Source organism: Wolffia australiana, chromosome 8, assembly GCF_029677425.1.
Source record: "Wolffia australiana isolate 7733 chromosome 8, ASM2967742v1".
In the NCBI taxonomy this organism is placed as follows: Eukaryota; Viridiplantae; Streptophyta; class Magnoliopsida; order Alismatales; family Araceae; genus Wolffia; species Wolffia australiana.
The window spans coordinates 5,137,160-5,209,248 of record NC_135842.1 but is presented as its reverse complement, the minus strand read 5'-3'; the positions used below and the strand labels follow the sequence as shown (position 1 = coordinate 5,209,248).

Here is a 72,089-nt window from a genome sequence, read left to right as displayed (position 1 = left end):
GTCACCGTAGGCGGTCGAGGACGGCCCAGGCAGTCAGAGGTAGACATGGTCCATACCGTGCAAGCGAATGCCGCTCGTGCGGTTGGGCGAAGGTGCGGTGCGGTTGTGCGGTAAATGGCACACAATTTTCGCACACCCCACCGCACACCGCGCAAGGGTTGGTGCAGTGCAGTTTTGTGCAGACGTGAAAAAATTTGAAGGTGCCGCCCCCTCTCCCTCCCGGTGCCGCCCCCTCCGCCTCCCGCCGCCTCCTCCACCTTCCACCCCCCAGATGCCGCCCCACATCCCCGGCCTCCTCCCGCCGCCACACCCCGCCGCATGCACCTCCCGCCGGCCCCCAACCCCCCCTCCTCCCTTGGCCGCTGCTCTCCCCCCGCCCTCTGCCCCCCACATCCACACCCCCGGCTGCGCGCTCTCCGCTCTCCTCCTCCCCACTGCCCTCCTCCCTGGCCGCCGCTCTCTCTCCGCCCTCCACCCCCCCGCCTCTCTCCAACCCCGCCGCGCCCCATCCCTCTGCTCCCCACCCTCCTCCCCACCGCTCTCCCCCCCTCCTCTGCGCCCCATCCCACCGCTCCCCACCCGCTCCCCTCTGCCGCCCTCCTCCGCCCGCACCCCTCCCGGCCTCCCCCTTCCCGCCGCTCCCCACCCCGTCCCCTCCGCCGGCCTCCTCTGCCCGCGCCCCCTTCCGGCCTCCCCACTCCCCACCCCTCCTCCCCTGTCGGCCTCCTCTGCCCACGCCCCCCCCCTCCTTCCGCCCTCCACCCCCCGCCCTCCTCCTCCGGCACCAACTTCTCCGGCATTGACGTCTGGGCGACATGGTGGCGTCGTCACGTCATTGTAATTTTGATTATTAATTAATAATTATATTAATAATTAAACATAGTAATTTTACCACATATTAAGAATTAAACATAGTTATTTATTTTCCAAATCGCATTCAAAAAAGTCTTAAAAATACTTCAAAACGTGCGAATTTAGTGTGCTGTGCGGTGTGCTTTTCTGCACAAAAGGACACCGCACATGCCATTTTGTGCATGCGAAAATTCGCACACTCGGTGCGAATTTTTGCAAGGCACCGCACGACCATGTCTAGTCAGAGGCGGCCTTAAGCGACCAAAGGTGACCGCGGCAACGAAGGCGGCCATGGCTACTGGAAGGCGGCCTGAGGAACCAGCATCGGCCGAGACCATCCAGAGGCAAGCGGGGTTGCCTGAGATGAACACGTGGTCGGCCGAGGAGGTCCCTTGGAAGCCGAGGCAGCAAAGATGGCGGCGCCAGCGAAGGCGGCGCCAGCGCTCCTGCTACGGGAACGGGAGAACCCTAACTGCCCCTTTCTTGAGGGCAGTTTCGTAATTTCCCCAACTTCTAAAATCAAAGAAAAACTCTCAAAACTACATCTAAAATGCCTAAAATTATCAAAGGGGCTACATTTTTTCAAATCTCTTTCAATTTCACTTCGTTATTTCTTACAAGGGGCAACCTTCCCTCTTATAGGGAAGAGGGGGAGGGGGGCCCAAGTTAGTTTGGGAAGATGAAACAAATAAACAAAAAAAAAACAAAAAGATATATCCTTAAGGCATGATGGTCCCCCATCATCAAACCATAATATTGAGGTCTACTAGAAAAAATATTATTTCTGTAAAATCACCCGTCGTTTCACAAAAAAATTATATAGTCATACAATATGTCATGCAACACATCAAACAATGATTATGACAAACTGATAACACCCTAAATTCGGTCTTTATTTCATGCTATTAGCAAAATTTTATGCATTTAAAGAGTTTAAAATGGGGTTGTTATCATTTATTTACATGAAAACACTGTTTTCAAGTGATTTCTGATTTTTCTCTAATTTTCTGTGAATTCTATGAATTTTGAGGGACTTATTTGAGCTTAAAATAACTATTTTGGAATGAAAATGGCAAGTTTAATATTTAATTTTGAGATTTATCAGTACAGGGATGAATCAGTGAAATTTCTAGAATTTTATAAAAAATTTTAGGATTTTCTCGGAATTTTCTGAGATTTATTTGAAGAAGAAATGCATTTTTCTAAGAAAAAAGATATATTTATAAGGAAAAATGAGTATTAAGATAATTTTTGAACTTTGAAGGGCTTTTCGTAAATTTTCATTGGAATTTTACCCTCAAAACAGCTCTTGGTCGCGGTTGCAGGCATAAAGATGTTATTTAAATTCTTCTAGGGTTTTGTTTCAAATGATTTAATAATGGTTTTAATGTTTTTAGGAGAAACCAGAGGAGAGAGAGTGCGCAAACGGCATATACACAATTACCTATAGGCAGCGTCAGATTGCAACTCCAGTTTTTTTTTAAGGTTTTTTTTACAAAAGCGTAGGGAAGTTTTCGACTGCTCGACGTGGCCCCATCGTGGCCGTTGGATGAGAATCCGACGGTGCTTGATGAAAACCAGCGTCAGGAGGTAAGTTCACCGCCCGCACGGCGCGTACAACATGTGTGCATGGGCGGTGACGTGGCGAGCTCTAATCAGTCGGGGCGAAGACTAAACGCATGCATACGTGTGTATCAAAACGTATTTAAAATGCGACTTTTGAGTTTTTTTCTGTTTTTATTTTTGCCAGGGGGGTAAGTTGGGCAACGCAAAGAAACCCACCTGGAGAAGTTGAAAAGTCGCCGACCAGTAGGAAGGCGACACATCAGCGCGTAGTTTAAAAAATATATATATAAATAAATGGATTTAAATCCAATGGCTAATATTGATTTAAATTCATTTATTCATAACTTTTGATCCAGAAGTCCGATTGAGATGATTTTTTTATGGATTGGCTCGTATTGATCCCCTCTTTTTATCTTATTTTGGATAATTGAGATCAAGCCTAAATTGATAGATAAAAATTAATTACTAATTAGGGGTAAAATGGTAATTTTTGCCATTTTACCTAGGTATAAAAGCCAAATTTTGAGAGGGGGTCATTCTTGATGGTTCTCTTTCACAGCTTCAAGACAGAGAGGAGCCCCAGCCTGGATCAACCTGTTTGGTACCATTCCCTTCATTGTATTTGAATTTTGGTGCATTTTGAATGAAATTAGTTCAATTTCCTGATTGTTCTTCTTGAACCCCTAAATAGCTTGGCTTGAGCGGCATGTACAAGCCCTGATTAGGATTGAGAGGAGAAATTGAGAGATTTAACTAGGTATTCAAGTGCATTTCCAAAGAAAACTCAAAAAAAACTTGAAATTCTAGGGTATTAAATTTTATTTTTATTTATTTATTATCTAATAGTCTAGTTAGTTCTTAATTATCAAATCTACCAAAACCAACCACCCAAATCAAAAATTTCTTCTTAATCCCTCTAATTGAATTCCTTGATCCTTGCATTTGGATCAATTAATTCAACTTAGAGCTCCCTCATTTCTTCTACTCTTCTCATCTCTACTACCTCCCTCTCTAAATTCCTTGTCTAATTAGGTTAATTTGATCTTCATTGAAGATCAAATTAATCCTAATTATCAAAAAAATCATTGAATTGAACTCCTTACTAGCCTCCCTTGGAAGATACCTCTACTCATTATTGTGCATCTTAAGAGAGGTTTTATAAATTTTATTGTATAAGCTAAAATTGACAACGACAAGGGTTTAAAATTGCATACAATTTACCCCTCTTTTTGGCTTATCACAAACCTATTGACAAAACCAAATTTAGGGTGTTAATTTTTTGTTGATATTTGAGTTAATCACAAATAAACCTTTACTCATTAAATCACTTGGCCAGTTAGTGACAAGCAAGGGTCGTCTCCACAGAGAACATATATTAGGGTTTAAATACTCGTTAAACAATGATTCAAGAGGCATGATAGGGGATATGTATAAAATAGGAGGTTGTGACGTGATGAATACAAGGTGGTGAGAGGGTGTTAAATAGTTATTGAATAATGATTATATGAATAATAATAATAATATGATGAATATGTAGGAGGATATGGATATATCAAATGGAAATGAGAGACTAAGCTAGATGAAGGCATGAAATGACGATAAATGGGTGAATGAATGTGAGTAGATGAGGATGGATGATGGTGAAATAGAATGGGTTGAATAAGAAAAGATAATTATCTAACTAATGGATGTGAGGGAAGAATGGATAGGTGGTTGTGAGATGGAGAAGAGGATGATGGACTAGATTAGGATTTTTATATGAGATGAAGGTGATAATATCAAGATCAGATATGGCTGTGGTAGGGTGAGATAATGGAATATGGTGATGACAATGAGATGAAAAAAATAAAAATGGAGATTGATAATCTCAATTTTAGGGTTTTAACTTGTCGTCGATAATTGAGATTATGCAATAAATATATATCAGTACTTACTTGTGAATATTTTGCTAGTGATGAGTACGGATCATCTCCACGGGGAACGATGATTAAGGATTCAATTTTTCTCACTATAGTGTTTATCGATATGAGGATAGATGAATACGATAATTTACTAGGCGAGATAGTAGAATTACACTAAAGGGATGCTTAGCGCAATTCTCCCCATCATTCACGTAATGCTTAGCATAATTCTACCTAAAGGGATGTGAAGGAGAAAAAACCAACGTATGGCAAGAGGCTAATCTTAGATCTCGATGTTCCTCAAGATCAAGGCAGTTTCCTGATTCAAATCAGCATCTCTACCTCTCTGTCAATCTTCCTCAATCATTAAAAACACGAGGGACACCTTGGTGGAACTGCAAAATCCTCACTCTCTTTCAATCAATCTTTCTAGTAGGAACTGAGTTTGAAGATATTTACAAAAAATTGAGTCTCTTCTATAGATCCAACCATATGGATGGACAAAGGGGAGCAAAAGAAAACTATGCGCAAAATTTCAAACCGCAAATCCTTCTAGATCATCGAATATCACGATTTGAATTGGATCATTCTCAGCCCTCTGATTTTATCTCTCCTTCTATTTCAGAAGGGCGGAAAAGTAAAAAAGCTATTAAATAATTTCAATTAATAGATATTAATTCATAAAATATTAGAAATATATTTAATTTTGAAAATGATATCTCTTCAAATATATTGCCAAAAAAACAGGAAAAATCATATTCCGACTCCAAAAAATTAAGTTCTTTCAGAATATGATGTCATAAAAAACCACTAAATACCTGAAAATTTCATAAAATTCAAAATATCATTCTAGAAACAAAGTTAACCATTTAGGCTTGATAACAAGCATATATAATCAATCTAATGCAAATAAACATGTAAAATGGTCATATCAACCTACTAAAAAAGGATGCTATCACCAAGCATCTAGTCCAACCTATTACATGTCACTCATTACCTACATGCAAGGCACTATGCACTCAAGGCATCCCAACCTCTTCAACTCATATCACCACCATAGCACCCACTGCCAAAAGGCTCTCTCAAGCTCAACATGAATGGCACGATATCCTTTGAGTCAAAGAGGTGTTGTTTTATTTTGGATCACAAAATTGATGTTTTTTTGGATCAATTTTTGTGATCCAAAATAAGCATGATCTGAATAGGCTGTGTAGGAAGGATGATGTGTTATTTTTTCTGTTTCATAATTTCAGCATGATTCCATAGTTGAAATTGTAGATGATAACCTGATAAATGGTTGTCCTCCTTGCAGTCCACAATACACATTCCTCTAGTATCCCTGAGTGATGACAGCCGAGTTGTTCCTTTTAGAGGTCCTTAATGTACAATATTTTGCATGCTTCTTTTACTCTACAAGTGGAGGTGGCATCCTTTGAGATCACAAAAGAAGCATCATTTTTTTCCACCTTTATGGTGTTAAGAGTAACATAATAGTCGTAGTATAGCCGTACGTGATGGCTTGCTCCTTTTTTCTCAAGAGTGGAACCTCCAGGAAACATCACATAATCAGACTCATAGTTTTTAGTTGATATACTTTGTGCACGCTCTTGCTCCCAATACCACCTATAGAGTGTATGGTAGAACATTAGGTGGTATCAGGCAGCCCTTACTAGATTCCGCCACCAGCTACGAGAAGGGAAAGAGACAATAGATGCACTCGCCAACTATGTAGTATGTTCTCGCACCCCTTCCCTCTTCACCATTTCGTAGGACCTTTCCTGGGAACATAAGAGGCAACCACTGTGTTGAGAGCTGCTGCCTGCTAGCTAGTTGCACATGGTAGACCCTTTCCCCTAACAGCCCTTATGAGTGGAGAATCGCATGGAGCATTGGTGGTAGGGAAGGTCCTTTTGTGAAATCAGTGCAAAAACTATGTAATGTGTGATCCGGTTATAATTTTTGTTCTTTACATCAAACACCTCCCATATAATTTGCACTATACAGTGAACAAAGCCTTGTGTTGTGCAAATGTGTGAATCTGACTAAATATTTGGGTATTTGATGATTAAAATCTGGCAGATATTCTCAATCAACAATTCAACACTTTTATTTTCTTCATAAATTATGTTTGTCTTCACCCATTTCCACTTTTTCATTGTTGCAATGGAGGAATCACCAATTTTCTGCTCATTTTATGATTTCTCCAACATATTGAACTATATTGAGCAATAGGCAGATCACTAGGGCCAATAAAGGTAGTAAAGCGTTCATACAGAAACAATTAACCACTCCAACGAAACTTTAGGTATCTTCATCATATGACTTTCCATTCGACATTTTTTCCCTATGGATTTAGGTAAGATCTATCACATTTGTACCTCTAATTTTTTTCAGGTTGTTCTTGTACTATCTAGAAGTAACTGTTTTTTTAATTATGAATGTGAACATCCTCAAAGCCTACTTTTCTTGAATGTGAATGTCTTCATATCCGATACATCAGTTATGGGCATATCAAGATTGCTAATCCCATCAGTTATGGGCATATATATATATATATATGCTCTAAACTCATGAGAAGCCTTTCTTAGTCCAGAAGAACTAAATTGATTGGCTCCTTCTCCATCAGATTGATTGAAGTTTACATTATCTTTTTTCTAAATAAAAAAGTAAGATATTTAAATCATTTATCTAGAGAAGGATGATCACCTTCTAGTCAACTTTCTCTTGATCTGTTATGAAAATATGATAATAAGGTAATCAAACTCTTATTACAAGTCAGACGATTGCATCAAAATCAGATGTCTGATCTGCAATAAAGTGCCTGAATTCCAACAATGAGGCCAAGTTCAATCAGTGAGACCTAATATTTGATAAGGCGGTGAGCAAATTCCATCCATGTCTGACCTCTAGTAAGGTGATCAAATTCCATCAATGAGACTTACTATCTGGTAAGAAAGGGACTGAATTCTTGTGTGGTTTTGGTGTGGTTGGATATCTGATCAAAATTTGATCCAATAATGACTTAATAATTTTTGTGTGGTTTATTGCTCATAAAATTTGATTGCAAAGAAATAATGAACCAAAAGCATCAAGCAAGTTTTGTAGTAGTGATTTCTCTCTTGACGATGAAATATCTTCCAGTTTAAATTTCTCCATTCATCCATACAGCATATTTTCTCTTTGTTATCTCACTTCTGATTCATGTTTTTAAACGTACTATTCATGTGACTGTAGATATTAAAAACTTTGATAATTTCACTGATTGCAAGCCTGGGAGTTTTCTCTAACATATCTTTCTGATTTGTTATCTGTTGGGTTCTGAGGCCTTGAGATGGATGAACAATACAAAACGATGCGCAGCGGAAGTTTCTTTGCGAATCGAACGGCATCGACAAAAACTATTAAAACGAAGTACCTTTGCACGAATCGCATTCGTGATTTCTTCAATCCCGGAGCGAGACGAGTCGAGCTGCTCAAGTGTGCAGCCTCTACACATCCACGCGGTCCTCGGCGCGTCGGATCTCCTCCTTCTCGTTGATGAGCCCCGTTCTTTCTCCGTCGGCGTCGTTGCGTCGTCCCAATCACATCAGGGATGGAGAGGGGGTGTGGGGAGGGTGGAGAAGAAGGGGAAAGGCCCCTGAACAATTCTGGCCTGGGTGAATTTCGTTCAACGCCTTCCCCTATTTATACTAAGTGGGTATTTTTCATAAAAACCCCCAAAAATTAAGTATATCTTCCAACGTCCAAAAGACCATTTGCGTGTGACCCTCTAGGCCCATGTATCAGTCTAGTTAATGACTCCAGTGGCCCAATAACCTTTATTGGCCTTCCAAATTAATTAACTATATCATCATATAGATTAATTAATGTCGGATCAATTTAACCCAATCGATAGGTCGAGACTCCGACACGTGGGGTGCCAAGCTACACCTCGTGTCCTAGAAGATACAAATGAGTGTATATTGACTCACTCATGGAACCTGTTCATCATCGGTTACCGTGTATGTATCATCCCTCATCCACTTGACGCTCCTTGGATGACTTAGGGTATGGTCAATTGTCAAACCCTAATCGATCATCCGAGTTAGTACTGATGCATTCAGAAATCATCGGAGAACTCTTCTCCCATATTTCACTGCCTTGGCCAAGGACTTCATCGCTTCATCTTCCTTGAGTTGTCGCCTCTTATACCGAGGGTGGACGATCCCATCTTGACCACTCAATCATCTTTGTGTACTTCTTGATGCACCCGAGCTAAGAATGTTTAGAATCCCATGATTAGAGACTCGTTGGCCATAGCCAAAGTACAACCGTCCGTCTACAAGACGTCTTTGGTGTCTCAGGTCTAAGGACCACTTACACAACCATGACGTGAATCAACCTGATTGACAGTTCGGTATAATACCATTCAGGGATTCGTACGGATCAATTCAGTGAACTCTTTCCACTAAAGAGCACCCACTATCTATCCTTAGTGTCGCCACGCTAATGGCTACGGGACCGGCCATACTCATCATATAAGTGACGCTAGATATTTCTATTCTATCTGGATACTTCGATGTCCTTCTCGCGTATCCTTCTAATAGGAATGTTTAGAACACATGCTTAAAGACTAGTGATCTCCGTATTACGATCTCATCATAATTCACTAAGTCCGATCATGTATTCATGGACTTCATTATACGCATCACACGTGCACTATAATGAACATGTTCTATTAATGAATATGGAATGTGTGATTGGCTTGCCGGCCACATATATTTTCATCATTATCTTTGAAGAAGCCCCATTGTGAGGCCCAGGTCTCTCTTTCCCTCTGTCTCTCTCTATCCCTCTCTCCTTCCCTCTCTCTCGTTTCTCTCTCTGACTCTCACTTTCTCTCTCTCGCTCCCTCATCATTCTCATTTTCCATCTCCTTTCTCTTTTTCTCTCTTTCCCTCCCTCATCACTCTCATTTTCTATCTGCTCTCTCTTTTTCTCCCTTTCCCTCCCTCATCTTTCTCAATTTCTCATTCCCTCTCTCTCTCAATCCCTTCCTATATATCTCTCACTCTCTCTCTTCCTAATTGGGAAGTGATCAAACTATGATCAAGGTCACACACCTTATCAAATTGTGGTCAGAATCTGATATGAAATTTGATCTGATTCTATTCATTCTGCAAAATCAGGTCAATCATCTTATGATTGGTCTCTTTTTTGTTCTAAGAATTTGGTCTGAATGTGATCGTATTCTTACAAATAGTGATGTATTTGACATCTGATTATATTATTTTTAGAATCTACTATTTTCATTGCTCTTGGATGGAATAACTTAATGATGAATGCAAACTACATGGTTAATTTTACATTTGTTGCAATGTTAATCTGCCTAAATCAAATAAAATTCATAATTATAGAAAAGTCACTCAAATGTTTAGTAGGAGAGAGGTTGTCTCCATAAGGACTGACCTTTAGAGGTGAATTTAATGGTTGAGTTATAGTTAAGGAGAGAGAATAATAATATTCTATTCCTAATAGAAGATAGGAAGCTTATTTATTTAATTAATAGTAAGTTGTATATAAGATCGGATATATGTATAATAATGATGGATATTCAGATTTAGTTAGATAATGAGTAAGATTTTATTTTAATAAGATGTAAGGAATTAATTAATGTGAGTATTTATTTTAATAAGATGTAAGAAGACAAAGAAGAATGAAGAATATGGGAATAAAATTATGATATATATGGAGAAGAAGGGATTATATAATAAGATATAGGTTAATGGAAGACAGAAATATATGTATACATATATATGCTTAGAATTTAAGAATAAGAGAGATTGGTTGGAGAATAGGGATTAGCTAATTTCAAAGAGAATTGAGTAGTTAGATAGTGAGGATATTTAATATAGTTTAGTTAACTACATAGATAGAGAAAGAGATATTGAGAAGAGGTAGATGGATTAAGAATATTATTAAGAGGAATATCAATGTGTATTTATGATTTTATATTTATGATTATCTTAGAATGATGGTAATATGACTCATATAATTAAATATATTTAATATTGATTTTTAATATTTTTTATAAGAGAATGTTGAAAGAAATTGGTATAACTCGCAGAAAACTTCAAATGCGTAATAGGTGCTCTATATAATGCCATGATGAGACTGATCTATGAGATCTCTACGAAATCCTGTCAATTCATATTTTTTATCAAAACTAATTTAAAATAACTTGTTTTATTCAGAACTACCATCCAGATTGAGTCAAGGGAGATACCAGATATGCCCTGATTGAGGCGAGCAGGTGTAGGGGTGCCAATAACCACCTCATAACGTTAGTATGTGCCCATGCTAGTATTCCTCTGTTCTGGTGCAAATCCAAGTCTTCCTCTACTTTTCCTCGAGTTGTTGTGAGGAGTCGAGGCCTTTCGAGAAGTGTCACGCTTCGCCTCTCGCTCGTCCTACCGCCAAAAGGGGCCTTTCATATTTTTGGTACTCCTGCAGTAAAATGGGTTGTTATGAATTGAAAATAAAGTTTATAAGGTTTACCCTTCATTCACTAGCTCTTAATCCAATGGTTTCTTTGAGCTTTTGAATCACCATATGGTCCCCCCCCTTTGACCAACCGACTATGCAACGATCGGGGGTGACGAGGGGCGTATTTACCCCTGACCATGAATGGCATACCCATATTTGCAATGCTAATGGCCCTGTCAGCCGGCCATCATCATTTCTTTCTCCTGATTTGTCCATTTCTTGGGCACAGCGCCCACATCACTGGTCGTGGCCAATCAAGAGCATAAAAAGAAAAAGAAAGAGAATTAATAGTATGAGATAGCTCTCATACTATTAATCTTCCTAAAGAAGATCAGATGACTAAGACCGTACCCACTAACTTAAAGCCGCCTAATATGAGATGAGCTTCGGGCCAGGTCTGCACAAAGCCTAGTCATAATTTCTCCTAGTTCTATTCGCATTGTGGCCCGTTGGGCCGCGATCTATTTCTTACCTCCTTGACCCAGCCCGATGCAGAGCTGAATGTAGTGTGTTAGAAATTATCACCTATCAATAATACTGAAAAGTAAAACAAGTATATAAATGTCGAGCAGGAACACTATTTGAACAAACTAAACACTTCCTCCCTCACACGTGCATCCACACCCATCTATGGGCTCCTTTTTGCCTTGCTTGTGTGGGTCTCTGAGGGGTAATGATGGGGCTCCTTAAGGTGCAGCAGTGCTCATCAGCTATAATTGGTCTTGAGCACTTCATCACTCGCCTGACTGTGCCAGTTTGGGTGATGAAGCTTCTTGTGCTTGGCTCAAGCCGAATTTTTTACTTCTTTCATATAATTTTTATCTTAAAAATACAGAATAACAACTTGAAAGAATTTAACCCATTAATAATTTTAAAACTCATTTTCCATGAAAATAATTGGACTTGTAATTTACACAAAAATTACATTAAATTTTATTATTGTAACCAAACGCTATAATTAATGTATGAGATGAAAATTCATAAAAAGATGAAGATAATAGAAATAAAATGATCCCAAATATGGCCATAAAATATGCATGATTTCATGCTGCATTTTGGGGTTCAGTTTAGCACGTAATAAAAGATTAGGTTGAAGATTTTCTGAATAAATTTAAAATAGGGGAGGTGTCTTCTTCTCAAGTGAAACCATTTTTCTATGAATCATAAGCGTCATTTTTTGTTTATTTTAAGTCCTAATAAATGTTCCATCAGGCATCTACATTCATTTCATAAAACTTCAAATTGATAGGATGGAACACATTATGTATTCATATGGACCAGATTTTATAGTGATGTCTACAGAAGATGAATCTAATGATAGTCGTGAAAACAAAAAATGTGAAAGAAATCACCTTAGTGCATGTGATGCATTAAGGTACCACGCATTTATGATATGACAGAAGTTCAAGTGCAACTTATGAGGCGTCACTATAGACTCCATCAAATATCAAAGGATCACTCCTCTTTGCATACATCTAGCCAAGTTTCATCATATAGTATATGCTATCTTTCAGGGTAAGGGGAGACGAGTTCTAGTAGAGAGTTCAATGGCTAACTATTTTGAAAATGAAGGTAGTGCAAAGCAGTATGATACTAGGCATACAACACAGAATACAAAAGAAGAACTGGTATACTTCATATCTCTTTTTGATTTGTCATGGCCATGCCGTGTTGTCCTGCATCGTCAAATATGTGTCAAGACCCCCCCCCCTAGTAAGGGCACTTGAGCCCTTAATAAGGACACCCCTGCCCTTAGTAAGGGCCATCGTGCCCCTATAAAAGGGAGCACGATGGTGCCCTAGAACTTAGACCTGGTATTATCTTTGAAGAATTTTAGGTTGAATATTTGGTCTCACCGAGAAGAAGAAAGAGGTGAAGAGGAAGAGGAAGAGTGGGAAGAGGGAAGGAAAGGTGCGGAAGAGGAAACGGGGGCAGAGGAAAACCCATTGGGCCACCCAGGGCCCATTGCGATGCTGTCGATTCCTCCCACGACATGCCACACGACAACGCAGAGTCACCATGGCGCCCTGCGATATTGCTCCCATATCCGAATCCCCGTCACGGTACTCGAACCCGCGTCGCTCGCGTGGGTCATTGCACCGCCCGTGACGTGTTTTCGGCATGTGCATCGCCAAGAGTCCACATCGCGGTTGACCGTTGGTAGTTCAGCCTGTTGACGGCCTCACCAACCCGCTTGACTGATTGGACGATGCTCCTATTGCCGGACGCTAGAGCTGCACTGTGCGACAACGGATCTTGATCCGCACGACCGACCCGCCGTTCCACCGTGTGCGCGTCCATCTCGCGATCATTCTGGTTGCCCACAATGATGCACGCTCGTGCCCTGCTTGCATCTCTTGGGTGTGTTCCTAACTGTAGAGTCCTCCTGTTGCACCCTCTAGTCGTTCTGTCGTAGTTGCATCAGTGCTGCCCACGTGGTCTGCTCACCGACCTACTGACTGAACGTATCGCCCAAACTATAAATCCGAATCCCAACGACTAGTTCAACCATTAGCGATCTGCCTGATATCTCGGTCGACACTACCCAAGCCGTTGCGAGACATTTGTGCACCTCATCTCTGATGTAACAGCCGTGCGCGAGCCCTGTCGGTACCACCTTTCAAGTGATGTCAACAACGAGTGTTGTGTGGATCATTGTTGCCATGACCCGCCATGCCTGGGTTTGATCCACCACTTGCGCACCAGAGGTTCAACGGTGCATTTTTTGGTGATGTCACACTTGCGGCCCGTCGCTCGCCGCCCTCATGCTGCCTGCTACCGCTCGCATCCGCCGTTGAGCTCTGCCCATGCTGATCCTTGTAGCGTTACACCCTCCGGCATAGCCGATTGCTTGAGCTGAAATCGCTGCCGCCGCCAATCGAGCAAAGCCGTTCCCGTCTACGACACGCCTCTGCCTACCTGCCCACACCAGCCCACGCATCGATGAAGACCCTGACAACGGACTTCGCCACCATTGAGGTACACCATTCCCCTTGCTCATCATTTATATTACTTCTTTTAGTATATTTTTGGCTGTACTCCACCGTGTTGGGGTTAGAATTAGGTGAGAGATCATATCTTGAAAACTACATCACGAGTCAATTCTCAGGTACGGGTCGAGCCCGTCTGTAATGTGCGAGTGCCAACGGAATTATTCTGTTTGACACCGTAGTTGCTGTCCTCGCTCTAACGAGGGTTAGAAGGTCACTATCACCGTCACCGGTCACCACCCCTAAGCTCGAAGCTCATTGAATCCCCACGAGTCGGGGCCTGCACGTACATCCGCCTCGGATTTATTGTATCACGTAGTTACATTCCCATAGGGAATTATCCGTCGAACGACATCACTGACGATGTCCGACAACGCATAGGTACCCAAGCATCAACTTGGTACTATCGAACGACGTCCCCAATGATGTCTGGTATCACAATGTCATATCATCATGACAACAAACATCCATATAGAATGCTTGCCTGGTTATGAAGATCAAGATGACTAAATATGTAATAATCCTCTCTCACAACTAGGCCTTCACCGTCGCTGCACTCATTGATCAACCCATGAATCTATCGTTAGTTGACTACAACTATTTGGGCGAAGTCATACATATACATATATATATATGTATGAATGTATGTATGTATGTATGTATGTATGTATGTATGTATGTATGTATGTATGTATGTATGTATGTATGTATATGTACTGAATTTATTAACTATGCACAGGGTCAATAGTGATCAGAGCAAGCTTCATTTTTTTTGGATGTTCATCTGCCTTGGACAACTAGAGCTTTGTTTATTAAGGCATTCTACAAGTAGTTGCTAATAAGCCTAAAATGGTGCGTTTAAATGAAATTTTAGTTTTGTCGTTTGGATTTAAGCTTATGCAATAAATTTTTAAAATTCCTTTTTCAAAATATAGAAAGTATACAATGAGAAAGGGTTCGATCCACAGAGAGGCAACTATCCCTAAAATCTAAACTTATTTTATGTTTCTAAGAGCCAAAAATTGTATGAACTAATGGATAATAAATAAAGAGATGATAAATAGAGAGATGATGCAAAATGAGAGATGGGGATCAAGCAATTTGAACCTTCTCCTGAAGATTCAGATCTCCTGAATGACTAATGAGAATGATTTCAGAGTTTAGGGCTTGATCCTCTTGAAAGGATCAATACCTAAGTGAAGAAATGGATGGAAAAAAATCCTACCCCTTCTTGATATTGATTCTCCATTGAGGGAGTCAAGATCTTGAAGGAAAACTGAATGTAAGTGCTAAACAAGATGTAGTTACTAATAGATTCAATCTAAATGAAATCCTAGAAATAGTAGATGACCAATCTAATTTGTTATTTATTTTAGATTGCACTCTTGAACTAAGGTGATGCTCTCCCCTCAATAACTACTCCTAGCGCATTAATATTTAACCCATGCTTGGCGTTTTGGCAACAAACAAGAAGAAGAACAAGAGGGGAAGAAGTAACTCATCAGATTAACTCAAGAACAATAGAAATATTTGACTCCGAAAGCTTGTCGTGTCTGTCCTAGCCAACTAGGGTTGGGGCAAGTTTGAAGGGGTTTTCCCCCCTTCCTGACATTATCTTACAAATCCCTTCAGTAGATTGAAAGAACAGGAAAAGACAAAACTACCTTCAAAAATTCAGGTCGATCTGACAGTCGGATCTCAAGATATCAAGGTTTCAATTTTCTTGAATCATGGCCATGCGAATTCTTTATTTTCTCCAACTGTCGCCAGCTCATCTTGCCTTCCATGTGAAGGAAAGAATCTCTCTGCGAATCTGGTGTTAGAAAATGTGATAAAATATGGAACAGAGTCCATAAAAGTTAGGAAACACCATTAGTAATTATAAATAAGTAGTGTTTGCCTTCTAAAATTAATTTCTTCATGAATCTAAAGTCAAAAAAATCTGTAAAAATTCCGTAAATCTTGAAAAATCATAAATTCACACTAAAGGCAATTTTAATCAGTTTAATTCATGATAACATGCAAAGATGGATATTTAGATGCAGATATTGATGATTATGCATGATATATCTACAATAGCTTGCATTGTATCAGTTTCCAGATAGTGAACACACCCACAGTTGATCCCGTGCACAAGCTAGATGTCTACATTAGCTCACCTCCCATTGAGGGGATGGAACAATTTCACTAACGTAAGGTCATAGGTGAACACTCATATCCAAGGTTAGTAATGTTTAGGAAGGAACTCTTATTAGCCTCAATGACAAGTGTGCCTCCTGAGAGTTGTTTCTCCAACAGTCGTGTCATTGGTAACTATAAGAAATCTAGGTTAATAGGCTAGAGCATCGAGCTACTCATGACGCTGAAGTGTTGGTGGTGAACAGATGGTGATGTCACCCGAGGGTTTACTATGCTTACTCCCTTTCCTTGCTTCAACATGTTGGACATTTTAAAAAATGTTTATTTATTGATGGGTGATAAGCGAAGAAAATTCATATTTATTTTGGTAAAGCTATATTTTGACATTCATTTCTAGTGTGTATGTAATTTGTTGCTCATAAGGATTTTATAAAATACTTCATACACATATTAAACCTAATGTTCTTGAATATTAATCAAATGTCCCTAAGTTTGAATAACATTACAATTATTATCTAGGTAATGGTGGAATCAAATAATTTTAATTTTAATTTTTGCCTCTTTACATATTTTATAAAATACTTCATGCCCACATTAAGAATAATGTTCTTGAAATATTAACCATAACACCCCTAAGTTTGACTAACATTATAGTTATTCTCTATGTATTGGTGGAATTCAATAATTATACATTTAATTTGTGACTCATAGATATTTTATAAAATACAGCACTCAAATGTAAAACCTAATGCTCCTATAAGATTAATCATAACGCCCCCTAAGTTTGATTAATATCATAATTATTAGTTATATTGTGAGGGAATCTAATAATTATAAAATTAATTCACGCCAATAAATATTTTATTGCCTTAACTCTCAGGGCAGGAATCTGATTATAGTTATTTGAATATTCTTTCACTTTAATGTTCTTTTAATGATAAAAATCTTTTTCAGCACAATAAGGGTGATGATTTGTGCAGATAAATTTGGGTGATGTTCGATGTGAATTTTTGTACAAATTTGGACAGGGCACCACTTAAAATTTTTCATGCGACCAAAAAATTTGCGTATGTGAGCAAATTGTAGAGCCTCCACGATGATATTCGATGAGAGTGACAATGGTGTCGTCTCCACACACCACCAACTCTAGGGGGATACACACCAGCTGCTGATACGGACAATTACCAATAAAGAGATACCCCACTCATACTTTGTGTCCTGGGCATGGACGAGTGGGGTATGTGTATAATTAGGATATTTTACTTGCCCATGCTTACTAACTCTTGTAAACACTAAACCTTTACATTAAAAAAAAAACCCTGGTTGAATAAAAAAAACACTACTTTTTACCCAAAACAAAATTATCCATCGTGGGGTCCACTAAAAAATTTATTTGAATTCTCTTTTCTACCAACTCTATTATTAATATGACTTGACAGAATGAAAATTGTAAAAATCTCCCCTGCTCTCCAGGATATTGTTTCATTTTAGTTCCTTTTTTCACCCAAGCTAACTAAATAGGACTTGACAAAATGAAAATTGCAACACTCTCCTCTCCTTTCTAACAGGGTCCACCAGGAAATTTTATTTGAATTCCCTTTTCTCCACCAACCCTATTTTTAATACGAAAATTGACAAATGAAATATTTTAAAACCCTCCCTCTTTTCTAGTAAATTTTGTCCATAGTAGGGTCCACCATAAAATCTTATTTTAGTTCCCTTCACCACCAACTCTTTTTTTGATAGGACTTGACAAATAAAAAATTGTAAAACCCTCCCATCTCCCTCTGCAGCTGGTCAACCAGTAACGACCTGGTCAACCTTTTGACTGTCAACGACCAAAAGTCAAACTTCTCCGAGCCAACCAACGGCTGAGATCTGTTCTCTTGCCTAAGTCACATCCGACGGTCGTCGTCCGGCGCTGTATCGCTATAAAAACCCTGGAACGCGCTCTAGAGAGAGAAAGTTCATTCTGAAATTTGAATTTCGACGGAGAGAGAGAGAGAGATAGAGAGAGAGAGAGAGAGAGAGAGAGATGGAGGCGAAGAGGAGGAAGGCGAGAGAACTGGTGAGGAAGATGATCAGCGGATCGACAGATGGGGAAGAAGAAGCGGCAGAAGAAGCTATGGCGGAGATCCGAGCCCTAAGCAAGGAAGACGAAGAGATGCGACATCTGCTAGTAGAAGCCGGCGCGGTTCCTCTTCTATCGCAGCATCTTCTCATCTTTTCCGATGAATTCCGCAGTCGATCGCTGGTCTCTCTGGAAGACGCCGCTGCGGGGCTCCTTAACATCTCTTTGTCTGTGAAATCTCCTCTCATGGCGACGCCTGGCCTCGTCGACAGCCTGTCTGCCGTAATCCGCAGCCGATCCTCACCGGCGGCTGCACAGAACGCTGCGGCTGTGGTATGTAGCCTTCTTGCTGAGGAATCCTTCCGTCCCGTCATCGGCGCCAAGGACGAGCTCATCTCCGCCTTGATAGCCATGCTCCGGCCGATCCACCCGCCGTATCCAAACCCTAGCAGGTCAGTCGTGAAGATTTTGTTTATGGCCATTCAATTCAACGCAGTGATTTATGGTATCGTTGTAAATTGAAAAATTATGCAGGGGAGTCTAGGTTTTGATTCATGTGTGGAAATAAAATGTGGACGGATGGATAATATAAACTGGATCTAGTTGTTTTTAGCTTTGCTGATCCCCAAAATCATCATTCATTTGGTTGGCACGGCCATAAAGTTTTCCTCTGGGTCTCGGGAAGATGATAAAATATGATAATTGTACGAAGACCATGAAGGTATATCAGGATACTTGCGGATTTTATATTTTTCTCTCTCATAGGAATCAGGGTACGTGCTGCCATGATGAAATGGAGAAACTCATGAGGATCCGAAAGATAGTCCAATGCTTATTTATAGCCATTCAACTTGAAATATCGTCGGTCTATCTTCTTTACATAGTTTGTAACAGGATAATAGAGAGACTCGTTTTAGGAAAATGATAATTTTCATTCTCTCGATTAGATTGGGGTTTATTCTATCTCGATGAAATGGATAAAACTGTCGAGGATGAAAGATAATCATATGAATGACTTACTTTTGATTCAATTCTTCTTTATGGTCATTCAACTCATCATTGTGATTTGTGTTTACCGGATAGTTTGTTTCAAAAGAATAGAGAACTTCAATCTTTTCATCTTTTTCATTCTCTTTTTAAGATTATAGTGTACACCGTCATGATGCGATGGATAACTTGTAAGAATCAAAAAGATGTTTATGAGAATGCTCTAGTTTTGATTCAATATTCTAGGTAAATAGACAATATTTGAAAGTGTCAATGTCTTTCGGGTGCGATGAAGGCGATATTTGGGATCGTAGTCTGTGCAGCAAACCAAAAAACGTACACCCATCATGACGTGATGGATAACTTTTAAGAATCAAAAAGATGTTTATGAGAATGCTCTACTTTTGATTCAATATTCTAGGTAAACGGAAAATATTTGAAAGTGTCAATGTCTTTCGGGTGCAATGAAGGTCTGTCAAGGATGCAATGAAGGCGATATTCGGGATCGCAGTCTGTGCAGCAAACCGCAGTGGTTTGATCCGGCTCGGCGCAGTGCCGGCGCTGTTCTGGTTGATCGTGAATGATGCACGGGCGGGGATCGTGGAGGATGCCACTGCGGTGGTTGCGCAGATCGCAGGCTGCAAAGGGAGTTTAGAGGCATTCCGCCAAGTCTCAGGGGTCCAAGTGCTGGTTGATCTTGTGGACGGAGCAGCAACAACGAGGGCAAGGGAGAATGCGGTGGCAGCACTGCTCAATCTCGCCGTAGCCGGCGGGGATCGTGCAGTGGAGGAGATCAATTGTTTGGAGGAGGTGGTGGTGGTGGTGAAGGAGATGGCCGAATCCGGGCCGTCAATCAGGGCGAAGACCAAGGCTGTAGCGCTGCTCCAATTGCTGGTTGAAATGGAGGATTGGCGTAGATCATAGCCCTTTTGTGGGTTTCCATTGATGCTTCTTCCTGAAGGTTTCCATCTACTCCATTGTTCACTTGTAATTGTTGTCTGAACTCCATTGATTATGCTCCATAACCACCTTGTTCATTTCTATTGTCCTCTTTGCAGATGGGCAATCGCTGATCACTCACGAAAATGCCTTCCCCCTGCAAATACAAGCTTCCATGGGTATAAATAGATGGTGAGTTAATCCTAGGAGGTGAATTACTTCTCAGAAATCCTTTATAGAAAGCCATGAATAACCCCGTCAATGTGCATTATGATATTCTTATAAGAATCTGGAGAAGATTCAAATTGATAGTTGAAAATGAAAAGATAACATGAGATTTGAATGGCATTCCTCTTTTTTTTTCTCTGGTAGGAATCTTTGAGTGAGCATGAATTTACTAGTTTTTCTATTTACAAACCCCATTCTTTTTTTTTGAAAACTACAAACCCCATTCTTTACAAGAAATCAATTTATAATGGATGGCCGACCTAGGAAAGATGATATCATTATTAAAACATTGGAATGTAGACCCCTGCTTTTGATTTTCTTTGTTCAATGTTTGGTGTAATAGAAAATTCTAACCTTTAGAGTTTTCATCAAAAGGTGTCGAAACATATTAAAAAGGCCTGCATGATTTCCCTGTCCATCTTTGTTTCTTCGCTGCGTAAATAGTTTTTATCAGTAAACACAATTAACTAAAGAGAGTAGAAATGTGGAAAGAAGCTGATGACAAAACCCCAAGCAATGCAATTGCTCATAATAGATTGCTACCCACAGAAAATGGAATAAGCCTAAAAGTGATCGTTAGAAATGTTACAATTGAACTTCATAGGTTATAAATCGTGAATTTGGACATGGTATAAGTCATTTCCTGTTTTTGATTCCCAAATTGAATCAAGTGTTTCTCCTCTCCATAGTTTTGAAGTCATTTATCCTTGAGAGAGAAAACTCTGAACTTCACCATTTTAGTGGATGTCAATTTTGGCCTGAAATTAGTGCCAGCGGGTCCTCGGTTCATACGTTGAGGTTTCCTCGAAAGTTTGTGTCTAACCCATTTGGGTTTCTGTATGCTAGGCCATGGACCTTACTCAGCCCAGCATGGTCCAGGCCCGAGGTCCACCGAGAGGTCCAGCCATGGACCAGCACAATCCCCAGTTGCGGGCCAGCTGATCCGGGCAGCTACTCAGCTGGTGCCGAACAGTAGTATAGACCATGGTCCAAATGGCAGTCTGGCTCGGTCCTGCCATGGACTGGGCCAAACCGGTCCCATCGACCCAGCAATGGCTCGGTCCGCAAACTAGCCATGCCAAGACCATAACCCACCAATCAGTGCTTGGAATCAGCTTGAGGACAAGCTAGCCATTGAAGGGTGGAATGTAAGTAATATCCCATACCTTGGGGTAGACATGGTTGTTTGGTTCCTCTTGTGCAACTTTGTACGAATTGTTCATTCTGTTTGGTTTTCGAACAGAACAATATCAAACTTGAACAGATCATCGCACAGACCTGGGTGCGGTTCTATTGTTCGCTTTGTGCAAATTTTGCTTATTTTTGCACAAAAAAAGAACAGAACCAAGAACAAGGCCATGTGCGTTTCTTTTGTGTGAATTTTTGTTCATTTCAAATGAACAGAACAGAACAACCATGTCTACCTTGGAGGGCATCTTTGGCATTTTGGTCATTTAGGCATATTTTAGGCATTTGATGTTTGAGGTTAGATTGGTTCCTTTCTGCATAAATATTTTGAGCGCTCATTTTAAGATATTAGTGAAGAATCAAGGTAAGATTCGCCACGTGTCTCATTGTCTTGATCCTTTCTATCCCGCTCCCATCCCCTTGAATGTCCAGCAATCCCCTGTCCTGTTGATCGTCTCCCCGGATCTTTTGTCATCTCCCTTCCAATTCAAACCCTTCCCTTTTTGTCAATTGGTTCTATTATAGTCTTGTATGATCCCCATCTCCATGATCGTCTACCCTTCACAGCGTCATCAGGCATCATATCTCCTCTGATCGACCTCTCCTATAATCATTCCCATTCTACACCAACCTCGTGAACATCTTCCCTTCCTTAATACATACCTAAATCAAGGTTCATATCATTTTAATGGCACATAATGGCAAAGGGATACTTTATTAAATTATCAAACAACAAAGTATTGAAGATGAGTGGTCTAATAGATTATGAGTTATTCAGGATATCAAAAATATGACCCAATACAAGAGTCACACTCATTGTACACACATTCATTATTTGTCCATCCATTAGCAGCTGTTAGAAAACCAAACATCCATCATATGAGTCTCAAACTTAAGGTCAATTATTAGTGAGATTTGTTTCATAGGTCCAATTATATTCAAAGGTCAGATTCACTTACATTGATTTGGTAAACTTGCCTGAAAACCCATTAGTCAAATAAATGTCTTTGCGTTTGTGACTACAGTGACATGTCATAAGTCATAAATTTTATAAAGAGTATAAATATAAAAAAAATTCAAATTTCTTGGCTTGAGTCACCTATACATAAAGTCTATTGATTTAATTTACATAAATCTATATATCTATGGATTATAGATGACTTCTATCTAGTTTGTACTACTTTACCATGTTTATGCTACTTTTGTACACAAAATCGGGACAATATATAATATTATGCATTAATTAATTATTTTGAATTTTTCCTATATCCACAAAGTATTTATTGAATCAATTAGAGTGTCATCCTTACATTCAGATTCTAAGAGTTGGACCCACATCCTAGTGGTGCGTGGAAACCCCCCAAGTATAAACATAGACAAAAGGGGAAATGACTCATAAAATTTATTCACTACATTTGTGTATGCACAATGTCAAGGGTATTTTAGTATATATATTATTATATGATTAGTCTCACACAGTATCCTCCATTTTTTATAACAACTTATAGTTATCCATCTGAATTTTGAGTTTGACTGATTGAGTAAATTTTGTGGACTGTATGCCTGGTTTTAGTTTCATGATTGACATGTTCCATGTACGATTCACAGAGGGGAAGACAAAAGGGAATCATGTCGATTCATGTGCCTTTAAATAATTTAAAATCCAGATATTAAAACACCTTTGCACATACCAGATCTGAAGTTTCTTAGTTGCTGAATGTAGTTTTAAGGAGCTAGCTTTTCAAGTGTCTGACCTCAAGATGTATCCATGAGATCCCTGACCTGTCAAATCTCATACTTCATCTCATTGTGCCCCATTATTCATCCACCATCATCGTTTCTTTGTGCCGATCGAAAAACTTTTGCTTGGGGGAACTTTGTAAGGATTTCTACTATTTTAAATTCAGAAAATATTCCTAAACTTTAAACTGATACACAATGATGGCAAATGATTAATGAGAGAGTTGATACACTGTTTTGTATCCTCGAGAGCATGAGGTGAAGTTTGGTTCCACATGGCGTCGAGCTCAACCTATCTATTTAGTTCAATCAAGCTTAGGGTATAATCAACTGTCAAACATTAGTCATTCATCCCAACGAGTATTGAAGCATTTGGAAAACATTAAGAAATCTTCTCTAATATTACACTACATTCACCAAAGACTTCATCTTATCTTCTTCCTTAGATTTTTCTTCTCTTATACTAAAGGTGGACGATTACATCTTTATCATTAAATCACCTTTTTTAACTAGGTGCACCTAACTAGGCTATTTCTATATTCCATGTGCATGAAATTTAAGGTCATATTCAAAACAAAACTGTTCATCCATACGTTGTCTTTTCACTCTCGAGTCTAAGGACCACTTACACAACCGTGACATAAATCAACCTAATTGAAAATTATGTATAATAACATTTAGGGATTATTTATGATCAATTCAGTGAACTCTTTCACGAAAGAAAACACATTATATGTCCCTGGTGTCTTCACATTAGTATCAAGAGGAATGATCATAATTATTTTATGAGTGGAACTATAAAATGTTATTCTATCATGATATTTAGATGTTATTCTATCTTTATTGAGTATCTTATGAATAGGAATTTTTGGAACGCAACTTATAAGACTAGTGGTCTATGTATTATGATCTCACCATAATTCACTTGTTCATATATTGTAGTTATGGACTTCACTATAAGCAATATATGTGAATTGTATGAATTTTTTAGATGTGAAACGAGTGATTGGATTTTTTAACTTATATATTTCCATCAATATGATGGTTAGATGCAAAGGTGATAATAAAAAATATTAGGAATATTTTCCAAAAGATGAGGAATATTGAGATAGTACATAAAAATGGATAAAGTATAGAAATGATTTCCTTGTATTCACGTGACTGCCTTCTTTTCAACATCCATCTTTATGCATTAGTCCATATCCATTTCCCATTCACGGTCTCAAATTCTCATCATTCTCCATTCCCATATTATACATCGAAACATTATATATACATACGTCTCCGTACTTATCATCCTCCTCATACTTGATTTTACAACCCTAAATATCTTATATGGATTTGGGGCAATATTTTAGGCTACTTAGAGTCCCATAAAATAACAATACCATGAAAAATAGTTTGGCACATAATTTTGATTATTAAAATAATGCTACATTCTTGGGCTATTTTTTTTATATGCTTCAAAATTTTGGGAGAACTGATGCTTAAAAAACGAAAATATTATTATTTATGATATTAATGGTTTTTAATGAGTAAATTCATTGTGAGCTTATAATATTTTTTAAAAATAATAAATGACAGGAAATATATCACCGACTATGACTTCCCAATTGGACCCCTCAAAAATGGAGCATGTTCACGTATGGAAGCTCAAGAAATCCCATGAGCCATGTGTTCAACATGTGTCCCAATGCATTAGAGTTTAGGTACAACTGCTGAGGCATATACTGTGAAAAGCTCAAAATTTGAGTACGATTTGTAAATATTATAACTATATCCTAAGATGTTCTTGTAATTTCATTTATGAATTATAATTTCATTTTTAAACATTCTTAATTAGCTAATAATGGAAGATGAAGATAAAATTCTGGAGGCACAAATGGGCAACCCCAAATATGATAGACAGATTTGGAAAATACTGGAGACCATTTATTAGTCCACCAAAAAATTGATGTAATAACAGGTTTGGTAGAGACAAAAATAAGGTTATTAGAAAATTTTTTAATTCAATGTGAAATGGCCTATTCACAAATAAATACTTCATAATTTTGTCTATGAAAGTCAATACTCAAATATTTAAATTTTATATCTTAAATTTATCTCTTATTTGTCTAATTTAAAATACATACAATCAATGATTATTTATTCTATCAGTATGAAAAATGTGTTTTTACCATTCATGTTTACCGTGTCATTTAAAAACATCCAAAATAAAAATTAATACCAATTTGAATATTTTACTCCATAAAAATTGTAATTTTTATGCATCATTCTAGAATATCACATAAATAATTGGTACAGAAATTTTTATATTTACATCTTATGTACAACTGCAATTTGTTGAATTTAAAATACATGGGTAACTCATAATTATTTCGAATTTTTTGTGACTTTTATCCCTTAAAATAAAAGGGTACAGTGCTTTTTAAAAAACAATTCGAGTTATGACAAGATAGGGGAAATATAGGTGTAATAAATTATATATATTTAGAAATTAAATATTTAAGAGTTAGATTGACCAAACAATCCTTCAGACAACCAATACTGTGCGGAAGATTTATGATATAAAGTTATTTTTTGTGTAGTTATTGGACTTTTACTCGGATATTTGGAAACATCCAAGGATTATTTATAAGAAGCCACCCAAAGGGATGAGATATAATTTGGAAAATTCTGGGAGTTTAACACTAGTTGGAGCAAGCAAAAGTGCCTTCAAATGTTATTATAAAGGGGATAGAATTTATCACTGTATTGGTGGTTGTTATTAGGGTTTTCCTATCCAATAATAGGAAGGGATGAGAGATCATAAAAATATTACATTGGAAAGGGTTTCCCGTGGCCTTCAATTGGTGAGATGATACATTTTCTACTTCTCAAACTCTCTTGGGTCCTTTTGAAACTTTTGTGTTCGTAGAATACATAAATATCGAGTGGCAAGTTAGGGATATGCAGGACTATAAGCTATGGTGAGCCAATTAGATAGTGACCTTGCTTTTGTGCTAGCATCTAGAGAGGGGTGGGCTGTGCCATGTCTAACCTCGAAAATAGGGGACCTGCTTTTTATGACTACATGATGGATGATACATGAGCTATGTGGACCAAAAGAGTGGTGTCATGCGATGATGCAGAATATTCTGGTTGGACCACATGGTTTAACGCGAGAGAGGGGTTGGAGGCCGCTGACAGAGGTAGCATATGGGCTTGGAGGATCACTTCCTTTCAATTTTTAATCTTAATCATTCTTTATCATGTGACAGGCTAGCTAATTTCTTGAAATATAAATATTTCTTTAAATAATAATGAAAATAAATCTAATTAGATTATAAAAAACTAAAACATTAATGAATTTTTTCCCCATTATAATTTAAAATTAAATTTAGTATTAATAAAGAATCTCTCATTTTAAAAGCTCAAAATTATTATTAAAAACAGAATAGTGAAATTCAAGCCAGATATATAACTCAGTAGTGATCAATTGAGATTCGGGTGTATTTTTCAACTTTTCCAGTCAGATAATGGCTAGTAGGTTTGACATCAGATTGAACAAATTGGAATTCCAAGAAGGAAAGGTTTTTTCCCTTTTTGTCACACAGAACATGGTTAAACCTATAAGCACGAATGTTAGAAAAGGAGTTAAATTATTTCTCCCAGTCTGAATAAGAGGTATAAAACAGCTTTTTGACTCATACTCCTTGTAAAACTATGAGCTCATGTCTTTCCTCCAATGTTGAATTATAGAGGTAGGCCCAATATCCTCATTTGAGACAACAATATGGTGCCACATACTATTCGATGTCTCTACAGTCTATTTCCAAACTCTCTGATGTGTATCTTGATAGATATTTGTGTGGTCGTCAAGACAATCACACTTACACATCTAGTTTAAATTCATAAAAATGAGTATGTGTTCATTATTATTATTATGTGATGTTTAGAATGAAGCCCATGAATGCATGCAATGACTTAGTGACTTATGACGAGATCATAATACAATCAACATCTGTCTTTGAAAAATTCTTCTACGAATAGCACAATCCGATACTACTAATAAAATAAGTATAGATGATCCTTGGGCCATTAGTGTTGAGACATTAAGGGTAGACGATGGGCACTCTTTAGGGAAAGAGTTCATTGAATTGATATGTATGAACCCTTTAATGGTGTTATACCTAAGATTCAATCATGTTGATTCATTTTGTTGTCAGGTATTGGTCTTGAGGCTATGTTTTGACTATGACTTACGAGTCTCTAATCACGATACTCAAATTAAATTGAGGTTGTATATAGCAAATAATTGAGTAATCAAAATAGAATCGTCTGCCCTCCGTATAAGAGCAGACTGACTCGAGAAAGAAGATGCATTAAATTCATGACCAAGATAGTGGAGATATTGGAGAAGATGTTCTCTTGCGATATTTGTTATACATTAGTACTAACTTGAGATGGATAGGTTTTTATAGTATACCATACCCTATATCATTGAATATTGCGTGGAGAAAGGATTATACATATATGATGATCAATGACAGAAAAGGTTAATGAGAAATTCATTTACTTATATCTATATTCTAGAGCACAACGTGTAGTTTGACATCCCAGGGGTCAAAATTTAACCTATCAATTGGGCAAGATCAATCATTAATTAACTAATCTATATGGCAATATAGTTAGTTCAGAAGCCTGACCAATAAAGTTTTTAAATAGATGGTCATATGGTGATACATGGGCATAGAGGGTCATGTGCAAAAGATCTATGGATGTTCATGGATCGATTAACTGAACAATTAGGATTTAATCAATAAATTGATATAAAATTGATGTTCACGCAAATAATCTATCTAACAATGAGTACAGATCATCTCCATTGGACATTGATATTAGGGATAATGCTCTTTCTATGGTAATCTCGAACAGTGATAGGGGATACGCAAGCAGAATGTTGAGGTGAGAAGGTTATAATAAATATTTACTAATATTTCCAGGAATATTAATAAGAGTCAAATATAAGATGAAGTGAATGGAGAAAGTACGAATGGGAGATTAATTGATGCATACTATGTGGCCGGCAACCCAAATCGACCCACCATGTTTATTTAAGTTCATTGAATAAAATACTATGTTCATTATTATTCAAGTATGATGTTTATAATAAATTCCATGAATACGTGAAATGACATAGTGAATTATGATAATACTGTAATACAATGATCACTAGTCTTTAAACATGTATTCTAAATATTCTTATTTTCTGGATAGTCAAGATGGACATCAAATTATCAAGACAGAATAGCACTAATCGATCCTACTTATACGTATGGTTGATCATATGGCCATTAGTGAGGACAAATAGTGGGTGCTCCTTAGAGAAAGAGTTCATTGAATTGATCTGTATGATTCCCTGAATGGTATTATACCTAAACCATGTTGATTCATGTCACGGTTGTATAAGGGATCCACTGACCTGAGACACCAAAGACATCTCGTGAATTGATGACTACATTTTGACTACAGCTTATGAGCCTCTAATCATGATATTCAAATAATTCATAGCTCGCATGTAGTCAGAAGCTCACGGAGATGATTGAGTGGTCAAGATAGGATCATCCGCCCTCGGTATAAGAGGACATTTACTCAAGGATGATGATGCAGAAAATCCATGGCCAGGGTAGTGAGGATATTGGAGAAGGAGTTATCCAATTATCCCCGTTACGCATAAGTACTAATCAAATGACAGATTAGGGTTTGATGATAGACCATACCCTAAGTCGTTCGATAGTCTAGCGCAGATGATGGATTATACATATATGGTAACCGATGACGGTAAAGATTTCATGAGAGAATTCAATACTTCTCTGTATCTTCTAGAGCACGACGTGTAGCCTGACACCCCACGGTCTGGAAAGCTAACCTATCGATTGGGTTAAATAAATCTTTATTTAATTAATTTAAATGTCAATATAGTTAATCAATAAGGTTGGCCAATAATTGTTATTGGGCCACTAAAGTTATTGACTAAAATGATACACAAGCCTAGAGGGTTACATGTATAAGATCATTGGGGGCATTGGTGAATATATTTTACTTTATGGGGTTTTTGAAAAAAAACTTGAGTAAAATATAAATAGGGAAGCCCCTCATTTCTCCACTCTGATCTCTTCTCCACTCAACCAAGGAGAGTGTCTTCATGGTGAGAAGATCTTCAAGATTTTTGAGGAGAGTTGAAGAAGAAGAGGTGGAGATCTAAGAGCAACGTGATCATGTGGGTATTTCTAGAGGTCGGGTACATGAACAGCCTTAGAACAATCTTAGAGTGGAAAAGTCAAGGTTGAACAAGTTCCCCATAAGTTACATTTGATGTATTGATTTTATAAATTGATTAAGAATCGATAATCATGCTTTTGCATCCATGGAAAGACATGTTTCCCATGTTGAACCAAGGCACAGAACCCAAGAGATAGATATGAAAGATGAATAATGGAAGAAGGTAATGAAATGAATGAATTAGGGTCTATGATAAATTAGAAATGTGACAGAATCTATGATGAGGATGATAGGATGAAACGTAGTGAGGATGTTTAGATGGAATAAAAGAAGAGAACGAACGTAGATCTCCCCTAATAGAAGTGTTGGAGATAAATACACTAAGGAATCAATCCTAAGTGCAATGTGACGACAATGGTGCGAACAAGGGGAGAGAGAAATAATTAAGTTATATCATAGGCCATGAGTTTTCCTACTTCAGGGCTTGATATTTGATGATACAAAAGACCGATAGAGCTGAAAGTTTAAGGGAAGTTACATTAAAAGAATAAAGTAAATACCATATTTGTGACATGGCAACACGTTAGTGCTCACCACATCCACACAATTTTATCATGCACCAATCACATTAAAAAATCTTGATTCCACATGAACATGTGTGCACCACGTGTATACTTGGCGGCATTATGCGTATGACAGTTGGTTGGTGCCGACATTTTTTAAATTTCACTTTCTAAAACAATTTCAAAGACATCATTATTTAAATAGGTTTTAGTGGTCCCTACATCCTCATTAATTAAAAATAAATATATCCCATTTTTTGTTGCGCCAAGCCATAAATATGAATAGAAAAAATAAAAATGTGTCGGTGAATGATTGGACAATGTGTGATGCCATAATAACATATTTTTAATGATTGGCCGACACTATAAATTTAGGAAATTTGTCATTACATCGAATCAAATAGTGATGCATGACATATCGAAAAATTAAGCTCAAAAACCTTATTTAATTCATATAAATTTAAGTTCCAAAGATCCAAAAAAATGTATTTTCTGACTTAGAAAAAATATTATCTTAATGAATTTATCATCAAAAAATTCAAGAAATTCATATTCCAACTCAATAAGAGGTTTTATTTCATAATATGATTTGAAAAAACTCAATTAAAATGTCTAAAAGTTTACCAATTTCAAAAAATAATTCTAAAAAACAATTAAGGATTTTTGGCTTGATAAGACACATATTCCAATGGATACAAAGAAATATTTAAGTATGTAAATATTAACCTAATACATATGTGGGTATCATGGATATACTTAAATTATAAGGTCTTTTGTGAGAAGTTCCAAATTTAGTGTAAATAAACTGGATGACTCATTTTAAGTTTCCATGCCAGCCATATTTAGGCACCCCCCTTATCTTCTCCCTTTCTCATATTTCTCCCCTTTTTAGTGAGCTGGATGGTGAGACGATCAATGAGATCTTCAACATGGTGAAAAAAGTTATAGAGGAGATCCCTGATTCTAACAATTGCATGGATATGCGTAGAGACTGAATGCATGACTCACGTGAAGGTACTCTTCAACGGAATAATTTGAAATTCATAAGGTGCTATGATCATCTCTTTTTTAGTTTAATCTTGTTAAATTCAAGGATTTTTGGTCCATTAATCATTTCTTGACAATCAATCAAGCCAACACAACCCAATAGCTCGGTGACAAGGTATATTCCTAATTGACCTGCCTTGCCGACTTGGTATGTGATATCCAACATAAGAAGTTAAATGCCAATATTTTTTATATTATTTTTAAAAAACACTAAAATTGAGAGTAAATTTATCACAAAAAATATGTTCCAATAAATCATAAATATTTATTTCAGCTTTATATGATGATTTCTTTGAGTCACCTTGCATAAATATGTGGAAGATTGTGATTTATCTATTCTAAGCTGCAAGTCTATGAAAACAGGGACATTTTGTCTCTATTTTTTGTTCGTTATTAAGCTCTTCTTGCACATTTAAAAAATGTACTGATTGGTGTGTTCTTTCAAAATATGACTGCATTAAAACCCCTCTTGAGATAATATATAATTAAGAGGATTAGAATAAGCCTAAATAAACTCAAACTTCTCAAAGCCTTGATGAGATAATAGAGGTTGATTATTTGAGGAAAGGGAATCAGAGATGAGCAAAGGTAATATATGAGTTGGATATGATATGAATCCGAGTATCAATTCAATATGATATTATGAATAATAAACTGATACATGTGCCCAAGTCATGGGTTAAGAATGTCATATTAATTCATCTTATCATAGATAGGGAAAGTCTCAAATATCAAAAACACATAGGCCTCATATGATAGAAAATTATAATTGATATATCTGCTGCAATGTGAGTCATCTTTTTTCAAGTATTATATATGAGTCTACAAGGGTGAAAGATAAGGGCGTTAGGTCATATGGTCTTGATTTGGGCTAAACTAAAGGTATCCCTGCAATTGAATACTTTGAATAGAATTAGGATGATATTTTAAAACCATTTGTTAAGTCTCATGTGCAAGGATGAGATCTGCGATTACTTGGTGCCCTGTGTGAGACTTGTTAAGCAGCCCAATCGGGAAGTCTCTAGACCTATCCACACAATTCCTGACTCTTTAAATATGCTTCATCTTGATAAGTCCATTTTTGTTCCACCATCGTTGTTACGCCATCCCAATCACGTCAGCAATGTAAAGGAGGCAAGTGGAGCAGGAAGAAGAAAGGTAGGGACCTGAAAAACTCTTGCCCGGATGATTTTTGTATAGGGCCTTCCTATATTTATACATAATAAAATTTTTCCATAAAAGCCCTTAAACTTTAAGTATATATTCCAACTTCCAAAATAATATTTGTGTTTGACCCTCTAGAGACATGTATTACACTTAGTAATGGCTCCAACGGCCCAATAACTTTTATTAACCTCCTAAATTAATTAACTACAATCGTCATATAGATTCATTAATGACAAATAAATCTAATCCAATTCATATTTTGAGTCTCCAGAATGTTGGGTGCCAAGATACACCTCGTGCTCTAGAAGTTACAAAAGGAGTACATTTACTCACTCATGGAACATATATGTTATTATTTTATGTATATATACAGTCCCTTAGTTGCCTAATGCTCATAAGATGAGATTGGGTATGGTCAAATGTCAAATCCTAATCAGACATCTGAGTTAGTGCTAATGTGTTAAAAAATCGACAGAAAGCTCTTATTTAATATTGTGGTGACTTTTCCTAAGAACTTCCTCGCTTTGTCTCTCTCAAATATCTCCTCTTATACTTGATGGGAATATATGTGGCTGGCAAGCCAATCACACATTTTCATATCTCGTTCCATGTTCATTAATAGGACATATTCATTATAGTGCACATGTGATGCTTATAATCAAGTCCATGAATACATGATCAGATTTAGTGAATTTTATGAGATATTCATATGGAGATCACTAGTCTTTAAGCATGCGTTCTAAATTCCTATTCAAAGGATACTCGGAAAGGACATCGAAGTATCTTGATAGAATAGCACTATCTAGCATCACTCATATGATGAGTATGACCGATCCTATTAGTGTGGAAATACCAATGATAAATAGTGGGTGTTATTTAGTAGAAAGAGTTCATTGAATTGATCCGTTAGAATCCGTAAATGGTATTATACCTCATTGTCAATCAGGTCAATTCATGTCATGGTTGTGTACGTGGTTCTTAGACCTGAGACACCAAAGACCTCTAGTGGAGGAAAGTTTTACTTTGATAGTGACGTACGAGTTTTTAATCAGGGGATTCTAAACAGTCTGAGTGTGGGTGTATGGAGGAGTTTATAAAGATGAGTGTGGGTGTATGGAGGGTTCATTCATATCAGATTCTGACCACAATTTGATAAGGTGTGTGACCTTGATCATAGTTTGATCACATCCCAATCAGGAAGAGAGAGCGAGAGATATATAGGAAGGGATTGAGAGAGAGAGGGAATGAGAAATTGAGAAAGATGAGGGAGGGAAAGGGAGAAAAAGAGAGAGCAGATAGAAAATGAGAGTGATGAGGGAGGGAAAGAGAGAAAAAGAGACAAGAGATGGAAAATGAGAATGATGAGGGAGCGCGAGAGAGAAAGTGAGAGTCAGAGAGAGAAATGAGAGAGAGGGAAGGAGAGAGGGATAGAGAGAGACAGAGGGAAAGAGAGACCTGGGCCTCACAATGGGGCTTCTTCAAAGATAATGATGGAAATATATGTGGCCGGCAAGCCAATCACACATTCCACATCTCATTCCATATTCATTAATAGAACATGTTCATTATAGTGCACGTGTGATGCGTATAATGAAGTCCATGAATACATGATCGGACTTAGTGAATTATGATGAGATCGTAATATGGAGATCACTAGTCTTTAAGCATGTGTTCTAAACATTCCTATTCAAAGGATACGCGAGAAGGACTATCTAGACTATCTAGCCTCACTCATATGATGAGTATGGCCGGTCCCGTAGCCATTAGTCTGGGGACACTAAGGATAGATAGTGGGTGCTCTTTAGTGGAAAGAGTTCACTGAATTGATCCGTACGAATCCCTAAATGGTATTATACCAAACTGTCGATAAGTTTGATACAGGTCACGGTTGTGTAAGTGATCCTTAGACCTGAGACACCAAATACGTATTGTGGACAAACGATTGTACTTTGACTATGGCCAATGAGTTTCTAATCATGGGATTCTAAACAGTCTTAGCTAGGGTGTATCAAGAAGTTCACAAAGACGATTGAGTGGTCAAGATGGGATCATCCACCCTTGGTATAAGAGATGATAGCTCAAGGAAGACGATGCGATGAAGTCCTTGGCCAAGGCAGTGAAATATCAGAGAAGAGTTCTCTGATGATTTCCGAATGCATCAATACTAACTCGGATGATCGATTAGGGTTTGACAGTTGACCATACCCTAAGTCATCCAATAAGCGTCAAGTGGATGAGGGATTATACATACACGGTAACTGATGACGAGCAGGTTCCATGAGTGAGTCGATATACACTCCTTTGTATCTTCTAGGACATGAGGTGTAGCTTGGCACCCCACGTGGCGGAGTCTCGAATTATCGATTGGGTTAAATCGATCCGACATTAATTAATCTATATGATGATATAGGTAATTAATTTGGAAGGCCAATAAAGGTTATTGGGCCACTGGAGTCATTAACTAAACTGATACACGGGCCTAGAGGGTCACACGCAAATGGTCTTTTGGACGTCGGAAGATATACTTAAGTTTTGGGGGGTTTTATGAAAAATACCCACTTAGTATAAATAGGGGAAGGCCCTGAACAAAATTCACCCAGGCCAGAATTGTTCAGGGGCCTTTCCCCTTCTTCTCCACTCTCCCCACACCCCGGCTCCATCATTGATGTGATCGGGATGACGTAACGACGCCGATAGAGAAAGAAAGGTGCTCGTCAATGAGAAGGAGGAGATCCAATGTGCTGAGGACCGCGTGGATACGTCTAGAGGCTGCACACTTGAGCAGCTCGACTCGTCTCGCGCCAGGATTGAAGAAATCACGAATGAGATTTGTGCAAAGGTACCTCGTTTCAATGATTTTGTTGATGCCCTTACGATTTCGCAAAAAACTTTCGATGCGTATCGTTTTGTTTTGTTCATCCATGTCAAGGCCTATAAAACCCAACAAGATTAAGGTTTGATAGTTGACCATACCCTAAGTTTTCCTATGAGTGTCAAGTGGATGAGGGATTATACATACATGGTGATCAATAATGAACAGGTTACATGAGTGATTCTATACACACTACTTTGTATCTTCTAGAGCACGAGGTGTAGCTTGGCACCTCACAGGTCGGAGACTCAACCTATCGATTGGGTCAAATCGATCTAATATCACTTAATCTATATGATGTTATAGATAAGTAATTTAAAAGGCCAATAAATGGTAAGGTATTGGATTGATGGAGTCATTAATTAGACTGATAGATGCGCATAGAGTCTCACACAAAAAGTGTCCTTTGGACGTGCGAAGATATATTTAAAGTTTAGTAGTTTTAATTAAAAATACCCATTAAGTATAAATATCGGAAGGCCCTGACAAAATTCACGAGGCCGGAATTTTTTCAGGGGCCTTCTTCTTCTTTCACCCTCTCCCCAAGGCTCCACTCTATTATTGATGTGATCAAGATGCCGTTACGATGACGACAAAGGGTGAACAAAGCTCATCAAGGCAAAGGAGGATATTCGATGTGATGAGGATCATGTGGATACTTCCAAAGATTGCACACATGAGAAGCTCCACATTACTCTTTCGAGGATCAAAGGAAGCATCAATGTGTTCCGCGATAAGGTGATTCATTCCATGATTTTGTTGCTGCCATAACAATTTTGTTTAAGTCTTGCATTGTGAATCATTTTGAGTTTTTCATCCAGAAAAAGACCCAAGAACTCAACAATATTAAGGGAAAATGATCACATCTTGATCACTCAATCATCTTATTAAACTTATTGCTGCACTCAAACTAAGATTGTTTAGTAATACAATTATATGTCCACAAGACATATTTAGTATCTCAGATATAAGGATCACTTGCACAATTGTGATGTGTGTCAACCGAATTGACAGTTTGGTATAATACCATCAAGTGAGTTATACAGATCAATTATGTGAACTCTTGGCTACATGATTGGCAATAGTCATCATAAGAGTGGGACTACATAGTGCAATTATTTAACAATAGAGGAGATCAAATTTAAAATGTGCACTTAGAAGATATTAAGTTTCTTTTAATGTTTATCTATAACAGATGAAATGAGCCTGCTAAATTGAATATCTTAGAGTAATTGAATATTAATTTAACTACATAAATTAATATGTAAGAGGCATGCGCCTATTCATTTACTATGATTAAACAATCAAATCTTCTCTTCACTTATATAAAGGTTAAAAATAAATATCAGCAATATTATTCTTTTCTATCTAAAATTTTGCAAAAGTTAATTGTACTTTTACCTCATATCCCTAAAGTTTTGTAATCTATATTTAATTTTACGATTATCTTGAACTTTTATGAGTTTGACTTTGTTTTCATACAAAAAATAGTAGAATAACACCAAACTCTTAGTATCATGAAATTTCTGACATTATCCATTAAGTGTTCAAATGATTAATAATTTGAGATATATAATTGTAAAGATATTAAAAATCTCATAATCAGTAATATAATAACTACAGTTATCATCAACACCATTAGTAAATAACATCAAGACCTCAAACTGTACATACCTTTGTTTAGTGTAGTTGTGTGGCTACATGACATATTTTTAAAGAGCCAAAAGCTTGTTGATGTAATACGACATGCTCGGCTTGTCGCGTTGCACCACTAGGATGGCTACGATGAACGAAATGCCAAGGAAATGCAAGCAGTTAAATGGGGAAATTGAACGAGAAAACACAACGACCAGCTGGCATGGGCGAGCTTCAGGTGACGACACCAGATCGAGCCGTGCCAAGACTCCCAATGACCCATGCATTCAGCTTGAAGGCCGATGGGTGAGGGATGAGTTACCACCCAGCGACGTCCGTACCAATGACGTTAACAAACTACACCGACAACATCAAGGGATTCCTAATCAAGGGTGGCTAATCCTAAGATGATCATCAAGGTTCTCTCTCGAGGCAGCAGAACATACGAAATGGTACTGACGAAAGTAACTAAGCCACGTGTAAGGAGAGGGCGGGAGGGGAAGTAACCTGTAGTGGGCGATGGCATCGTGGCGAGGGTAACCGATGCCGGGGTTTGAGGTCGACTGTCAGCGCCCACCTGTCCCAAGTCGGATGGGGTGAGAGAGGAGAGGCTGGCCGAACCACCTCCCTGGATGAGTTCACCAGGAGATGGTGGCGTTGAGACGCTTAAGCAGGTTCCGCGACACGAAGGGCCCCGTAGAGTTTCAGCAATCTCCACGGCGGTCGCAGCGTCACAGCCAGCCAGAGGGAGGGTGGAGATAGTCGCCGATCCAGTAATGGGGGGCACCCAACAGCCAAGAACCCCCTCTCCCACCCGTTCAGGAAGGAGAAGGGGAGAGGTTACCCAGGACAGGGGAGCTCGAGGACAATGTTGGATGAGGGAGGGGAAATGGTAACCCTAGCTTCATACCCATGCGTGGGCTTAGTGGGCTTCTTACCCTCCCCCTAAAGGTAATTCAAGTGGTAAGAAACCATTCGTGGTCTTCCCCCACTTTTCAAAAGAGTGGACAAAAAAGAGAAGACACACAACTCATGGGGAATGGGGGGAGGACCCGCGCACATGCAGGAGGGGGCCGTCCCACAGTTCAGTAGTGACAAAAATAAAAGTGGTGAGGTGACAAGGAACTTACGTAAAACCCACGAAGGACTTCTAAAGACTATAAAACTGCACGAATACGAAATAAAACAACACGATGCGGATACGATTTTAAATATGGTAGTGGAATTTAGGATTCTTTACGTCGGCTCGGGCTCCGCGACGACGCTGGTGACAAGTCAGGCAGTGTTCAGCGGCATGGTCCTCCACTTGTCCTTCTCATCTCTCATCCCTCTCTCTTGTTTGTTATCTCTCTGTCTCTATCTATTTCTCGTTTCTCTCTCTCATTGCTCATCTCTCTCATTTGTTACATATATATTGCTCTATCGTTGCTCATCTTCCTCATCTCTCTCTCATCTGTTATCTCTCTCTCGTTGCTCATCTCCCTCATCTCTCTCATTTACTATCTCTCTCATCGCTCATCTCCCTCCTCTCTCTCTCATTTGTTATCTCTCTCTCTCGTTCTCATCTCCCTCATCTCTCTCTCTCTCATTTGGTATCCCTCTCTCTATTGCTTCTCATCACCCTCATTTCTCTCTCTCATTGTCTATCTCTACCTCTCTCTTATCGCTTATCTTTATCTGTCTCAATTTCTCTTTTGTTATCTCCCTCTCATTTGTTATCTCTCTCTATCTCTCTCTCGTTGCTTATCTCTATCTATCACAATTTCTCTTTTGTCATCTCCCTCTCATTTGTTATTTCTCTATATATATCTCTCGTTGCTTATCTCTATCTATTTCAATTTCTTTTTTGTTATCTCCCTCTCATTTTCTCTCTCTCTTCTCTCTCTCTCTCTCTCTCTCTCTCTCTCTCTCTCTCTCTTCTCTCTCTCTCTCTCTCTCTCTCTCTCTCTCCTCTCTCTCTTCTCACTCTCTCTCTGTCTCTCTCTCTCTCTCTTTCTCTCCCTCTCTCTCTCTCTCTCTTTTTCTCTCTCTCTCTCTGTCTCTCTCTCTCTTTCTTTTTCTCTCTCTCTCTCTGTCTCTCTCTCTCTCTCTCTCTCTCTCTCTCCTCCTCTCTCTCTCTCTCTCTCTCTCTCTCTCTCTCTCTCTCTCTCTCTCTCTCTCTCTCTCTCTCTCTCTCTCTCTCTCTCTCTCTCTCTCTCTCTCTCTCTCTCTCTCTCTCTCTCTCTCTCTCTCTCTCTCTCTCTCTCTCTCTCTCTCTCTCTCTCTCTCTCTCTCTCTCTCTCTCTCTCTCTCTCTCTCTCTCTCTCTCTCTCTCTCTCTCTCTCTCTCTCTCTCTCTCTCTCTCTCTCTCTCTCTCTCTCTCTCTCTCTTCTATCTATCTACCTATATATCTCTATATATATATATATATATCTCCATCTCTCTCCCAATATCTCTCTATCTATGTAAGTCTCTACGTCTCTCTCTCTACATCTCTCGATACCTCTATTTCTCTTTCTATCTACCTATCTATATCTCTTCATCTCTCTCTCACACACTGCTCATCTCTTATATATATATATACATATATCATTTCTCCTCTATCTCTCTCACATTGCTCATCTATTATATATACATATACACATATACATTTCTCCTCTCTCTCTCTAACATCTTTCCCATTGCTAATCTCTCTCTTTATCTTTCTCTCATTTTTCATCTTTATATGATTTTTTTTTTCTTTTTCTCTCATTTAGTATCACTGTCTCATTGCAAAACTCTCTTTATCTTAAGTTCTCTCCTTTATCGTCTCTCTCTCATTGTCAAATGTTATCTTTATATTTATTTCCCTCATTTCTCGTTGAAGGGAATCCTTCTCACCCAAGAACAAGAAGAGGAAAGACGAGAGGAGAAGGAAGAAGGTTGAGAGAAGGAATTGAGACATTGAAATCAGTTAAGATCATGTATATTCCGTGAAACATGAAACATTGATTGGTCGATATCTATAATGTATATAGTAGCTGTTATAGAAGTAAGTTTCTAGCTTAATCATAGCTAATACAACTAAATATAATCACTATATTAAGATGTAATCCTAGCCACTGATATGTTTCCTATCTATATTTAATTCTAGTCATTGATCTTTGATCATCTCTATCTCTCTCTCTCATTGCCAAACTGTTTGTCTTTTGTATCTCTCTTAATTCTCTCTCTCTCTAATAGTGTCACGAAGTCAAATCCCGAGCTAGTTACAATTCTCAAATCTGACGCGTGACAGACTCAATGCTAGCAGCAAAATGCTTAGATGGGGTTAGGACAGTAGGTGGGGACACATCTCCATACATGAATAGGATCATAGAATTCATATTGTAAAGGGGTTACATTGTAGTTAGGGTCATTACATGGGGAAAGACAGGGGAAAATACTGAGGTAACTAGACAAGGCGATGCACGCCTTGGTAGGGTCACCTCAGCGTTTTGAGGCCCGCTGCTCTGCCCGCATCCGCCGGCCCCCACTACATGCGCGGCCCCAGTCCAGGCCTTGTGCGCCCGTGAGCATAGCGCTGAGCCATCTACCAGCCCCTCCCAACCTTGACGCTCCACGTGCCACTAGCACCCGCCCTGACACCTATCGTATACAGTCCACGCGACACTGTTGTGATCGGCGCCTCAAACTAGGTGTAACATGCCCAGCACTACCCCCCGGGGCACCACGCGCCCACAACCATCTCGATGCGCCAATGCCTTAGCCTCCTAGCAAAGTGTCTTCTGTCCCATGCCCCGCACATGCAGTGCGCTTGACAAGCGCGCATATCCATGCGGCCAAGCTTAACGCCTATGTGTACGCACTCACACATTCCCACGCATAGCGTCCAAGCCTCTACCGCCCAGCCTACGCATCCCACACGCGAGCACGGCGCTTGGCGCCTGTGCGCGCGCTTATTGCGGCCCACACGCCCAGCACGCACGGGCCTCCCCTGATCCGCTGTGCTTGAGCACCGACAAGCATGTGCACCATAAGGGCAATGGCCTTAAAGATCAGGGTCGGGCATCACCACCCTCACTGCATGTTCGTAGTGACGCACTTAAGAACTCTGTCTCCAATAATGAGTCCCGTACATAAACATGTCCCTACAATTAGCACACAAACCTTTGTGCATGAATGACACATACTTTGGGGCCTTACAAGTAGTCATACATGCTCATGTGGCTTTATTAAGGTTTGACAAAGTCATAAGAACATTTATATTCTATTAAAACTCATATCTATATGCCCATAGTAGCTATAGTTTTAAATTTATTCAGCTTTAATAATTAGTGCCCCTGCTTTTAGGGAAAAAAATACTAAACTATATTTTTTAAAAATATTCAGCTATACTAGTAGCTATAATCTCACATCTATAGGTTTCCAGCAACTCAAGTCATCATAAATTGCTAGCCATGGATCCAAAATTAAGCTGAAAACTAGTTTCATTTAAACTATTGTAAATGATACAGAAGATAATATGAGCCATTATAAAAGCTCTATATACTATTATTCGAATTAAGATCAAAGAAACAAAATAATTGAATATATTAATATTCCTATTAGCCCCCCTTCTTGATGCATTTTGTACTTTTTTATACCAAGTGTAAATCAAAGTCCTGCACTATTTGTCTCGTTTAAAACCTGCGAAAATAAGACACACTATCCAGCTCAATGGTTTGTTTATTTGCCAAGATACATTTTGCATCTCTGAAGAATTAAAGGATGTTAAAACACATAAAGATGCGTACAGCATAAACTACAAATGTGTTTAGGAAATGCTTAGTGGATAAAGTATATCCATGGTAATAGACACTGATGAACTATGATTCTTACTATTTTGTTAACTATGGAAAAAAACATATTCCAATAATTCAAACAATAGTTTCAAAGAATCGCAAGTCAAAATTAGAAGGAGATATAATATCCCCATTGATCTAAACATAAATAGTCTTCAAAACGCCAGTGAATGTATGCAAACAACATACCTGTCAATATGTTTTATGCGTTTCTTGATATTAAATGATTTCTAGTCAATAAGACAATGTTACTTTTTTCGGTGTAGAACTTTGTTTACCCCTTAATTCATCATCAATGTAATAATTTTCTACTGTTTATATTTTAAAAAATTATTTTCTGTACACTTAGAGAAATAGCTATTTACAATACAAACGGATCGAGACGCGATGCTAAAAAATAGGCCGAAAGGGCCCTAGAAAGCAGTTCATAGAACTGAACATAAGGATTCATGATTTAATAAGACTTTGAAACCATACAAAATGATGCAAGATAATTTATCTTTTGAAAGTTTTGTATTGAGGGAACTCTACTCGAACTAGGACAAAGGGATCACAGAACCCAAAAATATTAAATTACAGGGAATTGGAGACCCAAAAAGAATTTGTCGTGCACATTTATTCTTTTGAATAAATCTGCAAATTATTGATCATCTCACATTCTTCATCGTTAAAGTATTAAAAAAAATATCCGATCATGAAAATTTGATCTGACAACTTGAGGGAAACAGCAGAAAGGTAGAACAATGAGCAAAAAACTTGGTCATTACCTTCATTTACGGGTCTACTGGACTCCGATCCAACGAGCATAGTCGACCCACCTGCCCAGAAATTGTCAGAAACAATCTTCGAAACAGGAAAAATAAAATTCAAAACGCCTTCTTTCGAAAGACAGTCTAAAATTTTTTTCCTACATGATGCCTAATTCTTGATCCTTTATAAAAAATAAATTACGGCAAGTTATATAATATACAGAAAAGATATGTGCTTACAATAATGATCCAAGGAATGTATTCCCCGTGCGGACGGCGAAACATAGAACGCTGAGAATGAGCTTATGCTTGTGCAATAGAGGCTCGAGCAGTCTCTGTTCAACAACCCCGGCCACAAGCTGATACCTGAAGATAGCATAAAATTCACATTTAAGAAGCATGGAAATCTCTGCCATCATTATCCATTATTTAATGGCATCATCTTTCAACACCTTATCGAAAATGAATGTGCATGATAAGAACGAAGGGAACTTTAAAGATACAAGGAACTTTAAAAATACAACCCACCATAAGTTTGGCGACAATCAGCAGAATATCTTTTGGAGATATCTACACTCATGTTGGAAATGGAATTTCAAGATACAAACCACCAGAAAATCGGGCAGAAATCAATATAATATTATCAGGGGTAAATTTGTCATTTTGGTCCTGGTGGTTTTATCTTAGGAGTGCAATAAGAAGTTGAACTAGGCGGGGACACCTGTTACCATTGTCCTGGAACCACTGTAACGAATACCGATTGCATTGTCAATCAACAAGTGTCGACCTTGTCGCCATTATCAATGTCCAAGCTTTAAAAGACTTTCAGAGTGTAATCATCATCGTCAATGTCCAAGATAGTGATGAAGTTGATGATTTTTGAGTAATATTTTATGAAATCCATGGCTGTCATTAATGTGACACACCCATCATTGTTAATGTCAACTGTCAACATTAACCTCATCAACATCATCGTTATCCTCGTCACCCGCCCTAAAAGTAGTCAATGTCATCAGGATCGATAACATTGATGATGGTATTAATGTTGATCTTCCACTATGCAGATGTTCTCAAGGTCTCATCAAATACTTTTAAAGTAATATAATTCACGGACCAATGTAATCAAAACTATGGGGAACAGTGAAACAGCTGACCAGAATATTTCGTCATCAATTAATAGAAGATCTTACACAAGAAAATATAATTCATGGATCAAAGCAATCATATCTATGGAGAAGCGTGAACCTGAGATTGCTGGAGACTGCCATATAGAGGCCATAAGCTGCACTTGTTGACAGTATAGGAAGGTCTCCGGCTGCTTCAGCAAATTCTTTATCTAATGCCCCCCGAGCACTGTTAAGGACATTGATCGCGCCGGTGCCCACCTGGAAAAGTAATTCGATTCAATCAAATACAATACTAAAAAACTTAACAAACGATGAACAAAGTTAAGTCCTATAAACACCAGTTGAATCAAAGAGGTTAGATGAAAAATGTTTTGCAAATGTTCTTCAAATAACAAAGAACCCTTTAGATAAAGAATAAAAGGAAAGGTAAGGCAAAACAAATCAAAACTGTGAGGCATTTGAATCAAAGCCGTTTGAAGCAATTTAAGTCATTTGAATGAAAACCTTTAAGCATGAAATAATAAAAACTGCTTTATATAGAGGCATTAGAATCTGAACAAAGCAGAAATCTCGAGAAGGAAGCTACCCCAGTAATATCTACACCTAATATAGCGAACGCTTATGGCCACTCAGATTCTTGTGCACGAAAATTAAACTAAGTAAATCCATGTAAGAAAATTTTTCATACCAGTGATGCTCCAGTGCCGACAATGAACAACTTTGCCCCATTACGCTGCAGGAAACACATTTATAGAATAATTTTCTCAAAGAACATAAAGTTCTCAGGACAAGGATTGAAATTTCACCACAATTGCTCCCACTCTTTGCAAAAGTGAGTAAGAAGTTCCAGCCAATGCAATCTGAAACAATTTTTGTCATGCATCAGGAATAGAAAATGAAGTTTCATGAAAAGTGTGTTTAAATACTGTTAGACGACTGGGGCTTTCATGAAATTCCCTTTATATCGCCCTTATCTTAATATAACATGGAAACCGATAGTATGAGTAGATTTTTTTCATTGATCTCAATATCCTCTATCATGAAATCCTTTCGTCCAGTTCAACAAATATAAACTAATTTAGTTTATCTGGAACGTAATATCTGGAATTGTTAATATATATTAGAGAAGTTATAGATTATATAAAATAACACAAAGAAGAAGGGCTAATATGCCATTGGCCCATTAGAAGAGATGACATATACACTTGGAGAAGCGGACGTGGGTCCAGTATGAGGACGCCCGCCGCCTCGACACGCTGGAGCCCATGTTGGAAGAAGAAAATCCTTACCCGACGTCTGCCGCCTCGAAGTAAGGGGATCAGCGGATGCAACAAAGTCAAGATCAAACCCCGGATTTAAGGCCAGTGCAATCGCACGCTTTGTTGCTTTATAAATGATCGATGGCCCGGATTTAAGTTTCAAGATCGTGAAGGATGTCCCCCTGAAAAAATGGATGGGACGGGCCCATCCCACCCGGACGCTGAACTGGAGTTCCGCTCCCACTGACCGTCGGACCTTCTTTGCTTGCTTCTCCCGCCGAACTCAGCTTCCGCTTTGGAAGAACATACCTGCGGGCTTGCTGCGCTCTCACTTCGAGCCCCCAAGGCGAGAATCTGTTCTGTACACGTGTTTGTGATCACTGTCCGGAAACCAAGTGAAAATCTGCATCAGTGTACACTTTCACTTTTCTGAGGGCACCGATGGCGAACCTCTCGAGGCGAAGTCCTTTAGGCGTGCACCCCGTAAGTGCCTACTTGAGCTGAACTTCGAGTGCCGAAATCCGTACACAAGTACAGTTGACTGCAAAGCTGAGGTGCCTCCAGATTCACCAGCGGAGAGTCCTCCCTTTCCCCACTGCCAAGCTGATACGGGCAACGAGTCCCCACCTCCTCCTGTTGGCTCAGTCCAGTCAGGGATTTGATGCCCGGTCACGCTCAGAGACTCCAGTCAGGGTCCAAGGGGGAATAAGCCACAACGAGGCTCAGGAAATCGATGAAGTCTAGATAGTCTCACTCAAGCTTCAGCTGCACAGAGGCAATGAGACGACAGGCGCAGCATGGGAATCCCAAACTCCAGCAAGACCAGCACTGAGGAGGCAGACGATAGGATGTCGAACCGTGGAGGTGCCATCAAAGCACATAATTGCACGGCTGCGCATAGCCGGAAGAATGGCTCAGAACGGATGATCAACGGCCATCCACTTATCGAGGTGACTGCGGCTGTCCATAGAGGACTTCCGCAATCGACAGACGCTCCAGTCCATAGAGGCGTTCCACTTGGACTTCCATACACCGCTCCTTCAGATTCCCAGGTGACTGCTGCTTTCACATCAATTCGCCGTAACCCCCAGGATGCCAGAGGAAGCACTCGCAAGAGAAGACGAGAATCTCACATCTTCGCCACCGGGAAAAGGTGGGAAAAGGCAAGCAATAATCCAAAACTAACTCGTAGTGAGGTCCTGAATCCATGACATTGGGTGACGGGGTGCCATCTCATAATACGCCGGATGCACGCCCGTCAATCCATATCTTTGCATATGATTCTTGGTGTGGATCCACGGAGGCCAGACCACCTCACGTGTCAGTGTGGGGCTTCGCATTCCTTCGCGGGTCTGCGGAATGAAGAAGCTATCTCTCTTCGGAGAGGAAGGGCATCCACGATCCGACTGGTGGCGATTGAGAAACAGGAGGGAGGGATCCATCAGCCGCCAAATGAGAGAGAATGAGATATAGGGCAAACGTCGTGCGAGTGCACTGACGTAACCTCTTCCGGCGGTAGCAGAAGGCCGTAAGCACTCCTCATCATCGTAGAGATGGCTATAGAATCGTCGGCTGGGTCTGCGAGAGTGAAGTGGAGGAGAAAAGACGCGATAGGAAGGTGAGCGGGAGAGGAGGAGGACAAGGGTGGCGCGCGGGAATCGGATGGGAAGAAAGCAGCCAACTTCAGTGAGGATCACGGGATGAAGAAAGAAGGAGACCCCCCCGAGGAGGGAGGAAGAGGAGAAAGCCAGGGGGGAGAAAGCAACGGAGCCGGAGGCGGGGAGAGGAGGAGAATGCGCCCAAGGGAGGAGCCTGTGAGGACCTCAGGTGTCACCGGAGTACGCCCATGAGAAAGGGTGGAAAAGGACATGTGGAAAAGGAGGGAGGAGGGCGGAAGGAGGGGCTCCACACGAGGGTGGCCCGGGGGTAGGGAAGGGGAGAAATAGGCCCCAAGTGGGCATCAAGAGGAGGGGAGTCAAGGGGAGCAATGGGCTCGCAGAGTAGAAGGTTGCATAGCGAGAGTTGAAGAGAGCTCAGTGGTGATTGGCGGGAGTATGCCGAGTATGGGGCGATGCTAGCAATAATGCAATTCTCAGAGCACGACATCAACTTCGGCCGCCTCGTGAGAGGTACTGTGAGCATTACTCACCCGTGATGGAGGAGAAGAGGGACGGAGGCGCGCAGAAATATCCAAAATCAGCATTCACCGGTCGCAGAGAGAGGTATAGTGGAACATGCGGGGGGCGAAAGACGGAACGGAGAGGTGGGTACTCGCAAAGACGATTGATGAGGGTAAACTCACAAATCCCAGCCCAGGCAGGGGCAGCGCCAGTGTGACATACCCAATCGGCGCCCCGCCCCTGGCGGAATACTCATACCCAATTTCCCGTTTACATGAATCTATTAGGCGATCCGGATCCGGCAAAAATAGCGGAGGATTCCACGATCAAACTAAGGCATGGTCCCGGCGGGCTGGCTGGATACCACGACCCCCGCTTCCCGCTGATGGCACAAGAATGGCGGGAGTCATACCGACGCGTTCGCTGGCGCAACAGACCCCGTGACACCGGGTGGCCGCATCCACAAAAATCACGGCAGTGGCGGTGGCCTCCTCAGACTAGGCTCAATGGCGGCGGTGCCCCCTGGGTTGTGAACCTGCAACTTCTCTCCCCATGCATGCCCGGAGGGACACACACGGAAGACTGACGATGCATCGATAACTGACAGGTTTAAAGAAAGACATGCTTACCAACGATAAGTAGCAAAACAACAAAGGAAGAAAACGAGTCGTAGCATAGTAGAAAAAGGAGGCTGCTGCTGCATAGGAGAGAACTAAGCTGCCAGCCACTGCCGAGCTGCGGTGAGGTGCCCCGTGCTGCCGAAAGTAAGAGAAGCGCCCGCAGCAAGAAAGCGGAAGAGCGCCACCCACCCAACTAAGTGGTCATGTACCTGCTAATCGGTGTACATGACCACCCAGGTTCCAGGTTGGAGGCCGAGCTGTTGCAGGTGACAACAGGCGTAAGGTGCACAACGAACAAGACGCCGCAAGGGCATCATGCAGAGGGCGGTGGCACGCAGAGGAGGTCATCAACTACATTCATGGACCGGGCGTTGACCGCCCACCCCGACGCGCCATCCGTCACAGACCCCCGGCCGCCAGAGAACGCTCCGCCCGGCACCCGCCACCGAGATAGCCATATGCCCAGGCTGGCGTCGAATCACCTGGTCGGAATCAAGAACCCACGAGGTGAGTAGAGAGCAGAGGTGAGTGTCAGAGAGTACACATCAACAGGAGAGAGGAGGAAACGCAACGCACCAAACGCCGGCGGGACGGGACTGGGGACTGGCCTCTGAGCCTGGCGGGGGGGCCATCTGTGGGTGAAGTCAGCGGACGAGAGACGACGCAAGCCAGACGGCCAGAACAGGGCCTGGAGGAGGGCCGGGGAAGGGGGCGGCGGAAGGGACGCAGAAACAAATAAGCGGAGGAAATGAATGGAGCCAGAGGATGGATCGAAATTGAAAGCGGATGAGATGACGGGTCGGACGTCGGGTTGGACGCGTGATCGGATCGATCCCGATGATCGACGGACGGACGGATGACGTGGATGACCGGATCGATCGACGCTCGGACGACTTCGGATGACGCGATCGGATGACGTGCGGCGCTTTGCCTGCGGCTTGCCGCCGGGCCTCGGGCCGCCGACCGGACGCCGCTGCGAGGATGAAGACGGTATGGAAGATTTTGAGGTGAGGAAAATCGGAGGAGGAAGATTTTAAACGAAAAAAAAACTGGAATGATGAGGAAGAGAAATTGAGAAGCGAAGGGGAGTTTCCGAAGAATGAGAGAATGGAAGCGAGGCCGAATGCGCAGCGGTTCGCGCCAGGCCGGTAGAGGATCAGAGGATCTCACTTCTTAGAGAGAGCCATTGGTTTCTGATAATAACTTAAGGGAGGAGGAGGGATCGGATGAGAGAGGAGGGGAGAGAAAAAGAAGAATAATGGTTAAAAAAGAGAAGGTAGAGAAGATATATATATATATATATATGAGAGAAGAGAGATAAGAGGGGAAGGGCTTATATAGAACAGCCCATTATAGCCGATATAGGAATATATCACTAACAGGAATACATCAACAGCAAGAATAAATCTATTAAGTTCACCAGGAATGCATTATCAGGACAAACCTCTATCAACCCTAGTGGCCCTAATTCACAGAAGGGATGAAAGAATCCTTTCGCGATGGTGTAGGGTAATTAGGTGCCCGATAAGGGAACCATTTAAATAATGCACAATAAGGGGTATAACGGGAGAGAAATAACAAAAGAGAGAAAATAACGGAAAAGTAATGGTGCCACAGTGACAGTCTATCTTGGGATCCCCTTCGTCAAGTTCAAGATATATTAACCGATTCAGTTTATCTGGAATGCATCAATCAACAAATATTGATCAGTTAAGATTACCTGGAATGCATTATCAGGACAGCTATAAAAGAATTTTGTGATTGCACCAGCCGCAACGGGAAGAGGAGCACGAAGAGAGACTGTAGGTGCAGGGAGCCAGACAAGCATAAAATCTGCAATTATGGCCATTGCCTTCAAAACAAAATCCCGAAGTTAAAAGAAACTCTAAAAAGACAACGAATTCACAGTTGATCATTCATAGTTGATTGATAATGCACGAAGAACACCACTGCATTAGAAAGATGATTCTTGTACAGCGCAAGGAATTTGAAAAAAAAAACTGTCTTGAAGATTGGAAATGATGAGCTAGAGACTGAAAGCCAAGATCATTATCGATGAAGGATAACCAAATTTTACAATGATGAGCATAAATATACTTCACAGTCTCTCTTTAACACACATCACCCTCTGACAAGTAAGAATTATAACCAAGACTTTATATGACATGGATACCGTAAAGTGAAGAAGGGTAATTCAAAAAATTAGACCTTGTTCGTACCCTGACTGATGGATCAACGCTGTCGTGATGCTCATTGTACTTTGCATTTATTCGAACATTTTATCGTTCTGTCACAATACCTTGGGTTACTTTGAAAAGAAAAAAGAGAGTACGTGGACAGAGAGAAAATAAAATGGAAGAATCTGCATGTGGGACCGCACTTGGGTCCACACATGGGGAGTCAAAGTAGTCAAAGACTGTAATTGCCTAGGTTAGGAGCAAGGACTTCTTGCTCCTATATATAGAAGTCCCTCCTGGAACGGAAGGGTATCGGTCATTTGGTGTAAGCTTGGTGCGGGGGGCACTGCGGAACTTAAGCTGCATCCAGCTGGAGAGTTCAAGACAGCAATACTGGTGTGGGAGGCTTCCCCCCTTTGTTTGAAGATTGACATTCCTGCAACTCTCATTGTGAGTAAATTCTTTCTATCAAGAATTCGTTTCCACATTTAGTTGGAACCCTATCAATTCCAAGAAGAAGACAACAGATAACTCAGCTATTTTTTGGTTAAGAATAATTCCATAAAAAGCATTACAGAAGAAAATTAAAGAGGTACATGATAAAAGGAAGTACCACATCGGCAAGAACAAAATCTAACTCCTTCATAAAGTTCTCCCTCCGACGTTCGTACTCTGCAGCAGTCTGTACATCCAACCATAACAATAAGACAATATCAAAAAGAAATAATAATCCAACTATTGATGACTGACCCATGATAATCAAAATATTTAAGGCCCACTCGCGCATATACTTGAATCTCGCGAGTCACATAAAATTTTATAATGTAATGAGAGAATCTAAAGGTAAATACAAGAAAAATAACGTCATCATCAATATAACTAAAAGAACTTTTTTGCAGATGATAATAATTTTCCTCAAGTCCTCAAAAACCCATTGTCATCATAGATATTGTAATTGTTGATTTGGACTTGGCCCTCCTTACACAGACACATTGATGATCTGTCATCAACACTCATCATCTGAGCGAGGTTGACAAAAGGAAGATGAGAATAAACATTGAAGAATTGACAAGACGCAGAGAAACTACGATATTGTTATCCAGATAAGGGTGAATAACGGGGACTCAATGACTCCTCATCCGCCTCTCATCGTCATCCTCGTCGTCTTCGTCGTCATCATTGTCATTGGTGACACTAAATAAAAGGAACACTTTAATACAACACGATGATATGAAATGAAGATGAGTGTGAAGTCAAAGCTCATCAAATTATTCACATACCATCATAAGAACGCAAGCGACATGCCAATGTTAAAAGAAAAAAGCAACGCTGAATTAAGCAACTTCAAGAAACTCCATAGCATTTCCTGTTAGAGGCACAGGAATACTAAAAATCATCCATGAATGAAGATCTACCTATGGGCAACAAGATAATAAGTGATGAGAACCCGAATATCAAGATATGTGCAAAAACTATTCACAAAATGTAACGAGTATCATGGAGGAAGAACTCAAAAGTAGTGTCTGTAGGCGTTAACGACTCATCATCGTCCTCTCATCTTCATCATCGTTGACCACAACACTAACTAAAAGGAACACTCGTCATTATCATCGGTTACCACAGCACTAAATAAAAGGAACACTAGGACACAAATTAACGTTATGAAATGAAGATGAGTGTGAGATAAAAGCTCATCAAATTACTAGTATGCCATCACAAGAACGCAAAGCAACATGCAGATAGCAAAAATTAAATTTCAGCAGAATTAAGCAACTTCAAGGAAGTCCGAAGCAGTTTTTGTTAGAGCCACAGGAACACTCCAAAGCAGTTTTCTAGATTCAGGCAAAAAGATGATTACTTGGAAGAACCAGAGTAAAATAATGTCGACAGAACGGTCAAGGATGGAGAAACTAAAGACACAAAGTAACATGAAAATAGCTAAAAAATAGAATCTAAGCAGAATGAATAAACTTCAAGACATTCCAAATCACTCATTCCATTTTCATTCAGAATTCCAACAACCATTTTCCCGCCTGTAAAACCATTTTGAAAAACCTATAATCATCCGCAAACAATGATCCAGCGACAAGACAATAACGTGAAAGAACCAGAAAGAATGGAGGGAGAACCCCAACCTTGGTGAACACGCCCACACCGCACTCCATCAGCACTTTGGCCAAGAACAAGTCGTCCGCCAACAGCCGCTCCTTGAACCCGCCGAACTGCATCAACCACCTGAAAAAACTCGATTTATCGAGATCTAGGAACCGCGTAACGACGGCGCCAGGGATTCTTCCCTGTTGAATCGAGCTGGCAAAGTCGCCCGGAATGCTCTCGATCGCCCTCCCCGCCTGAGAAAGCACGAGAAGCGCTTCCGATCGATTCTCCCCTTCCTGTCCATCATCTCCACCGCTGCCGCCACCGCCATTACCGCCATTGCCGCCGGAACCACCGCCATCGCCGCCGCAGCGAAGCTCGCGAGGACGGAACCGATTCCTCGAGGATAGAAGAAGGGATCGACGCTGAAATCGAATTCCAGTCGGCAATTCGACGATTCTCCGACCGCCTGCTGCAATGCCACGAAATCTGAGAGGAACGACGGGCCTTGCAACTGATGAGAGATCAGCGGAGAGCCCGAACCCCGCCATTGCCGCCGCCTTCCGAAGCTCTGAGCCTCTGACTACCTACCAGCTCGCCAGATTCTGTCGTATTTATAGGCCTCCCCTGAGAGCGCACGGAGTCCATACGTTTCGCCACGCACCGATTTCGCGATTCCGACAGGGCTTGTCCTCCGGTTGTTACTGTAATACATTTATCTTTGGGGTCAAATCCTAAAAGTATCAAGAAATTTGGATTTGAAGTTTAACTTGGTGCGATGATGCCCAACGGCTACGGGCTCCTGCTGCAAATAAATTTTAATATGAGGTATTTTGGAAATTGTTGAAATAAGGGGGGATTAAACTGAGAAATAAGTCGATTTCATTTGGGATAATCTTACAAGAGTATGAAAAAGGGAAAATTGAACTAAGAAAGGAAGATTTAAATATTTCCTGAGGATTTATAACGGGAAAAATTACTCTGGGCTTACTCTAGGAATGTGAACGTAAGAAACAATTTAAATTCCAAAGTAGCATTTTGAATTTCTTTGGATTATGCAAAGTACTATTTTTTGTTATATTCATCCTTATATGGCGAAATAAAGTTGTGGCATATTGATAAGTTTTTGGATGAAGGAATTAAACTCAAAATTTTGGTTTCTAATCCCTAAATGAAGGGTTTATGCTACATAAAGTGTGGTATATTTGTAAGATTTAAATTCCATAGCGATGAGTTATTAAAATATAGTCGCAATAAATTGATTTAAGAGGGGCCAAATAAATTTTCTGATAATTTTATGCCCAAGTATAGTTATTCTTGGCTTATTCGTAAGAAAAACGTGTCTTAAAAAGAGAATTCTAGAGGGCTTTGTTTTCTATAAATTAAAGTTACCATTTTAAGATTATTTCAGAATGAAGGAATTTAGAATGAATTTGTGGTGTATTCGTATCGAAATAATCATAATGAAAATCCAAATTTCCACACGTTTTAGAAAAGTTTATGAGCAAAGTAAATATGTGTCCTATAAGTATGATTTGAAATAAGGAAATTAAATTTACAAATCACTCGGAGGTTCACTTGTAATCTGTCTATTTAAAATAAAGATGATGTATATTGGTAGTGTTTAAAATATGATGAATAAATTAAAGTTATGGTTTGAAAATGTCCAATAGTAATGAGTTTATGAGAAAAATGAAATTTTTGTATATTCATTGGATTTTAAAGAAGAGTTAGGATAAAAGGGTTTTATTATTCTTGCATCGAGGAGGTTTGATACTAGTAAATAAACTTAAAGAGGATTTCAAAATAAAGTTGGTGTGTATCCATAATCACAAAATATGAGGTGCATTCATAATTTCAAAGTTGGTGTGCATTCATATTCGGTATGAGTAATCAAACTCAATGATGATTTCAAAATAAAGCGTCTTCCATTCATAACAACTTAAAAACAAGGAGTATTCATAGGATTACATGTAGGCAATTAAACATGGCTTAAAATAAAGTTGTCTTTAATTCAAATAAATAAAATTAGGTGGTATGTCCATAAAATTTGGTCTGAGTAGTTAATATTAAAAAAGAATTCAAAAACAGTAGGTAGATTAATTCGATCTGGTATGACTAATTAGACCAAAGAATGATCAGAAAAAAAGGTTGCAGTGCACTCATAATAACGTGAAACATGAGGTATATTCACAATATTTGTTTTGACTAATTAAAACCTAAAAAGTTTTGGAAATAAAATCCTAGACCATTCATAGTAACTCAAAACAAAAGGTAGATTCGTAAGATTCGGTACAACTAATTACAATTAATAAGATTTGGTTTGAAAATAAACTCCTAACACATTCATAATAACTCAAAACAAGATGTACAATCATACTCTGCATAAGTAATTGAAATAAATACATATATATCAAAATAAAGTTGTCGCACATTCACAAGATTTGGTACAAAACACAGGATTTCAAACTAAAATTATCATACATTCTTAATAACTTGAAACAAGAGGTACAATCATAATATTTAAAACTAATTTGATCATAAATTCATAATAACCTGAAACAAGAGGTACATTCATAGAGCTTTGGTACGACTATAGGATCTCAAAACAAACTACATGATTTCAAACTAAATTTATCATACATTCTTAATAACTTGAAACAAGAGGTACACTCATAAAGAGTTGGTACAACTATAAGATTTAAAACTATAAAATTTATTATGCATTCATAATAACCTGAAACAAGAGATACCTTCATTAAGATTTGGTACAACTACAGGATTTCAAAATAAAACTATCAGACGTTCGTAATAACTTGAAACAAGAGGTACGTTCATAAAGATTCGGTACAACTATAGGATTTCAAAATAAAATCATAATGCATTCATAATAACCTGAAATAAAAGGTACACTCATAAAGATTCGGTACAACTATAGGATTTCAGAATAAAAATTACATACATATCATAATAACCTGAAACAAGAGGTACATTCATAGAGATTAGGTACAACTATAGGATTTCAGAATAATAACTTGAAAGAAGAAGTGCATTCATATGATTTGGCAAAAGTAGAGAATTTCAAAATAATGAATTGAAACAAGAAGTGCATTCATTTGATTGGACAAAAAGTAGAGAATTTCAAAATAAGGTGATGGTAGATTCAAAAATTAAAGTTGCAGTGCACTCATAACAACCTGAAGCATAAGGTATATTCACAGTATTCGGTATGACTAATTAAAACCAAAAAAGTTTTTAAAATAAAATCCTAGAACATTCATAATAACTCAAAACAATAGGTAGATTTGTAAAATTCAATACAGCTGATTAAAATTAATAAGAATTCTAAAATAAAATCCCTAGTACATTCATAATAACTTAGCACAAGATGTACATTCATAATACTCTGCATAAGTAATTAAAATAAAAAAATATTTCAAAATAAAGTCGCTGTACATTCATATAAACTCAAAATAAGAGGCGCATTTACAAGAATTGGTACAAACAGTAGGATTTCAAAGTACAATTATCATAGATTCATAATAATCTGAAACAAGAGATACATTTACAAGATTTGGTAAAAACTATAGGATTTCAAAACAAAAGTAAAGTATATTCATAATAACCTGAAACAAGAGATGCATTCATAAAGATTTTGGTACAATTATAAGATTTCAAAATAAAGTTATGGTAACTTATAATAACTTGAAACAAAAGGTACATTCATAAAAAATCGGTAGAACTATAGGATTTCAAAATAAAGTTATGGTACATTTATAATAATTTGAAACAAGAGGTACATTCATAAAGATTCGGTAGAACTATAGGATTTCAAAATAAAGTACATTCATAATAACTTGAAACAAGAGGTACATTCATAAAGATTCAGTAGAACTATAGGATTCCAAAATAAAGCACATTCATAATAACTTGAAACAAGAGGTACATTCACATGATTAGGCAAAAGTAGAAAATTTCAAAATAAAGTTATGGTACATTCATAATAACTTGAAACAAGAGGTACATTCACATGATTAGGCAAAAGCAGAGAATTTCAAAATAAAGTCATGGTACATTCATAATAACTTGAAACAAGAGGTACATTCATATGATTTAGCAAAAAGTAGAGAATTTCAAAATAAAGTGATGGTACATTCATAAGAACTCGAAAAAAGAGGGGGACATTCACAAATATATGGTACGGCAAGATGATTTCAAAATAAAGTTGTGGCACATTGATAATAGCTAGAAAAAAGAGGGGTGAACGCAAAAACGAAAGATTTAAATTTCCCATCGATTCTACAACTGTTCTTCTTCCAGAGTGGAAGAGATGGCGCTTGCGAGAGACGAAGAACGAGGAATGAACGGAGCGATCATCGTTCAGGAAGGGGCAATCAGTAGCCATGGAGAGAGCTTCGTCTCGATGAAGAAGAAGAGAGATAGATTGGAGATGAGAACAGGCTGCGTGTCCACCGCCAAGGAAAGAATCAGTCGAATGCCGCCTTGCGCAGCTGGGAAGAGGAGTTCTATCTATAGAGGCGTTACCAGGTTTCAATTCCTTTGTTTTCTCTGTTTTTTTTGGCGGAATTTATCATCCGATGATCTGCGTGTTCTTCTCGTAGTCTTGCAATTTCTCTTAGCTCTTTCCTAGAGGATAAACGTTGGTATTGGGTGATTCAGCTTTGAAAAACGAGATTTTTATGGTTTTAGGAGTCTGAATATGCCGTTGGAAATCTCTTCAGTCTCAAGCTGTTTTGAGCTTTCGCATTTGGATTGAAGAGTAAAAACCAATGCCAAGTGATATTGCTTTTAATGCATCAAGATACTAATCCAATTACAGGAAGACTTGTTGAGCTGTGGTGCGAACGACTCTAATTGGGAGAACCTTTGTGATCGTACGAGAAGGAAAACCTGGTGTATGCTAAAAATTCGACCTGCGCGTATAGTTAAAATTTTAAAAGGGAGAATATAAATGTCATCTGTTTGAAAATAATTTATTTTCATCGGTTTCGGATGAGTATTTTCCGAAAAAAGGTTACTGTATTAGTTTCTTGGACTAAGACAAGTAAATTGTTCCATTACGTTGATTAAAGGTCGTGCTGCCTTACTATCAACCTTTTACATTTGAAGCAAAGTTCATCTAGTGAATTATCTTGTACAAATTCAATTGTATGTTATGCACTATGTGAGATTACGAAAAACATTGTTCCTTCGCTAGGTGTCATCGGCCTAGAAACTTTATCGAACATTCACATTATTTGTCTGGCAACAAGATTTTCCTATGTAGCTTTCTATGGGATTTTCCAATCGTTATAAATAATGATTCATCTCTCAATAACTAAGTCTTCCAATAATACAATCCTCTGTATTGATGATATGACAACGATAAATGCTCCTGGCATTCATCTTCAATGTCTTGTGGATTATACTTTGTTGGAATGGTTTTTCTTTTTTAAATAATTGATTTTGAAACATGTGCGCTCTCCATTTCTTTAAGGTCCTAGTCATTCATCTTAGGAGCTGCTTAGAACATGGAAACTGTACCAGAGGGCTTCATGGATCAATGAATACTCTATTTGACGTCACAACAAGAATGTTTGAGGATTTCATGAAATCAAAATGGCATCTTGACCAAAATATGTTTTTTTTCTGTATAGAAAATGGCAGATTTTCAGGGCGATAAGAGACATCAGTTTACTCTGATACACCTTTTTCGGGGTTACCCTTTATCTGACCTGCCAAAACTCTCAACTCTACTCTGACAGGTTCTTATCTGTGTACAAAAATGCATCCCTTTTTGGTAGAAAACTGCTCACTTTGAGTTCATTTATTTAAGTAGCCTATATAAAGACGTTCTGTGTACCTCTTAAGGACACATGAGAATATATTTCTTCCATTTGAGAGGTATCTTCTCTTTGAGTTCTCCTTCCCTGTGAGAGAGTTCTCTCAAGCTTGTGGATTCAGGCACTTTCTTGTGGATTGAAGGCATGACTTAGCTAATTCTGTAGACACAGAACACAGCTTCTTCAAGCTGAGCCAGACTTGTAGATTAACGGCAAAGCTTTGCAACCGTTCATTCACTAAAGTTGCATCACTTAGGCAGGATGTTCTTCGGGCCAAGAAAAATATTTCTGTCCTATGTTAAGGTTTGATGTTTTTTTACTTGTGCTATCCTTGGCTGCTTTCCATGCCAGTACGTTAATCTACTCCAATTACTTTTTAAGACCATTAGGACCTCAGTAAACGTGATTTTTCACCCAATGAGTTCAATGGTTCATAAGGACACATGAGCAAGAATCATTCACTAACTTGGAGTATCCCTGGAAACAGCTTCTCCTGTAGTTTAGTATGGATCAGCATCTTTAACCCAGAAAGTTCTTGAGACTTAATGGTCCGGGGCTGTTGAAAAATATCAGGAAGACATCAAGCGGACGATAGAAGTTTTCAACTCAGCGGAAATATGTATGGATCAATACCATTGGAACCCCGAGAATGCAATGCCATCATTTGGATGGCAAGAATGGTGAAAGCCAATGCAAAGTTGCTCCTTCATTAAGTTTGGATGTTCTACCCAGACACGACAAATAAGTTGACAGTTATGGCCAGAAAATGTGTTCTTTATCAGTACTAAACAAAACAGACGACCACTGCATGCAGAAGAGACATCCATGCGGAGAATAAGGTAAAATTTAGGGGGAGGCATTGACATGTGCCAGAAAGAGATAGTGAGAGGATCAAGATCACAAGATGAAGTGGGGAAGAGAATGGCAACAGGCTTAGGGCAAACCCTTGGAGCTGATAGACACTTAGGATCTCAAGCCAAAAAGTATTTTCCTTTTGGCTTACAGAGGCCGTTACAAATGCTAGTTTATGTCTAGGGAATCATAGCACGTGAGCTTCATATGCTACAGTCTATCAGTATGTAATTAACAAACTGCTGATGAGCATCAAGAAACACAGACTGGTGTAATGTAATGGATGATGACCATTGTGCATTGATGCCATAAGGATACTGATAAGTAGTTCAGCAAGGGATACAGAAGTAGATGATTTTGGAGGGCGGGAAGTGATGCAGCACATGTCATTTAAAAAGACATGCGCGACTATAAATAAGACCGCAGGGGGGTGAGAAGATTCAGATTGGATATCCATCATTCTATACTTCTACATCTACCTTTCCTTTTCTCTGAATTGCTGGATCTGCCGTTATAGTTAATTCAGTGGAAAATAATCACGGTGTAACAGGTTGTTGATTTTAATGTTAACAAGGAGATTTTCGTTAAATGGAAATGGAGACTGTGGAACTTTGTCCACGATTGAGAAACATTACTCTAACGGTGACCATTGTATCTTACATTCTGATAAGAACCCACTACTATTATCAAACAACTAGAAGAAGGTCCCCATCTCTAGGGCTTCGTTGAATGCCTTTGAGATGAGATACGCGTCCAGCGTTCAGGGAAAGAAATCAAGAGACTTGGTCTTGAGAAGGGGAGAAGAAGACAGGGAATTAAAGGAGAGGGGGAAGATCGTCGCTCCAGGAGGTGATAAGCCACTTCCTCCGCAGGTAAGAACATCCGCATGACGAGGATGGTAAGCACTGGCCAAGAGGAAAGAAGGAAGGAGAAGGGTGTACCCACGTTGGGATTGCCTCCCTTTTCCCTCTTCTTCTCGTCGTTAAGTTTGGGCTTCTGGTTGGCCATTGGGCTGTTTCGGCTTCATGAGCCGCCAGCGTTCATAAACTCAGGCCGAGATCATATCACATTCTCAGTTGGGTATAAGTTATTTAGGCCCGATTTTCTAGGCCTTGTGAGTAACTAATTCTCTTTAATTGCCATTTTTTATTTACCTAAGTTCCCCGAGGAGCGCACAGGATCCACTTGAAATGTCAAATGAAAAAAAAAATTGAAGATTGAACAAACTGTTAATTTTCTTTGAGTGTTGTGTTTACTTCCTCTAACCTTTTATTTACCTCTAATCATTTTCTCTTCGCACTCAATAGGCATAGATGGACTGGTCGCTTTGAAGCTCATCTTTGGGATAAAAGTACCTGGAATCAAAACCAAAATAAGAAAGGAAAACAAGGTGTCATTCACCAACTTCTCTTCACATAACAATATGTCTGGTCTCTTATGGATTTAAATATCTTTATCTGATTTTCAGTCACTTTCCTTTTTCATTTAATAACATTTGGACGACCGGATTGATGGCAACATTATGATACTATAGTCTACCTGGGTAAGTATCCGTACTGCCAACAATAAGTTATTTTCCATTTTTGAGGTTAAAAAACTTGGAATATTTCAAACTTTCAGGTGCTTACGATGACGAGGAAGCTGCTGCTCGTGCATATGATCTTGCTGCTCTGAAGTACTGGGGCGCAGGAACCCTAATTAACTTTCCCGTAGGTTTTATTTTTGAAAAATGAGACGATAATATGTTTTCTTTTGGTTTAATGTTTTTTATTTAACTTCTCCATTTATATTTGCATTTTGGTTGCCATACATTTATTCTTTATGTTTGCTCTTCATGACATTCAAAGACATGCATGATTGCGCAGATTTGAACCCACACTGTGGTCTTAATAATCCTCAATAGTGTTTCGAGCCTGTATGCTGATGTGCTTAATCGGATAATGAAGATCATCATCTGGCACCTATTATGAGTAGTGGAGGCACACAAAGACAGCTTGATGGAAACCTGATAAGTTCCTTCAGAGGGATGTATCGAGAAAGAGAAGGGAGGAGATGGGTCTTGACGGAATGGACGATGCCAAGGGGGCGAGGACGAGATGTGACGGAGTGGACATCGCTGGTGGGATCTCATTACCAAAAGGAAGAGACTCACTTATAACTCAATGTTCTGCCATCCAACGAGGAGGGCTACATATTTAAAGGGGAAATGTGGAGATGCAAACTCCCATGGTGGGCTTAGAAGAGTGGAGAGCAATGCTTTTGTCGGTTGTCCACGTGTTGGTGATGTCTCCGGTGTGCAGGCCAACATCAGGCATGACAATCTGGATATTTAGGTTTTTGAAACAATAATACCATGGCGTAAACCTCTCATTGCACTGATAGCAGATGTGTCGGGCTTTGCATGCTAAAAATTCCTCTTTAGTCAGGCTTGAACTACGATTGCCTAGAATGGGAACACAATGCCATCTTGGCTAATCCTTGTCATTACCATGTTGGAGAAGCCTATCTCCATGGGGAAGCTCTGAGAACCATTGCAAAGAACCTAAGGCACAGACTAGAGGTTGAGCAAAGCATCACCTATGTTAACATTATTGTCTCCTTTCCTTTTCTTTTCTTCTTTCTATTTATTAGCCCATTAAGGGCCCTTTCTACTATTAGCCCATTAGGGCTCCCTATAAAACCCCTTGTAATCTCTTTGTTTGTGTATCAAGAATTGTTCTTTCTTCTTGTCTTCATGGTATTAGAGCCCTAACCCTAACCCTAATCCGGGTTCCTGGGCTCGACCGTAGCTCCGATCTCTGGCGTTTCTACATTCGCCACGATCTTGAGCTCCTTCTCCTTCCGGTTGGCTACCTGCTCCTGGCGGCGCAGCTTCTTTCCGGCCACATTTCCGGCTTCCCGCACCGCACTCCCTCCTCGGCTGTGCTTCTCTCTCGGCAGCATACGCTTCCCTCTCGACCGCGCGCTTTCCTCTCGGTCGCGCGCGCGCTCCTCGGCAGCGCGCTCCCTCCTCGGCTGCACTCCCTTCTCGGCCGCGGCCGCGCTCCCTCCTCGACTCTTCAGCCGCGCACGCAGCCAATAGCCGCGGGCGTTCCCGCAGCCGTGTGCTCCTCGTGCGACACTTCATTCTGTGATCAAGATGACGGAGCCTGTATCGGTTTCCGGTGTGACGCCAGCATCGACGCCAGCATCGACGCCACCCAGTGTGGGTCAAACGTCAAATGATTCGGAGGCACCTCTTGAGTCGGGGAATTGGTCGGCTTCACCTGGACCGTTTTCTCTGCCTCGGATGCCTCCAGATGGGATGTTCACCGGCTTTAACCTTCTTCAGTGGCAGCAATATGTCCAGATTACTCTCAAGGGACGACTGATGCGTCATTTACTTGAAGAAGGGCCTTCCAAGACAGACTCCAAGTACTATGACTGGCTAGACGTTGAAGGGGTGGTCCATCGATGGCTTTTGGATAGTATTTCACCGAGTATCAAGGGTGAATTTCTGTCTCTTGAGTCTGCCCGGGCCGTGTGGGAAGCGGCCCTTGACAGCCACTCCAAGAAAAATAATATTGCCACACTGTATGAGCTAGTGCATCGGGCCGCCAATCTGCGTCAAGGAGACAGGACGATCATGGAGTACAGCACAGAACTCATTTCTCTGTGGAATGAGATTGATCACTACATGCCTCCGGACCCTCACTCGGTGGATCGCAAGTACACTCTTCAACTTCGGGTTTTTCAGTTCCTTACAGGACTTAACCCGGCATATGAAGCGGTACGGGCTCAGCTTATACACCGGGAGAAAGAGCTTTCCTTCAAGGATGCGCTTCGCAGCGCGAGAATTGAAGAATCTCTCTTTCAGCAGTCCCAGACCCCGGCTTCTGCACTTGTAGCACATTCGTCTTCCTCCACGCGCTCCTCGGTGACGACCACATCGACTGGAGCAGGAGCTTCGTCTCGTGGTCCATCTACTCGGACTGAGGAATCCTCCAAAGGTGATCCTTCCCTTTTCTGCAATTACTGCAAAGCGGGGTCACTCAAGGAGACGTGCTTTAAGCTTCAACGGAAGCGAACACAACAGAGCAATCTCGCTACGGTTGCACCTTCTGTCAACCAAGTACCGATGCCTGGTCAAGTGCCTCTGTCCTATGGTCTTCTTCCAAGTGGAGCGTCTTCGGCGAGTGCTTCTCTTCCCGGCTTTACACCTGAAGAAGTGGAACGTCTTCGGCGATTGCTTGACCCTCCAGTCGTGGGCTCGTGCTCTCTAGCTAACGCGGGTATGTCCACCATTCCTTCTCCTCCTCCTTCACCATCTCCGTCGTCATCATCATCCACTTGGCTTCTTGACTCTGGTGCCACTGCCCACATGACACCCAATCCTAGAGCTTTTGTGACCTATGAACCCGTTTCCGGCTCCTCCAAAGTTAAAACAGCTTCCGGTGATCTTCTCACTGTGGCTGGGATTGGTCGTGTGTCTCTCTCTCCTTCGATGAACCTCACTAAAGTCCTTCATGTTCCACGGCTTGCTCATCATCTTCTTTCTTTATCCCGCCTTGTTCGTGATCTGAACCAAGATCTTACATTCACTCCTAATACCTGTTTTTATCGTGATAAGGTGTCGGGGAGGACGATTTCCATTGCTGAGGAGCATGAGGGTCTCTATCTTGTTCGATCTCCCTTGTCTCCCCTCGCTGTTGCTGCCGCTGCAGATCACCTTTCGGCGTCTCATGAGCATTTGTGGCTTCTCCATTGACGCCTCGGCCATCCATCCTTTGCTACTCTTTATCGTTTACTTCCAAAACTTTTCCAAGGCCACTCGGTGGACCGCTTTGTTTGTGATGCTTGTCGAATTGCTAAACATCATCGCATCACGATCCTATTTCTTCTTCCCACTTGACGTCTCCTTTTGCTCTCGTTCACACCGACGTGTGGGGACCCTCCCCTGTTCATAGCACGTCCGGTGCTCGGTGGTTATGTATATTCATTGATGACGCTACTCGTTTCACGTGGGCCTATCTCTTGAAAAATAAATCAGAGATCTCCCTTGTTATTCCTCAGTTCTACTCTCTCATTCAAACTCAATTCTGCACTTCTATTCGTCCCTTCCGCTCCGACAATGCCCGAGACTATGTCAATTCCACGTTAAGTACTTTCTTCCAAGAAAAAGGCATCATCCATGAAACCACATGTCCTTACACCCCCCAGCAAAATGGAGTTGCAGAACGAAAATTTCGTCACATTTTGAAATGGCTCGAGCCTCTTATTTCACATGCATGTGCCAAAGTATTTTTGGGCTGAAGCTGTCCTAACTGCCATTCATCTTCTCAACCGTCTTCCGTCTCGCATACTTAACTACTCTACTCCCATTGATTGTCTCCAGCATTCCTTCCCCAACATTTCTCTCCGAACCAATCTTACCCCTCGTGTCTTTGGGTGCGTTTGCTTTGCTCCTAACCACCATCTTGGTCGTGACAAGCTTGATCCTCGGGCCATCCAATGTGTCTTCGTCGGCTATTCTTCTACTCAAAAGGGTTATCGATGTTATCATCCACCCTCTCGTCGATTTATTGTCACCAAGGATGCTACCTTTGACGAATTCACTCCGTATTACCCCTCTTCTTCTCCACCTTCTCCTTCTTTACCACCTCAATCAGATCCCCTTGAATTTCTTATTCTTCCTAACTCATCTCCCTCGTCACCAGTCCCAAGTCCTTCCTTGCCTGTTCCTCTCGAAGAGCCTCCATCTGATATTCCCATGAACACCTTGTCCTCTGATCCTCTGCCTGCACCAATCCCAAATCCACCTGTCCTTACTAAAGATCCATCCTCTGCTTCATCGAACCCTCCTGCAGAGTCCCCATCGGATCCTCTATCCCACTATGTTGTGCCCTTTACCTATACGCCGTTGCGCCAGAAAAACGCTATGGTATCACTCTTGCTCGTCGCAAGCCTCGTGTTCCTCCTACCCCTGAAGTTCCCTCATCCTCCTCATCCACTCCTCTTGAAAATCCTTCATTAGCACTTGTGTCTTGCCCTCATCCTTCTCCATTGTATCCATTAGCCGCATCCATCTCATCTCATCGTCTTTCCCCATCCTACCACGCTCTTCTCACCTCCCTTGACACTATCTCCCTTCCAAAGACGGTGGCCGTAGCCCTCTCTCTTCCTCATTGGCTTCGGGCAATGGAGGAGGAGCTCCAAGCACTTCCCCTAAATCACACACGGGATCTGGTTCCACTACCGCGGGCAAGCACTTGGTTGGCGTCGTTGGGTTTATGCTGTAAACCACAATTCCCGACGGCTCTATTGAAAGGCGCAAGGCACGTGTTGTGGCGCAAGGGTTCACCCAACAGTATGGCATTGATTATCAGGAAACGTTTGCCCTGTGGCCAAGATGAACACTGTCCGGATTCTCTTGGCTCTTGCCGCGATCGGGGCTGGATATTGCAGCAATATGATGTCAAGAATGCTTTTCTTCATGGTGATTTGTCTGAGGAGATCTATATGGCCTTACCTCCTGGATATGCCTCCTTAGTGCCGTCTACTCCGAGTTCAGTTGTTTGTCGCCTGAAGAAAGCGCTGTACGGTTTGAAGCAATCTCCTCGTGCTTGGTTTGGCCGTTTCACCATGGCCATGAAGAACCGGGATACCGCTGTAATGGAGATCACACGCTTTTCTACCGTCATTCCACGTCCGGGGGAGTGGCTATTCTTCTCGTGTACGTGGATGACATTATCATCACGGTGATGATACGGAGTCCATTACTCAGCTGGCTATGTATCTGTCGTCGGACTTTGCCATACGTCATCTTGGCCCATTACGATATTTTCTTGGTATTGAGGTGGCTTATTCTTCGAGTGGGATTTTCATCTGGCAGCGGAAATATACAGTGGATCTTCTTTGCGAGCTGGGAAAGGAAGACTCCAAGCCTATTTCGACACCGATTGATGTGAGTCATCGACTTGGTGCGGATGAGAATGAAGATCCGGCTGAGCCCGGACAATATCGAAGACTTGTGGGCAAACTGCTCTATCTCACCCACACCCGTCCCGACATTGCATATGCAGTGGGTGTTCTAAGTCAGTTTATGCAGAACCCTCGAATGAGTCATCTTCATGCTGCCCATCGCCTCCTCCGTTTCTTGAAGGGCACCATTGGCCGTGGTTTAATGTTTCGTCGTCACAGTGGTCTGCATCTAGAAGTCTACACTGATGCCTATTATGCAGGATCTGTGGTTGATCGTCGGTCGACCTCTGGGTACTGCACCTTCTTGGGTGGCAATCTTATTACTTGGAGGAGTAAGAAACAGAAAGTGGTCTCTCGATCAAGTGCTGAAGCGGAGTTCCGTGCCCTTGCGCATGGTCTTTGTGAAGCACTTTGGATTACCCAACTGCTTCGTGAACTAAAGTGTCCGGTTTCTTCCCCTGTTCAGCTGTTCTATGACAACAAATCGGCTATCAGCATTGCTCATGATCCCGTCCAGCATGATCGTACAAAACACATTGAGATCGATCGACATTTCATTAAAGAGAAGCTTGAGTCGGGAAATTTCTGCACGCCATATGTTCCGTCAGCTGAACAGCTTGCAGACATCTTCACCAAAGGGCTTCATGCCCCTCGGTTTGAGGAGCTCTGTTCCAAGCTGGGTGTGGAAAACATCCACGCTCCAGCTTGAGGGGGAGTGTTGACATTATTGTCTCCTTTCCTTGTCTTCTTTCTATTATTAGCCCCTTTCTATTATTAGCCCATTAGGGCTCCCTATAAAACCCCTTGTAATCTCTTTGTTTGAGTATCAAGAATTGTTCTTTCTTCTTGTCTTCAACCTAGATAAAGGTGATCTAATTAAATGCTATAAGGCCCAATTGTTGCTTAGAGCTTCCCAAAGACCTATGAATTCCTAGAATTTTTGTCTCAATGATGGAGATGATTATAATCAGAATTCATTTTTCTGTAGCAGGGTGTCGAACTGGGATGCTCTCTAATGTGATGGTTAAAAAATGTATGTTTGAAAGATGCATTAATAACAAAATATATGTGGCCCTACCCCCAGGATGTCTAAAAGGTATCTATAAACGTATTCCTTTGTGTTTGTTTCCTCATTACCCCCTCTCATTTAAGTTTGAGTGCCGGCTATTATAGATGTGAGATGGAATAGGAATTGGGTTATTATATTGCTTTTTGCTGTCACTTTATAATCAGTATTTTTTGACTGGGTGTATTCACGACGTTTTGTTTTCTTCGGCAATCTTTGTTTTAAGAGGATGGCAAATTTTCCGAACCAAAGTCACAAGCTGGACTGCCAAACTTTTTACTTGAATTCCTTGAATGCAGGTCAGTGATTATTCAAGGGATATTGAAGAGATGCAGATGGTTTCAAAGGAGGAATATCTTGCATCTCTGAGAAGGCATGGATTCATCGATAAATTTAAGGTTTTCTCCTTGTTTAATCGGTAGTTTACAATAACTTTAAAAAAACATGCTTCTTTTTTCAGGAAAAGCAATGCTTTCTCTAAAGGGTTTACCAAATGCAGGGCTATTCCAAGGTGTGAGTTTCAATTCAGATAATTTGTCTTTAAGAAAATGTTTAGATATTTAGCTGGACATTGTCTTACTTTCTACCGTATAATACTTGAATTTGGATGATAATTATTTTCATAAGAGAGATGTTCTTTCTTTCGAGATCTTAGTTCATGGTGATTTTCCCATTTTTTTTGCTGTCTGCGTTGAACATCTCTCAAATTTGATAAACGTTGATATCATGATTATTGCACTAGTTCTTTTTCAAAAATGATTTTTGCCCAAGTTCATGAGAGTTAACGATGTGAACACTGTTTGTAAGAGTTGTCTTTCACATGGCCTTTCTTTCAAAAATCATGTTACAGGCCCCCACAAAACAGTCAGAGGGAGGCCCCTACAAGCCAGCTTCTTGGTAATTATGCTTTGTTTCTGTTCATACACATCCCCAAGACATTTCTATATTTCCTCATCATACTTAATATATTACTTGTCTATTTGTTACCTCCCTCCTCTAAGGTGTGTCCCAGAGCGACGAAAGCAGAGGAAAACACATCGGTGGCGTCTTCATGGGGGCAAAGATTGATCTGTCCGAACTCATTCCTTGGTGGAGCCCAAAAATGACTTCCCAATCAAGCACATCAGAAAGATGTGATTCTGATGATGATCTTGAGAAGGAATTGCAAGCTCTAGAGTCTAGTATGATGTGCTCTGAACCCTATAAGCTGCCATCTTTAGGCTGGCCCAATATGAGAATCTCTCAGGGATCATCTCATGCATCTGCATCTGGCATATTGTCCCAGTCTTCTGGCTTCAAGAATCTGAAGAAATATTTAGAATCCCAGGAGTCTGATGAATGTCAGCCCATCCAGATGCCGTCTCTCGCCCTCGGAACTGTTGGATTTGGCTTCCACTGCTGCGATCCAGTCAGTCAAATGCCTGACCTCATATTCTCGGTCGACGTTCCCCACCCAGATGACTTGCAAGTTTCAAAAACGGTAAACAACATTATCCATTTTTTCAGTAAAATGCTCCCCTCCATAATAAAATAGGAGCATCTTCGATTTTTTTTGCTCACAACCAGACACATTATCTTCAGATCGAAAGATATGAAAAGTATTTCTGCAAGAATCATTTCTCTGAGAATGGATTTAAAGTTTGACTTTAATGTTTACCTATAATTATTTTGTTTTGCAGATTCTTGGAGAAGAAGTTAGTTGTATCAGAGATTAAGTTTGAGCAGTACTGTCTTCATCACTCTCCTGTATTTATTTTGCTCTTGTATCTTGAATTTGACTTTGATTCGAGTTGATTCAAGTTGGAGCTAGTTGTATCAGAGATTAAGTTTGAGCAGTACTGTCTTCATCACGCTCCTGTATTTGTCTTGCTCTTGACTTTGATTCAAGTTGGAGCATCTTGAATTTGTTTTGCTCACAAATCTACAAATTATCTTCGGATTGAAAAATATGAAAAGTATTTCTGCAAGAATCATTTCTCTGAGAACGGATGTAAAATTTGACTTTAATGTTTACCATTTATATTTTGTTTTGCAGATTCTTGGAGAAGAAGCTAGTTGTATCAGAGATTAAGTTTGAGCAGTACTGTCTTCATCACTCTCCTGTATCAGTTCTCGTTGCCTTCAAAACCAGGTTTGACCATATATATATGTATCACAGTTTGTGTGCTGACGGTTATGTTGAAAATCTGTGTACAATATTTTCTCATTGTTCTATTATATGAGAGATATGTTGGTGTTCAGTTTGATTTCCATTTTCAACTCATGGGTGCTTAATAAGGGATGCATGAAATTTTGGGCCATCTGAATCAAGTTTCTGAAGTTTCTATCTTACTCTTTTTTATGTTTTTTATTTTTATTTTTTATTCAAATGGGATTAAAAATCTTTTATCTGGATACCCAAATAGTTGTTTTTTAGAAGTCAATAATTTTTATGCTTGTTAGTTTAGGTGGCCAAGGAACAACCTAAGGGGGGGGGGTGAATTAGGTTCTATATTTATATTTTATTTTTATTTTAATTAGCCTAGGATTTTTTTCTACTTAAGAAATGAAGTAGAGGAAATGGAAGACACAGTTATTTTTTTAGACAGCTTAGGCTAATCCTTAATGTTGTTCGGGGGTATCCGTCCCGAGGTGATGATGTGCCCTAACCAAGTTTGTGTGAATGCCCCCCAAGCAAATCACTTGGAAATAGGGATGAACAAGGATACCAAGAAAAAGGAAAAGTCTATGAAGCTTCGTCGTCCTCAATCCTAAAAGGCTTTCGCAGAATGACGTTGCTTAATCTACTTCAACTTAGCCCCCAAAGCCTTAACCTGAGTGATCACAAAGATCTGGCAATAACAGTATATTTCTGAATAATGTATTCTCTTCAACAACACTTAGTATTGATGGCTACTCAAAATAGTATTCAAGATAATGATCAATTTTAAATATTTCAGAAAGAAAACTTTTATGTCAAAATTTATTAGTTAATCTAACTAAGACTTCCTTGTTTGTGGTAATCCTTTCTTTAGTACTTTTCTCCTCCACGTTTTTCTTTGGGTAAAATTCTCAATTCGCATCTGACCTTTGATGCTTAAAATTCCAACATCTTTTTCAATCTTGCACAAAATGCAATGATTCTACCTAGAACGGTTTCGTAACACAATTTCACACCAAATATTATCTCATACAAAGTATTCAAAAATGAATTAGAGAAATCCACAGAGATCAATCTTTCAACATCCTTTGTTTACCACTCAATTCCTTCGTGTCCAACTTCAAACCCCTATAACTCTTTCAAAACTCAACCAAATGATGCGAAATTTCTTTGGTTTTGTATGGATGTTAGAAACAATTCATATGTTGAACAAACGCTCAAAATCAGTATAAAAAATATGCTAAAAATTATAAACTTATCACGGGGTCGAGGATGTGTGAAGCTCAGATCCCAGCCTTCTTTTCTTTGAATCTTGAAATACCCTGCACTAAAAATCACAATTTCAAAATCTGTGGACTTGGATTGATGTTAGAAAAAAATGATCTCTGTGGACTCACAACTACATACATAGATTTGGAAATCCGAAAGGGGCATAATGGTAATCTTTCAAATGTCCAGCAGTCATATTCATTTATTATGATTATGCAATATAAAATAATCATCATTTTAATATCGATTTTTTATATTTACAATTTTGTCATCCATTCAAAATACCTTTCAAGAGTTAAGAGCAAAAACTAGCCGTTATGCCAAGGACTTAAGATCTAAAATAATATTAAACTTTCAGATATGTTTAACACAATATTTAACAAAAGATATCACCATTGGATAATAGTATCTTGATGTAATTAATTTTCATTAAATTATCAATGAATTCAGCTTTAAATACTCGAAGGCAATAATTAAGATTTTGATTACATTATTCAACAAATCAAATGAGGTTAAATTCACACAAATACCTGAACAGTGGTAAAGACTATGTTTATCTTCATTTCATAAAATTACAAGTCCTAAATACACGGTTTGACTTATTTAGTGTATGGCCAAACTGAGTAACATTTTAATGTATCTAAGGCTCTTATTTTAGTTTTTCATACAATCAGTCAACTACTTAACTGAAGGCCTATTGTGCTTTGATCACAACCCATATTGAAGCATGCATCACTTTAAACATTCATCAAAACATTGGGTTACAAACACCCTTAAAGCTTAATCTTCAATGATGTTAAGTACTTTCTACGGATCATTCAACGTATGAATAACTGCATGTTTATAAATAGTTGTGACACATGATTCACATATTCATTTCCTATGATTATCTTTTTTGATATCCATCTCTTCTCTTATATATGTTATGAAAGTAAATTCCTCTCTTGTCTTCTTTTTTGGCCTTTCGCATTTTGCCACTTGTCATGAAGATTTATCCACTATTAATTCACTATGCATATATCACAACTTTAATTCACAAAATGCATTTTATCGCATTCATTCCTCTTTAATTATATGGATTTGACGATGTTGTCTCTTGTCTTAAGCAATAGAAGTCAATGATGAGTTGAAGATTGGCATTTACGGCAACAGTTATGCGACAAATAACATATATTTTCGTAAATGATCGGGACAGCTAGATTGGAGCAATGTGATTACGAAACGTGACAAGATTGGATATGATTGCATCAGACCCCAAAAAATCCATGAAAATCCCTTTTAAACAAATCGAACAAATGAATTCCAATTTCAAAAAGTTTTCTGTTTTGTGAATATGATGTCAAAAAAATCCTTAGAACATATAAAATGCAATAAAAGTCAGAATATTATTGTTCAACTATATTGGATGATTTTAAGTTTGATAACACTTACATATGGTCATATAAGTGACCAAAAAAATGTAAAATCAATGATATTAATGCTATAATCATCATGTAACCAGGTGTCTTAGAGTATGTCAATAGAGAACCAAGAACTAAATCACCGTCATCAAGTCCGGATATAATTTTGTGGCCATAGGCGTAGATACAGGTTTAAGTCCACTAAACTGTTGTTCTTTAAAATATGAAAGTTTATTTCCTTTTTGGCTGAGAATTAGGTTTGAGATGAGGCATGAAATCTCAATCCTTGAGGAGTAATGGACAACTCCAAATCCTTTGTCACAAACCTGTATCAAAGAAAGTTTTGTGGCCATGGAACATATAGTCACTTCCCATATTAATGATATTGTTTGCATAAATTACCAAGAGAATGTAATGTATATATTTACCATAAATTACTAAATGATGAATGGCACATCATTGAACTATTAGCTTTACGACATCACAACCAAGTTTGTGGATATTGTTTTTGCTCGTACAAACCCTTCTACAAATGATACTTATGGTTTGGCCCTCAAGAAGAAATAAACACATGGGTTCTACATAAACATTCTAAGAAGAAATGCATTATTGACATTAGGTTTATATGAGGCCAAGAAAACCAAGTTGCAAGTGCAAAGATAGAGGTTCAAATGATATTTGCCTGATGCAATATTCCCCTTTTATTGGGTTGGATCCACCTGCAATTGACTTAATATCTGGATGATCAAATTCATTATCATTTATAATTTTTGTACTAAATGACTATTCACAACTTATCATTGACTCGAATGAGAGTTGACAAGGCCCAGATTGATTAGTCCATAGACCCATGCACTTAAATATTACTCAATCTCATTGTTGGAACAGCAACATATGGAGTATCCCAGTGAAAGAGTGAGATTCGTTTATTCAA

The 72,089-nt window shown here is 39.6% G+C and overlaps 3 protein-coding genes across 7 annotated transcripts; 2 read left to right on the top strand and 1 right to left on the bottom strand.

Moving 5' to 3' along the window:
- The first annotated feature begins 17,949 nt into the window (after nt 1-17,949).
- On the top strand, nt 17,950-21,475 carry LOC144706881 (ARM repeat superfamily protein). Of its 2 annotated transcripts, XR_013582339.1 has the most exons (4): nt 17,950-18,496; nt 19,502-19,992; nt 20,090-20,162; nt 21,045-21,475. XR_013582339.1 is itself a non-coding variant. In XM_078579948.1 (3 exons), exons 1-2 carry the CDS (start codon nt 18,009-18,011, stop codon nt 19,953-19,955), a joined length of 942 nt encoding a protein of 313 aa, XP_078436074.1. In that variant the 5' UTR covers nt 17,950-18,008; the 3' UTR covers nt 19,956-19,992; nt 20,090-20,334. The 2 variants fall into 2 exon arrangements, 1 of the variants encoding a protein (XP_078436074.1); XM_078579948.1 differs by lacking the exon at nt 21,045-21,475 and having other exon boundaries at nt 20,090-20,334.
- Nucleotides 21,476-42,026: 20,551 nt separating this feature from the next.
- Nucleotides 42,027-52,221, bottom strand: LOC144706746 (protein RETICULATA-RELATED 4, chloroplastic-like). Its single transcript, XM_078579754.1, has 8 exons — nt 51,664-52,221; nt 50,142-50,210; nt 49,072-49,203; nt 44,159-44,212; nt 44,041-44,085; nt 43,471-43,610; nt 42,466-42,591; nt 42,027-42,294 (listed from the first exon to the last, which is right to left on the bottom strand). The coding sequence occupies exons 1-8, from the start codon at nt 52,174-52,176 to the stop codon at nt 42,258-42,260; spliced, it is 1,116 nt and encodes a 371-aa protein (XP_078435880.1). The 5' UTR covers nt 52,177-52,221; the 3' UTR covers nt 42,027-42,257.
- A 3,720-nt stretch (nt 52,222-55,941) lies between these two features.
- LOC144707042 (AP2-like ethylene-responsive transcription factor SMOS1) lies at nt 55,942-68,586 on the top strand. Of its 4 annotated transcripts, none has more exons than XR_013582387.1 (10): nt 55,942-56,173; nt 59,628-59,710; nt 59,855-59,863; nt 59,941-60,029; nt 66,646-66,719; nt 66,807-66,857; nt 67,197-67,243; nt 67,348-67,826; nt 68,026-68,181; nt 68,382-68,586. XR_013582387.1 is itself a non-coding variant. In XM_078580162.1 (10 exons), exons 1-9 carry the CDS (start codon nt 55,956-55,958, stop codon nt 68,059-68,061), a joined length of 1,086 nt encoding a protein of 361 aa, XP_078436288.1. In that variant the 5' UTR covers nt 55,942-55,955; the 3' UTR covers nt 68,062-68,070; nt 68,382-68,586. The 4 variants fall into 4 exon arrangements, 2 of the variants coding, with proteins under 2 accessions (XP_078436288.1, XP_078436289.1); XR_013582388.1 differs by having other exon boundaries at nt 68,026-68,203; XM_078580162.1 differs by having other exon boundaries at nt 68,026-68,070.
- The last annotated feature ends 3,503 nt before the right edge of the window (nt 68,587-72,089 follow it).

What these genes read in the sequence shown, in the direction of transcription:
- LOC144706881 (XM_078579948.1), top strand. Translation starts at nt 18,009, where the DNA reads ATGGAGGCGAAGAGGAGGAAGGCGAGAGAACTGGTGAGGAAGATGATC. An exon ending in CCGTATCCAAACCCTAGCAG is followed by an intron (nt 18,497 to 19,501) that starts GTCAGTCGTGAA and finishes GGTGCAATGAAG; the next exon opens with GTCTGTCAAGGATGCAATGA.
- LOC144706746 (XM_078579754.1), bottom strand. Translation starts at nt 52,176, where the DNA reads ATGGCGGGGTTCGGGCTCTCCGCTGATCTCTCATCAGTTGCAAGGCCC. An exon ending in GTGTGGGCGTGTTCACCAAG is followed by an intron (nt 50,211 to 51,663) that starts GTTGGGGTTCTC and finishes TTGGATGTACAG; the next exon opens with ACTGCTGCAGAGTACGAACG. An exon ending in AAAGAGTGGGAGCAATTGTG is followed by an intron (nt 44,086 to 44,158) that starts GTGAAATTTCAA and finishes TGTTTCCTGCAG; the next exon opens with CGTAATGGGGCAAAGTTGTT.
- LOC144707042 (XM_078580162.1), top strand. Translation starts at nt 55,956, where the DNA reads ATGGCGCTTGCGAGAGACGAAGAACGAGGAATGAACGGAGCGATCATC. An exon ending in GAACCCTAATTAACTTTCCC is followed by an intron (nt 60,030 to 66,645) that starts GTAGGTTTTATT and finishes CCTTGAATGCAG; the next exon opens with GTCAGTGATTATTCAAGGGA. An exon ending in ACTTGCAAGTTTCAAAAACG is followed by an intron (nt 67,827 to 68,025) that starts GTAAACAACATT and finishes TTTGTTTTGCAG; the next exon opens with ATTCTTGGAGAAGAAGTTAG.